The 68,851-nt window shown below is 34.2% G+C and overlaps 1 protein-coding gene and 2 pseudogenes across 1 annotated transcript; 2 read left to right on the forward strand and 1 right to left on the reverse strand.

The window, feature by feature from the left end:
* The first annotated feature begins 313 nt into the window (after positions 1 to 313).
* Positions 314 to 5,090, forward strand: LOC132625700 (disease resistance protein At4g27190-like; annotated as a pseudogene).
* A 22,304-nt stretch (positions 5,091 to 27,394) lies between these two features.
* On the reverse strand, positions 27,395 to 32,557 carry LOC132625703 (nudix hydrolase 8-like; annotated as a pseudogene).
* Positions 32,558 to 53,430: 20,873 nt separating this feature from the next.
* Positions 53,431 to 54,529, forward strand: LOC132625702 (ethylene-responsive transcription factor 2-like). The gene has a single exon (XM_060340292.1). It carries the CDS (start codon positions 53,604 to 53,606, stop codon positions 54,438 to 54,440), a length of 837 nt encoding a protein of 278 aa, XP_060196275.1. The 5' UTR covers positions 53,431 to 53,603; the 3' UTR covers positions 54,441 to 54,529.
* The last annotated feature ends 14,322 nt before the right edge of the window (positions 54,530 to 68,851 follow it).

The raw sequence follows: 68,851 nt of genomic DNA on the forward strand, positions 1-68,851 counted from the left end.
TTTTTAAACAAAAAAATGTATTAAAAAATCTAGATTTTCTTGATTTCATTTTTTTAAGGACACTTTTATTTTTAAAATAAAATCTTGATTATTTTTAAAAAAAATCTTTAAAAGTGTTTTTTCTTGTCAAAATGTGAAAAAAACTGAATTTTTATAAAAATATGAAACTAATTATTTTTTAAAATGTGGAAAACCCCCTTTTTTAAAACTAAATCTGGAAAACTAGATTTCTTTTTCATATATAGAAAAAAATCAATTTTGCACATATAAAAAAAAATCAGTTCAGAAAGAAAATTAAGCTTTAAGGATAATTAATTAGGTATAATTAAATGTGAAATACCCAATTAAAAATGACACGAGTTAGATTTTATGCTTTTCACTCTCCTAAAAAGTGTGAAATATACTCTCCTTGTCACTTTCAGCGCTTCTTGCCATATCAGCACTTAGGATGATAATTATTTCATTTTAAATAAGTTTAGGGAAATAATAGGACCTGAAAAATAAGGTACCAACTCCGGTGAAAATTCAGGGATAACAGTAACAAGACAGATTCTTGTGTTACTTCAGAATAAAAAAAAAAAAAGAACTACAAGCATTTTTCACGAAGGAACGCATATATTTCGGAAAAGCCATTGCTCCACTCTTGTCTCAAGAATAAAGAATTTGCAAAAGTACTGCCAATTCTCTTGCTGGGGACATTCCATTTATTCTTTTCCTTCCTATATGTTTGCTTCGTCGATTAAAGTAATTGTATTTGCCTTCTTTTTCCCTTTTCTTTTTGCTCTCAAAATTCTGCTATAAATAATGAAGAGAGTCAGTTTAGCTTCATTGATCATCTTTGAGAGCATCATTAGAATTCTGATCAGAAACACTTTTTTTTTTCTTTTACATCAAGAATTGTTCAATGGAAATACTCGTTAACGTTGTTGTTGAGGTGGGAAAGTTTGTATCTAAATGCATCTATCCTAAGATTGAAAATATCGCCTGTTTCTCATCAAATGTTGGAACTTTAAGGAAGGAAATGGAGAAGCTAACAAAGTTTAGAGATGATATCAAAGGAAAGGTCGAAGGAGTTGAGAGAGAAGGATATATACCAAAACCAGATGTTCTTAAGTGGCTCGAAGATGTTGAGAAGCTGGAGAATGAATGGGAATCGATGCAAGAAAGCATTGCAGCGGCGAAGAGGCTTGCATATAAATGTTGTCCAAATTGCAGCCTTCGCTCGGAAGTCTCCACTCAAGTACAGAACATCCAAGATCAAATCTGCCCCCTTATAGAGACGGGAAAAAACTTTCCTTCCAATTTGAAGGGAGAATGTAGAGTTGAGCTCATCCCGGGACCATCACTAGAAGGCCAGTCAGCAGCAACAAAAAATCTCCACAAAATCCAACAACTATTAGAAGATGATGAGGTATTATTGGAATTAAATCAACATTAGTAATCCTAATTTATTTAGAATTTGGTAGTTGCTAATTTAACTAATTCACGGAGTTACTTAAATGTTCATCCGAGTTATGAAAATAACACAATAAAGTCACTTTTGCTTAAAATCGTCAAACTTAACACAAGTTTCACAGAAAGTCATAAGTTGGATGAACATTTGAGAAATTCGAAAGTTTAGTGGGTGGTGTGGCATGCTATGTCATCTTTTGGGCACTGCAAAGTAGATTTTCAGTTAAAATGACTTTCTTGGAAAGATGGATTAAATTGGATGATTTTATTGCTACAAAAAACTCAGAAGTTACTTATGTGTTATTTCTGAGATTTAGATCATTTAAGTAAGTAACTCTTAAGTTAAGGTTTTGTAGTCAAAATGATGTTAGTCAAAGTGGATTTGTACTTTTTTATATATGGGTGTTATGACCTCTTTTCTTGAGGAGGTTAAGTGGAGATTATTAATGAGTGATCAAACCCTCCTACCTCGTTCTTTCTCAAGTTTGTTAATTTTCTTCTATATAGTCATTGTTAAATCTTTCACTTGTGGGTTAATTATTCTTTTGGGTATTTGAATCCTTTCAGGTATGCATCATCGGTGTGTGGGGTGCGGGAGGAATTGGGAAAACTACTTTGGTGAAAAATCTGAACAATGAGCTCCTAAAGATTGATAAGTCAAGATCCAAACTGCATTTTGGTGTTGTGGTATGGGTTTCAGTGCCCAAATCGCCAATAGATATAAGAGACGTTCAAGCACAAATTGCCGAGAGATTGAAGCTGAAGGTAGATAACAAGGGAAGTGTAGTAAGCACTGCCAGCAAAATCAATCAAAGGCTCAAGCAAGAAGAGAGTTTCCTTCTCATACTAGATGATGTTTGGGAAGTTATAAATTTGGATCATGTAGGTATACCCCCACCTGAAGATACCGCAAAAAGCAAGGTTATTATAACTTCTCATTTTTTTAGTGTTTGTAAGCAAATGAAAACAAACACCGAAATGAATGTTTCTACATTGGATGAGGATGAATCTTGGCAACTTTTTGTCAAACATGCCGGTGATAATGTCAATCTGGAGCATATTCATCCATTCGCAAAGAAAATTGCAAGAGAGTGTGATGGTTTACCTTTAGCAATCACTGTTATCGGAGCATCTATGAGAGGGGAGAACAGGATCGTGCTCTGGGAAGATGTTTTGAAATCACTTAAAATGTCCGAACCTCATGACAAAGTTGTAGAAGATAAGGTTTATGTGACGACCCCCTTTGGGGACCCACTACTCAAGGTATTGTCTATGCCAGGGTACAGCCAGTCCGCACAGGGGCTCGCCCCATTATTGCAGCTCAATTAGTGAAAGGCGATTCCCTTTGGGGAATGTAAAGGAGCCAGAGGTTCCGGGTTCGATACCCCGTAGCGCTGCAGCGTGAAGAGGGATAATGGGGCGAGCCCCTGTGCGGACTGGCTGTACCCTGGCATAGACAATACCTTGAGTAGTGGGTCCCCAAAGGGGGTCGTCACAAAAAAGGACAGCTCAATTGGTGAAAGGCGATTCCCTTTGGGGAATGTAAAGGAGCCATAGGTTCCGGGTTCGATACCCCGTAGCGCTGCAGCGTGAAGAGGGATAATGGGGCGAGCCCCTGTGCGGACTGGCTGTACCCTGGCATAGACAATACCTTGAGTAGTGGGTCCCCAAAGGGGGTCGTCACAGTTTACAAGGTCATCAAGTTGAGTTTTGATTCTTTAGTATCTCAGGGTGTTGAATCATCCTCTGAGCAAAGAAGCAAACATGTGAACAAAAAGAGAGGTGACATTCAAAGTTGTTTCTTGTATTGCTCCTTATATCCAGCAGATATTCCAACAGATGATCTCATATATTGTTGGTGGGCAGAGGGGTTCCTTGGTGAGCATTACACATACGAAGAAGCCCGTAATAGGGGAAGCAGAATGATTGACACTCTAACAAAAGCATGCTTGCTAGAAGAAGCCCATCAGATGGATTATGTGAAGATGCATGACGTGGTTCGTGATGTTGCTAGATGGATAGCCAGTTCCTCAGGGAATGAACACAATTATCTCATTCAAGCTGGAAGTGGGTTGACTGACATATCACGTATTAAAATGTCGGCTTCTGTGAAGAGAATATCTTTCATAAGCAACAAAATTGAACGAGTACCTGATCGCTTCATGGAATGTCCAGAAACAACATCATTCCATGAAACAACAACTTTACTTTTGCAAAGGAATTATCGCCTTCAGGAAATTCCCCATCAATTTTTTGTTGCATTTCCAGCCCTAAGAGTTCTGAATCTGAGTGAAACTGATATTAGAGCACTGCCTTCTTCTATCAGTAGTTTATATCAACTTCGTGCTCTGATACTACAAAAATGCTACAGTTTGAAAGAGTTACCACATATTGGTAATCTTTGCAATTTGCAAGTGCTCGATTGTGATTATACATAGTTACATCGTCTGCCGCAAGGAATGGACAAGTTGATAAATCTGAGTCTATTAAATCTGCCTGCAGCTGGTTTGGAGAGCGTCGACAAAGGATTTTCCTCAAATTTTCCAGCATCGAAACACTGAGAATGGAGGGTAGTTGTCTTGGACCAACTTCTTTTGATGAGATATCATCTCTACAATACCTGACTTCTCTTTCTATTGGTTTGGATAGCTTACCAGTTTTCAACAGAGACTGCCGCTGGATGAATAGATTGAAAAGATTTTGCATTTTAGTTGTTGAAACTTCAATGTTATTACAATTCAAGGAGTCAGAAAGGCTGATAGGCATCCAGAAGTGTGAAATTTTCAGTAATGGAGAGCTCTCAGGCATGTTGCAGTTTGCTTCAGATTTGTACTTGTACGATTGCATGGGTCTCAAGCAGTTGATTGCAAACAACAGTTTTGGTGGATTAAAATGTCTCGACATAGAAAATTGTTCTTGTGATTTCACACCAGTGGAAGAAGGAAGTGGACAGTTTGACCCTTTGCCAAATCTGGAAATTCTCAGATTCTCTCTTGTATCTAATTTAAAGAGTGTTTTTTATTTCAGTCAACTTCTGGGTCTGAGATTTTCTAAATTACGCTATCTGTCTATATCCAAATGTGAAAGTTTAACGTGTCTTTTTGTCGTTGGTGGAGCTTTTTCTGTACCCAAGAACTTGGAGGACATTAAAATTTCAAAGTGTAAACAGCTGGTAGAATTGTTAGTGCAATGCGGCTCAAGTCAGACAACACTTTTCAACTCAGAAGTTCCAAGAGTTCATAAGTTGAAGTTGCGTGACTTACCAAAATTAGGAACCTTTGGGGAGCCACAGAGTGTGTGGGAACACCTGGAGGAACTTACCTTAATGAGGTCCAATGGAATAAGGAAGTTGCCTCTCTCTATTCAAACCTCCAACAACATTAAGGCAATAAAAGGGTCATCAGAATGGTGGAGCCAATTGGAGTGGGATGACGACAACTTCAAGTCAAATTTAGAGCATTGTTTCACAGAATCCCTCTGGTAGAAGGATCAAAGTTTAAGGTATGGGAAACCACCATCCAAACAGGGGGTCAGAAGTGTTGGGATATATACTATTAACCATGTGTTTGGATATAGTATTTATTATAGAACAATTATTTATTCATTGTTTAATAAAGAATTAAATAGATCATGTACCAGTATGTGTGTCCTTTACTTATATAGTAGATGATTTAGTGTATAGAGTTTAGCTTATACACGGAAGATTAAATCGTCGGTTCTTATAAGTATAAAATTTATGTTCACAATCTAAGATGGAAATTGGACAAAGCCATCGGTATGATTGTAGCCCATGATTAATATAATGTATCTTCATTATGGGAACGGTATAGTTTCGTCTTCTTGTGCTAGTACATTTTGTATATATTGAACGGACCAAGTAGAGATAAGTGTTTTTGTACTGAATATATAAAACAAATTCTCTAGTTCATTTAATGTACTTATACTCTTAATCTTGATATAATTATTATGATCAATGTGATTTGTTCATTATTTTGATTTATTAAAAGGTACGACTCAATTGCGGGTTTATGTATTCCTGGTGAATTGGATAATGGCAAATTACATTTGTGAAATAATAATTAGTTGATAGAATCCATGTCTTGACTTTGAGATTGATGATACCCCTTTATGGATGCTTATAAGTCTCATGTGAAAACCCTGCAGGTGAATTTTGTATCCGTCACATGATGTAAGTTAAGCAGAAATATAAAGGATTCAATTAGTCAATGAATTAAATTGTCAGTAATTTAATTTAATTGATTGGTATCTGTAATCTTAACATGGGGAGTTAAATAAGTTTTAGTGTATGATTTCGAAATTGAACTGAGGAGTGCAGTTACGATTTTTTAGTGGAATAATTCGTAATTTATTATGGTAGGATTAATTCAGATTTCTTGAATTAATTTCGGAATAGGAAGCCTCGTTAATTAAATTATGCGGTCTCTGCTGTGCCCGAATAATAAAGAATTATATGGAATATTATTTCTTTGTGGAAAATAAAGACCCAATAGGTTTTGGAAAAGGGGAAACCCCTAAACCCGTAGTTATAAAATAGGGGTCTTATTCCATAAGGAGGTGTAGTGTTTTACAAGTTTCTACTCTTTTTCCATAGAAATTCGCCCACACGAATTTCACAAATTCTGGTATTATTCGGGTTACACAGCAGAAGACTGTGGAACTGAAGGATGGTGATCAACTGGATGGTGTGTGCTCGTGGTTGAAGATTCGATTCTTGGTCGCGGTCACGCTTCAAGAGATAAGTATCAATTTTATGTTTGATTAATATCTTGATTATGTGTTGTCTATATTACCTGCAAGTTCGATCCTGGCTATTTGCTTCCGCTGCGTATGCCTGTATTCTATCAATTGGCATCAAGAGCCCTACTTGCATCTAAATAGATAACCTAAAATATATTTGTGTATATGTGTGTTTGATACATACGTGAATATGCAGTTTGTAACCTGCGTTTATTTTTATCCGAGATCAATTTTGTAAAAATATTGATTGTTGATAACAGTGATATAGAACTGCTACTGTGCGTATGAATGGATTTTATTCGGCAGTGTTCCTTGCTGTTGCAACATGAATTCCTTGGTAAATTGCATTATGAAGCACTGAGAGGATTTGGGTGGCGGTGAATGGCAATTGTATTGCCGCATGGATACTATTAATTAAACCCTAATGTACAAGGTTTTTTTTTTTTGGTTAATTTGATTAACTTTGGATAAAAAGAAAAACACTACAAAGAATGTTGTTGCACTGGTATTTGGATAGCAGCAGTGAGTATATTTTCTTTAAAGTAGGTTAAAAGGGTTGCTTGGTTAAGTGAAACCTTTTTGTCTCCCAATTGTACATTGTGGTAGAAAGTGCCCATGAATTATGTGGACATTATTTTATGCTTTCTTTTAATACACATATTAGTAACTTGGTGCAGTTCATTATTTAATGCTATCAGTTGATTACCTTTGCACCGGATAAGTTCGTTTTGAAATTCAAGAATTCCTTCTCGGGTGAAAACTTTTCCGGAATATATTCAAGTATTGATATTGTAATATTGCATATTTAAGAATTTTGTGATTAATAAATAGTTTTTATTAAAATGGTCTATTTATTTGAAATCATTGAAAATTCGTAATAGCTTTATACATGTGAAATTATATCAATACATGAATTGAGAGTTATGATTAATAAATAGGTTCCATTAATATGGTTTATTTATTTGAATTATTGGAACATTCTCAATGTATTGTGAAAATTATTCTTGAATAAGTGTATACTAGTTGTGGTATTTTATATACTGATACAAAATTTATCTTTTGTTATTAGTATCACTTAATTAATTCATGAGAAGAGATATCGAGATTGTCACCCGAAAGGCAGAAACGTAGTATCTTGATTCTCAGGTGTATTAATCGAGAGGACAATTTGTTGAAAGTAGGCGTGTTGCATTGTGTGTCTTGCCTTGAAGAAGGGACACAATGTATACCTTGAGCTCGTGGGATAATTATATAAGGATATAGATCAAGAATTTCATGAACTCTTATTGACCTGAAATTTGGTGTGTTCATTAGAAACGCCCAGTAAGAAATAATCTTTGAGGCTGTTTAGATGGATTTTATGTTGTTCTTTCCGATTAAAACTAGTATGAAAAACTACTCTTTATGTCAGTTTTATTTATGTTAAATCTAGAACATGAATACACATGATGATTTAATATGAATTGATATATGATAAGAATGTAGGTCATATTGTTTAATTCTTAAAGATGCTTAAATTGTTTTGAATCTGATTTTGGTTATAGCTTTGGAGATGAATTATTTTGCAGACTCTAATTAACCTGAAATTTAATAGATTCATTGGAAATGACCCATTAAACAATATTCACTGTTATGATTTGGGATTGTTTAGATGGTGTTTTAGGCATTTTTTCTATTTCTTGAAAATTATTTTAAGGAAAAATAACTCGGTTATGATCTAATGGTGATAGAGATTCTTCCTTATGTTTTTTATGTCTAAATACTAGTGAAATAATAAATTTATGTGTTGACATTAGGTCTTCCTTCCCATCGGATGGATTTATTATGGGTTGTCACTAGGTATAATCACTAGTTATTGATAACTTGTATTAACTCTCCATCTGAGTTACATGTTGGGTCAATGGAACTAGAGATAATGATAATGATATTCACTTGGCTTAAATTAGCAGCATACTCTTCGTTTGAGTGAGGGTTTTAAATTTATGGAGTGAATATATCACATGTATTTGTTGCATGAATTGTTATCATATATTGAAATTTGTTGTTCAAGATGCATGGATATCTATGTGGTGTGTTTTGAATATTACATTCAATGACTACGTAAACATGCTAATTTCCAGAAAGCAACACTGAGATTATGTAAACATATTTTAAAATTTTGTTCGTTGTTCTTGATTCATATATATTAGTACGCTAATGATGATATGTGATAAGAACTACTGAACAAATGTATATGTTATTTTAAATTCTATTTTGGCTGAAAAAAAAAGGATTTTTTTTTCTTTTTCGAATTGGTCATGGTTTCTGAATTCTGATTTTTGACGAATTCTGATTGACTTGAAATGTGGTAGGTTCATCGGAAACGACCCACTGAGCACTACTCATGAGCTTTGCTCATGAACTGGGCTCTTTTTAGGCCATCCGGGGTCGTTTAGATGGGTTTTTTTTGGTCGTTTTGCTGTTTTCTAGAATTTTTTTGTTGAATAAAAATTTTATTTCTTCAAACAGTGGTGGTAGGGTTCATTCTCTATGGTCTCCATTGTATATAGCAGTGATATAATGAGTTTATGTGTTGACATAGGTCTTCCTCCCCATCGGATAGATTCATTATGGTTAATTATTGTGTTCTAGTCCCTAGTTAATTGATAGCTTGTCTTGACTCTCCAACTGAGTTACAAGTTGGTTCAATGGAACTAGGGATAATTAAATGGGATATTTACCTAATATAAATTAGCAGTTTACTCTCCATCTGAGTTGGTTCTGTTTCTTTATGGGGTGATATATCTGGCATGACTCATATATTTTGCATGAATTGTTAAGTTTCCCTATCGAATCTAACTGTTCGGTAAGCATGGTTATATGTGTGATGTATGGTTTGAATTTTATTATTCATTCAGCATAACTAATGATCTATTTAATGATTATATCTCAAATTCTTAATAGATTTTATCCAGCCCACTTACTACTAGTCAGGAATTTCTTCTGATAGAGATAAGACATTAATTTAAAGGATGCATTATATGTAACTTCTGTTAGAAAGAATTTATTTTCAGTTTCTAAAGAATTTATTTTCAGTTTCTAACCAAAAAAAGAGATGGATAATTAGTTTATTTTTCTTGTAACTCTTGTGTTATTGAGTTTGATAAACATTTTATCTCTTGTGGTACATTGATGTGTGACCCTTTAAATTAATAACTCTTCTGAACTGAATAGTGTTAATCTGTCCCATCAGAGAATATTTTTTTTTTTTTCGTGAATTGAATGAACTTATTTGTGACGCTTGTGTCTAGGTCATTTTAATCTGAATAGAATTTCGAAGTTGGTCAAATGATGAACTTTTGAGGTTCATTGAAAGTAGAGGCACTACCAACTTGTGAGTCCTATTTAGAAGGAAAAATGACTAGGAGACCTTTTCTCTTAAAAGGAACTAAAGTTAATGATAAGTTAAGACAATCTATTCTGATTTGTGTGGTATAATGAACTTCAAGGCAAGAGGTGATTTTGAGTATTCTGTGACATTCATAGAAGATTACTCATGATATGAATATATCTATTTGATGTTCTGTAAGTTCTGAATGCTTTGAAAATTTCAAGGTATTTAAGGCGAAAATGAAAAGCGTCAGGGGAAATATATTAAGTCACTGCAATTTGATCGTAGGGCGAGTACCTCTTTGCAGAGTTCATTAGTTACTTATTAGATAAAGGGATTGCATTTTCAATTGTCTACATCAAGTATTCTACAATAGATTGGTGTGGAAGAGAAAAGAAATATGACTCTTTTGAAGGTGGTAAGATTAATTGACTTATTTATATTTGCTTTTTCGTTTTGGGATATGTCGTAGAAACTGCGAGTTACATTCTTAATTTAATTCCCTCTAAGTTAGTACCTTTGATACCCATAGAATAGTGGATTGGAAGTAAGCCAAATCTGCAACATGTTCGGATATGAGGTTGTCTAGCACACGTGTTCAAAGGGAAAACAGATAAGTGGAAATCAAGAACTGATGTACGCATGTTTATTAGATATCCAAAGGGAATGAAAAGAGATTTATTTACTGTCCTAAAAGAAAATAAGGTAATTATTGCTAGATTTTAGAAAAGGACTATTTAATAAACCAAGTTGCTAGAAGTAAACTAGTTTTATAGGAACTAAGCAAAGAAATAGCAAATGAGTCATCTAAAAAATTCAGAAGTTCAAGAACATCTAACCGACAAGTCAGGGTTAACGTTCCATTGCATTTAAGTAGTGGGAGAAACGTTGATAGGCGTAAGGAAATTCACTACTTTTAAGTAGTGGGAGTGATGTTGAGCAAACAACACTATATGAAGTCGTTAATATTTCAATTCCGAAAGGCAATGAAGATAATATTAAGACTCAGGAATATGATAGTGGGACTATAATAGTAGTAGTACTTAGTCGTAGTGGGAGAATAATAACCAAGATCGGTTCGGTGTATATTCTTGGGAGAATTTCATGATAGGATTCCTGAAAAGAAATACATTTTTTTTGGAGAGTTTCATGATAGGATCCCTGAAGATCTTAGTACAGAACCGGTCATTTACGACGAAGCACTACTAGACGAAGTTGCATCAGAAAACAACTTGATAAGTTAATTTTCGCAAAGAGCTTAGTCGCTAAGACTTTTGGTAGTCGTGCAAAAGGAATACATGTGAAAGTTGTAAATGCATGGTTAAAAGTCTAAGTGGGAGATTGTTGGGGTATATACCATTAACCATGCGTTTAGACATGGTATATTCTAACAATTGTCATGGTTAAAAGTCTAAGTGGGAGATTGTTGGGATATATACTATTAACCATGTGTTTGGATATAATATTTATTATAGAACAATTATTTATTCATTGTTTAATAAAGAATTAAATAGATCATGTACCAGTATGTGTGTCCTTTACTTATATAGTAGATGATTTAGTGTATAGAGTTTAGCTTATACACGGAAGATTAAATCGTCGGTTCTTATAAGTATAAAATTTATGTTCACAATCTAAGATGGAAATTGGACAAAGCCATCGGTATGATTGTAGCCCATGATTAATATAATGTATCTTCATTATGGGAACGGTATAGTTTCGTCTTCTTGTGCTAGTACATTTTGTATGTATTGAACGGACCAAGTAGAGATAAGTGTTTTTGTACTGAATATATAAAACAAATTCTCTAGTTCATTTAATGTACTTATACTCTTAATCTTGATATAATTATTATGATCAATGTGATTTGTTCATTATTTTGATTTATTAAAAGGTACGACTCAATTGCGGGTTTATGTATTCCTGGTGAATTGGATAATGATAAATTACATTTGTGAAATAATAATTAGTTGATAGAATCCATGTCTTGACTTTGAGATTGATGATACCCCTTTATGGATGCTTATAAGTCTCATGTGAAAACCCTGCAGGTGAATTTTGTATCCGTCACATGATGTAAGTTAAGCAGAAATATAAAGGATTCAATTAGTCAATGAATTAAATTGTCAGTAATTTAATTTAATTGATTGGTATCTGTAATCTTAACATGGGGAGTTAAATAAATTTTAGTGTATGATTTCGAAATTGAACTGAGGAGTGCAGTTACGATTTTTTAGTGGAATAATTCGTAATTTATTATGGTAGGATTAATTCAGATTTCTTGAATTAATTTCGTAATAGGAAGCCTCGTTAATTAAATTATGCGGTCCCTGCTGTGCCCGAATAATAAAGAATTATATGGAATATTATTTCTTTGTGGAAAATAAAGACCCAATAGGTTTTGGAAAAGGGGAAACCCTAAACCCGTAGTTATAAAATAGGGGTCTTATTCCATAAGGAGGTGTAGTGTTTTACAAGTTTCTACTCTTTTTCCATAGAAATTCGCCCACACGAATTTCACAAATTTTGGTATTATTCGGGTTACACAGCAGAAGACTGTGGAACTGAAGGATGGTGATCAACTGGATGGTGTGTGCTCGTGGTTGAAGATTCGATTCTTGGTCGCGGTCACGCTTCAAGAGATAAGTATCAATTTTATGTTAGATTAATATCTTGATTATGTGTTGTCTATATTACCTGCAAGTTCGATCCTGGTTATTTGCTTCCGCTGTGTATGCCTGTATTGTATCAAGAAGTTCCAAGAGTTCATAAGTTAGAGTTGCGTGACTTACCAAAATTAGGAACCTTGGGGGAGCCATAGAGTATGTGGGAACACCCGGAGGAATTTACCTTGCTAGATTGCAATAAAATAAGGAAGTTGCCTCTTTTTATTCAATCCTCCAACAACATTAAGTCAATAGAAGGATCATCAGAATGGTGGAGCCAATTGGAGTGGGATGACGACAACTTCAAGTCAAATTTAGAGCATTGCTTCCGACCATTATAAAACTGCCAATGGTAATATACTGATTAATTTTCCTCTAGCATCTTTTTCTATTTAACTAATTTGGGCATTTTTTTTAATAAAAAAAATTGGGGTTTGATGCCGAAATTACTTTACAAAAATGGTGAACACATAGTCTACTGGTGTAGCTTTGAGATATGACCCAATTTCTAACATTTTGTAGCTAAAGTAAAAGGAAAGTAATGAAATGGAGAGTGTTTAAATTTGAGATTCCGTAACTGATGAACACAAATTCGATCCAATTCTTCCATTTTCTTTTCCTCCCTTTTGACTGAAGCCTTTTCTTTATGATGAGTGTACTAAAATAATTTTTAATTAAAGTTTCTTTCATTACCTCCCTGGACTGAACATTTCTATAAGGGTTTTAGATCTACTCTTGGATTTACCTTGAAAAACTTATGCTTTACAAAAAAGAGATTGAGGGTGTGTTTGGTATGACAAACGTCATTTCCAGAAAATATTTTCAATAAATATATTCCTGGTAAATGTTTTACATTGTTTGGTTGGAGAGTGGAGAATATATTTATTTGTAATAGATAAAAATACTTTTGATGAAATTTCTTTAAGCATTAAAGATTGATAATGATGGCTACATATTTGTTAAAGTAATGATATGATGTTAAGATTTAGGGATAATCGTAAATTAAAAAAGAATACTTCCGCCAAAAAATATGTCATTTTCTAGAAAATATTTTCCTTCAAACCAAACACACCCTTAGAATATGCCTCTTGAACCAAATTAAATATTGCTAATAATGCTAGCATAAATGGTTTATTATTCAAATGTTAACAAGTGTGTTGAGCTTCACTTATTGTTGCCTCATTCAGAAGGACCAAAAAAAGTAGAGAAAGGAACTTACTGCACTAGAGGCATGACGTTTCGAGCTACAAATCGGTGGAGTGTGCGTTTTTGAATTTCCTGTCACGTATCTTGAGATTTGTATGCCAATTATTGTTCCTTCTTTGTACTATTTTTGCTTTCTGGTTCTGATATCTTGATTGCTTGATTGTACACTAAGTAATTTCTTGTCATGTTGTGTGATCATCTTGTTAATTTGTAATAAACTGGTATTGCTTCTGGCTTTTAAACATTTTAGAGCATTCTTAAATTGTACGTTCAAAAGCTAGTACATGCTCTTGATTTTCTATGTTTTCTATCAAGAGTTTGAAATCTAAGAGAGCCTATTATACATTTGTGACAGAGGTTTCTCTGTTGCGATAGGGTCCGTTAAGATAGGGGTAAGGTCTGCAAACTGGGTAATGTTATTGTTGTTGGTGGTTAAAGCAATGATTTAAAGCAAAAAAGTTGAGATATGTATTCCAGAAATTCTTTCCGTCATAAACAAACACACTGTGAAAGTACACAGTTTTATAGTGTAGTTAACCCTTTTTAACACCTAATACCACTGGTATTCTCATTCTCTAATATCCCTTTCATTTCAGTTTTCATTATACCAAAATGTTTTGTTTTAAGAAATTTGTTTTCAACCGTTGATCAATTTGTTAAACTTAACATGCATATGTAAATTCAGAATACTAAACCCCATCTGAAATAAGCATGTATATATACTAGGCTTCCACAATCTGAGTTTAGACTTTAGTGTTTCTTAAAATACAATCATAAAAAGAAATAGAGAGTCTAAGGTAAGAACTTATGTGTAGATTATAAAGAATGAAAACCAAGCAAGTTGAAGAAATTTTCAATGTGACAGAACCAATCCTATACAAGTTCATATGAATAAGTATAATATAACTATGAGCTAAAATGCCATTGAGGGAAGAAAAACTTTTTGGAAATTAAAAATCACTTGGTGAAATGTATTTCACATATTTACAGAGTCTATATCCTATAAGTTACAGCAGATTACATATACACAAAACTTTCTATTTTTCAAACTAATATCAAATACTCATGCTAACTGGCTTGACAGTTAAAACCTGAATTGTAACACCCCGTACCTTTAACGAAAGTATTGACCACGATCCTAGACTTAGAAAATCAGATAAAGAATGTGGGAATTGAAATTTTCCTGTTCAGTTGTGATATGGTGGTTTACGGCCATGAACAGTGGTCGTATTCCAATTTACGCCCATGAACAGTGATCGTAAACTGAAACCAAGAATTTCTGAACATTCTGGAATTTGACATTTTGAGGTCATATGGTTAAATACGGACCGTATATCACTATACGGCCCGTATTTCAAAACGTATTTGGAATTTGGGAAAACCTCCTTGATGAAAGTTGTAGATCATTGAAATACCTTTCCAACGGTATCTTACGGGGGTCAAACGGACATCTGTGCAAAGAGTTATGACCATTTTACTGAAGAGATGCAGTGCAGTCCATATGGCAGAATACGGACCGTATTGCAGTTTACGGCCCGTAAACTGAAATACGGCCAGTATTTTGCTGGACGTAAAGTGCAATGTTCCAGAACACTAGATATTCGTCCATATCAGTTCAACTCATTATTTTTCACTCCCTCAAACCCTAGAACGACTTCCTACTCTCCTCCAACATCAAGAACACCAAGGTAAGTCCATTCTAATTATTCCAACTCAATTCTAACATATATCCTTGTAATCTAAACAAGAAATCATCATTCCTAATCTAGGGTTTTCAAGAAAACCCATCTCAAGATTCAAGAATCAAGATTTAGGAAATCTTCTCCAAAATTCAAGTTTTGGAGCAATTAAGGTATGTAGAACTTCCATCCACATGAGGGAATCTCTATGTTCTTCCCCATGCTTCGTTTCCTTGATATCCATGAAGTTCAAATCTTAGGGCATTAAACCCAACACATTGGAAGCCCGTATTTAAGTATTTATGTACATGAATTTTGTATCTATATTTGTTGTTGTATTCCTAATCTTCCATTACGGTTATTAGGAACCCTAGCTTAATCCATGAATCATGAATTCTTCCTCATGTGTTCTCATCATGTTCATATGAAACTTTATGATTTTATTTTGCAAGTTACAAGCATGTTTTCAAGTCAATTACAAATATATGATTATGAACTATTGTATTACTCATAAATCAAGAATATGTTTACAAGCTATTTCATGAACCATGGTTACAAGTTATTTCGTGAAATCATGATTACAAGACAAGTACAAGTTAATTCACGAAAGTCATGGGCTTCTTAGCCAACTATATTATGTTCATGTTTTTGGGAGTTGCACGAATTACCGAGAAGGCTCAGATAGCCTGAAACTATGTAGCCACCATAGGACAAGGATCGCTCCGCCCACTTAGGACGATACCTTAATTTTACACTGAATGGATCCATCAGGCATGTTACCACCTTATACTCTGGCAAGGTATGAGGGCTCTGCTGGTCCGGCGAGGTACCAGACTCCACGTATCCACGTGGTGATATCATGTGTCGGTTTATGAAATGCTCTCCCTACTTATCATGTTTTTACTTATGTTATATATATACATATGTACTCATGCTCATGATCATGTCCAGGTTTTCAGTTTCAGTTCTTATCATGTTATTCCATGTCCCATGTTGTTTCTTTCGGTTGCTTTACATACCAGTACATTCAATGTGCTGACGTCCCCTTTTATTGCCCGGGGGCCTGCATTTCACGATGCAGGTATGGATTTACAGGACGACGCTTCTGCTCATTAGGATTTGCACGTACCAGCTTATTGGTGAGCCCCATCTCATTCGGGGTTTAGACATTATATTTCTTTATTTAGTTTTACATCTAAAGGTATGCTGCGTGCCTTGTCCCAGTAAGTATGTTTTCCAGTCAGACTCATGATAGAGGTTTCATAGACTAGACAAGTCAGTTATGTCATGTCAGACATTTGGAGTCGTATAGCCATTTTGGCTCACTCATGTTTAAACAAGTATTTTATTAAGTATTATGACTTACCATGTTTTATAAAGGCTCATCATGCATTCACGTTATATTCCGCTTATGTTATGTATCATGATGATTCAGCAAGCCATGTGGTTCGCTCGGTCACATACAGTCAGGCACCGAGTGCCGTGTTACGTCCAGACCATGGTTCGGGGCGTGACAAAGCTTGGTATCAGAGCCTAGGTTCAAGGATCTTTAGGGAGTCTATGAAACCGTGTCCAGTGGGGTCTCTTTTATATGTGTGAGGGCCCCACACATATAAACAGTTGACCACCAAGACATTCAGGATTGTCTCATTTCTTTCATATTCTAGATCGTGCAGTTAAAGCAGTATTTTTAGGATGGCTGCCTAATTCGTGCGTGTACGTGTTTTCAGAAAATGCCTTACAAAAGAAATTACAAGAAGAGAAACACAGCCACCAGCCAAAGGGCTGCCGCGGAAGTAGCTCACGAAGATACTGTTCCGACTCAGGCAACAGCTCCAACCGCCCCTACCGTTACACCTCCTAGTGCTTCAGACGGGGATATTAGGAGTGCTATCAACATGCTCACCCAGCTGGTAGCAGCTCAGGCCCAACGTAAGGAATCTGGGTCAAATTCAGGAGGTAATGGAGAGTCTTCTAAGACGAAGGATTTTCTCATAATGAATCCCCCAGTATTCACGGGGACGAAGAAGGATGAAGACCCTCAGAACTACATTGATGCTCTCCAAAAGATCTTCAGGATTATGAGAGTTACAGAAACTGAAGCAGCTACTTTTGGAGCTCATCAGTTGCAGAGCATTGCTAACACGTGGTATGAATCTTGGGAATTGTCCCGAGGTGAGAATGCGTCTGATGCTACATGAGATGAATTTGCTAATGCATTCCTAGACCACTTTATGCCAGTAGAGGTTAGAGAGGCTAAGGGTGAACAATTCCTGAAGCTCAAACAAAATGGCAGGCCAGTTCAAGATTACTATTTGGAGTTCGTTAGCCTGGCTAAGCATGCCCCATACATGTTACCCGATATGAGGGCAAGAGTGAGAAGATTCGTTAGAGGTCTTGATTCCCATTTGTATGATGGAGCCAATATTGTTGCACAGAATGGGGCAATGACTATTTCCAAGATGGTTGCTTTTGTACAGGGCAATGAGACAAGGCTAAAGGAGGAAGAAACCTTACAAAAAAAAGAAAGACAAGGAGTTCAACAAGAGGGTCAAGTCTACCGGACAGTTCAGCGGGAACCGAAATAGGAAATTCTTTAAGAACAGGTCAGCAGTACCTGCTCCGTCCACAGCAAGTGCCCCACTTCCTAAGTTCCGTAATGATAAGAAGCAGAATTTCAGGCCATCAAGTTCTTACTCTCAGGCTAGTGGGGGTCAGTCGACTTATACTCATCCGATGTGCGGAAAGTGTAATAAGAGACACTCAGGTGATTGTCGTGTGGGTACTGATGCCTGTTTTAGATGTGGGCAGAATGGCCATTTTCAGAAAGACTGTCCATCAGCCAGACAGGGTACTGGAGGTAATGTGACGCAATGTTATAACCCATATTTTCATACGTTGAGACGTTTTACAATAAACGCGACAAGTTAAAGACAAGACTATCTTAAGATACGAAGTAGAGACTTTAACTTCCGGTTTCGTTTCGAGTCACAATTTATCTACAATTTTCGTTTGGCATGGAAGTATTAATGGAAAATTGGGATTAAACTAACCACAATTGGATAAATAAGTGGGATTGGAAAGACAAAAAAATCAGTCCACTTTAAAGCCATGTTTGGCCGTGCACTATAGTGGGATAGTCAAAGAATTATTGACCCAAGTTAGTGTGGTACACTTGTCCAAAGCATGGAGTGAATACATATACAAAAAAATCTGATTCACTCCACCTTAACAAACTCATTTCAACACTTCAAGAGAGAGATATAGTGATAGAGAGGGAGAGTCTCTCGGCTAGAGCTAGCCGAGAGAGAGGGGTCAAAAACTTGCTCCAAATTTCAGTTTTCTCCACCAATTTTACTCCTCATCTAGTGTACAAGAATGTGTATTAGTTGTTGAAAATAAACAAGAAGGTGTAGCACCTCAATAGAGTGGAAGATTCGGCCAAAGTGAAGAACAAGATTGTAAGGTAAGAATGCTTAGTGTTCTTGTGTTGTATGATGATTTGAATGTATAGTTCATGCATGTTGTTGTAGTTGAAGTAGAGAGTGAACCGTGAGTGAGGTGAAGTCATGATTGATTTCATTTTGCATGTATTGTTGATGAATTGAATATGCACCAACATAGGTAAATGAACAAAGATTGTAGAAGTTTGGTTGTGATGTTGCATGTTGGATATTGGACTGTTTTTCTTGAAATGAAAATGAGCCGTGTGTTGAAGGTTCTAATGAAGTCATGCTTTATCTTCTTGAACATGTATTGGAAATGTATTGAATGTATTGTAGTTGGATAAACGGATGAAAATCATGAAATTGTGGGAAGGGTGTTGTAACCGTGTAAAAGGGACTGTTTTAGGGGAGATTTAGGGACTGTTTTGTGTCACATTTGGATTGTTGTTGTTATGGACATTGTGGTGTATTGTATGCATGTTGAATATGTGAATTGAGGTGTTAAAGAAATGAATTATGTTGAAGTGTATAGGCAGTCCAAAACCGTGGACAGTTTTGATGTTAGAAGTGAATTTGTGTGTGTTGAATGTTGATTCTTGTTGCAAACGTTTAGTGAAAGTAACGTGCATTGATTCAAGTTGAAACTGAAATGATGGTGGGCTGTTGTAAGAATGGAAATGATGCTAAAACAGTTCCAAGAATCATGAAAGTAATGTCATTAAACATGTTGTTGTTGTAAGTTAAAACTGGAAAATTGCTAAGTGAGAATGGAAATGCTATGTGTGTTGTTTAGCCGTGTGTATGGGACAGTTTTGAATGATGTATGGACTGCCCAAGTTCCCTAAGTCATGTTTAAACAAGTTCGGATTAATATTTGAAAGAACGATTAGCAATGTTAGCTTGTAGCGCTAGTTGGTTTGAATGCGAACGAAACGTCGTTAAATGTTAGAAAGGGATTGTGAACGTCAAAATACGTATTGAATTCCCTTGTAGACTAATTATAGCTCTTGATATCTTGATATAGGATAAGTGTTTATGAGCAGCAAGTACAAGTTAGAATACGACTAAACACTAAAGGTATGTAAAGCCTATTCCTTCTTTCTTTTGGCATGTCCTAGACGTAAGTATGAAACGATATGAACCTTGGGGTAAATTCTATTCTCTAGTTCCATGCATGACTTATGATTCTACATTTTCTTAATGCTATTGTCACGAGCCTACAATATGAATGACTAATGAATAATGTATGGAAGTTCCTACTCTTAAAGAATTACTCAACTAGAGGCATACTTGACTTTCACAAGCTACACCATGTTAAGTGATACATGTACATGAAATCTGAAACGTTTCTTGTAATAGTTTGTTATGAGACTTAAAATGAACTGAATATGAATATTATCTTGACACCTTAGAGTTGGTTAGTTGCTTATCCATTGAGTCTCAAAAAGATAAATTGCATATATGTGGTTGCTTATTATTCTACTCGTGCTTATCGCTATATCCTTCACTGAGTCCCGGGCCAGGACACGTTTTCGTGCGCATGTTTACTATATTATTACCGAGTCCCTCATTAAAGGGCCGGGACACGTTATATATATATATATATATATATATATATATATGATGATATGATGATATGATGACATGATGATATGATGACATGGAGACGGTGGCCAGGAGGGCATATATTCCTTATTACCGAGTCCCTCATTAAAGGGTCGGGACACGTATATGTTTATGTTTATGATGCTATGATTTTAATTACCGAGTCCCTCATTAAAGGGCCGGGACACGTTATATATGTTATATACAGAATGATTATGCAGCTTTGATTACAAAACTCTATAATGACATTGATATGAGAATGATACAGACGAAATGTGTTCAAAGGCAAGTTTTTCAAGCTTTACATGCTCAGTACATATTCCGTACTGACCCTCTTTCTTCGGGGGGCTGCGTTCATGTCCGCAGGTACAGACGCTCGTTTCGGAGATCCGCCAGCTTAGGATACTTATTCAGCTATTTTGGACTGCTCCCTTGTTCCGGAGCCTAGCTTGTGGTATAACTCCCTTATGTTGTATTCATATGTGTTTGTTTGGGTACGGCGGGGCCCTGTCCCGCCATATGATACGGTCATTACTATTAGAGGTCTGTGGACGTCTGTGTGGGTCTGTATATAGTTGTGGTTGCGCTGTATGAATATGACTTATGTTTTGGGGCGTACCCATTCGTAATGGCAGCCTTGTCGGCTTGCATTTATGTGTATGTTTGGGATGTTGCGTGTAGTGGCAGCCTTGTCGGCTTGCGTAGATATATATATATATATATATATATATATATATATGTTGTTGAAAACTTTAACTCCTTAGGAGACAGGTGCCTACGACATACAGAATTGTGACAGCTTTAAAATAACATACAGAATTGTGACAGCTTTAAATAACATCCTGCCGTTTTTATACAAATAAGTTCATGATATGCTGAATATAAATGATTATAGTTAACAGATTATATGAGTGTCCAACTCGGGCACTAGTCACGGCCTACGGGGTTGGGTCGTGACACGCAATCCATAAATTCAGCAGTCCCTCGTAATAATCAGGCCCAGCAGGGGAACAATGCAGCTAGGTCTGGAAACACAAGCGGTGGGCGAAACCGTTTGTATGCATTGACAGGCCGTCAGGATACAGAAGCTCGTGCAGATGTTGTTACAGGTACTCTAACAGTTTTCACTTTCGACGTATATGCCCTTATTGACCCAGGATCCACCCTATCTTATATAACCCCTTTTGTTGCTAAGAAATTTGGTATTGAACCTGAAAAATTATATGAACCCTTTGAGGTGTCCACCCCAGTTGGGGAATCAGTCATAGTTAGATGTATGTACAGGGGTTGCCCAGTTTTAGTCTATCACCGCAGAACCATAGCTGATTTAGCGAAATTAGAAATGGTAGACTTCGATGTGATCATGGGTATGGATTAGTTAGCTTCATGTTATGCCACAGTATGTTGTAGAACTAAAGTGGTAAGATTCGAGTTTCCTAATGAGCCAGTCATAGAATGGGAGGGTAATTCAGTGGTACCCAGGGGTAGATTCATTTCTTACCTAAAAGCTAGAAAAATGATTTCCAAAGGTTATATCTACCACCTAGTTCGAGTCAAGGATTCAGATGCCCAGACTCTGACTCTTCAATCTGTTCCAGTTGTAAATGAATTTCCAGAAGTCTTCCCAGAAGATCTTCCAGGAGTCCCTCCTAACAGGGAGATTGAATTTGGAATTGATCTACTTCCCGATACTCAGCCGATATCTATTCCGCCATACAAAATGGCTCCAGCAGAGTTAAAAGAGTTAAAAGCCCAGTTGAAAGATCTTCTTGATAAGGGGTTTATTAGGCCCAGTGTTTCGCCTTGGGGTGCGCCAGTCTTATTTATCCGAAAGAAGGATGGTTCCTTACGTATGTGTATAGACTACCGTCAGCTGAACAAGGTCACCATTAAGAACATGTATCCTCTTCCTAGAATAGATGATTTATTTGACCAACTGCAGGGTGCCCAATGTTATTCCAAGATTGACCTCAGATCAGGCTATCATCAGTTAAAGGTTAAGGAAGTTGATATTCCGAAGACCGCTTTCAGAACCCGTTATGGCCATTTTGAATTTCTTGTTATATCATTTGGGTTGACAAATGCGCCAGCTGCTTTCATGGATCTTATGAATAGGCTCTTCAAACCTTATCTCAATTTATTCGTCATTGTCTTCATTGATGATATTTTGGTGTATTCCCGTAATGAGGCTGATCATACAGAACATCTCAGAATAGTGTTGCAGACTCTTAAGGATCGCGAACTTTTTGCAAAATTCTCAAAGTGTGAGTTTTGGCTTAAATCAGTGGCATTCTTAGGCCATGTGATCTCGGGTGAAGGTGTTAAAGTTGATTCTCAGAAGATTGATGCCGTAAAGAGTTGGCCCAGACCCACCTCAGTTTCTGATATAAGAAGTTTCTTGGGTCTGGCAGACTATTATCGACGCTTCGTAGAAGGATTTTCTTCTATCTCTGCTCCATTGACTAAGTTGACTCAGAAGAAAGTTAAGTTCAAATGGTCAGATGCTTGTGAGCGAAGCTTTGAAGAGTTGAAGAAAAGATTGACTTCTGCTCCAGTTTTGACTTTACCAGAGGGAACTGAAGGGTTCGTGGTTTATTGTGATGCTTCGGGAGTTGGTCTCGAATGTGTCTTAATGCAGCATGGCAAGGTTGTAGCTTATGCATCTCGTCAGCTCAAGGTTCACGAAAAGAATTATCAGACTCATGACTTAGAGTTGGCAGCTGTAGTTTTTGCACTTAAGATATGGCGTCATTATTTATATGGAGTGCACGTTGATATTTTCACAGATCATAAAATCCTGCAGTACATATTCAAGCAAAGGGAGCTAAATCTTAGACAGAGGAGATGGCTCGAATTGCTTAAGGATTATGATGTAGATATTCTCTATCATCCGGGGAAAGCGAATGATGTAGCTGATGCTCTTAGTCGGCGTTCCATGGGAAGTCTAGCCCACGTGGATGTAGATAAGAGAGTTATGACAAAGGAAGTTCACCGTTTGGCCAATCTTGGAGTTTGACTTTTGGACTCCGAGGATGGTGGTGTGGTTGTTCAGAATAGGGCTTTTTCCTCTCTAGTCGTTGAAGTCAGGGAGAAACAGTTTAATGATCCCTATTTGTTGCAGCTGAAAGAGGGGATTCACAAGCATAAAACGACGGCTTTCGAACAAGGGGGAGATGATGGTACCTTGAGGTACCGAGGTAGATTATGTGTCCCAGATGTAGATGGGCTCAGAGAGCGAATCATGTCAGAAGCTCACAATTCCAGGTATTCCATTCACCCAGGTTCCACTAAGATGTATCATGATCTCAAGGAGATTTACTGGTGGAACGATATGAAGAGGAATGTGGCAGATTTTGTAGCTAAGTACCCGAATTGTCAGCAGGTGAAAGCCGAACACCAGAGGCCTGGTGGCTTGGCTCAGAATATTGATATTCCTGTCTGGAAATGGGAAATGATCAATATGGATTTTGTATCAGGTTTACCTCGTTCAGCTAGGAGACATGACTCCATTTGGGTGATCGTTGACCGGCTTACTAAGTCAGCACACTTTTTGCCAGTCAAGACCACAGATTCAGCAGAAGATTATGCCAAGTTGTATGTTAATGAGATTGTCAGATTGCATGGGACACCAGTGTCCATTATTTCAGATCGTGGTGCTCAGTTTACAGCGAACTTTTGGAAATCCTTTCAGAAAGGATTGGGTACCAAGGTGAACCTCAGCACAGCTTTTCATCCACAAACAGATGGCCAGGCAGAGCGTACTATTTAGACTCTGGAGGATATGTTGAGAACATGCGTCTTGGATTTCAAAGGTAATTGGGATGATCACTTACCTCTCATTGAGTTTTCTTATAATAACAGTTATCATGCTAGTATTGGGATGGCACCATTTGAAGCTCTGTATGGGCGAAGGTGCAGATCACCTATTGGTTGGTTCGAAGTAGGTGAAGTAGAGTTGTTAGGACCAGATTTGGTTTATCAGGTTATGGAGAAAGTCAAGTTAATACAGGAGCGTTTGAAAACAGCTTAGAGTCGCCAGAAGTCTTATACAGATGTGAGACGAAGGGATTTAGAATTTTCAGTTGATGATTGGGTGTTCCTTAAAGTCTCACCCATGAAAGGTGTTGTGAGATTTGGCAAGAAAGGAAAGCTAAGTCCCAGATATATTGGACCTTACAGAATTCTACGAAAGGTCGGTCTAGTGGCTTATGAACTTGAGTTGCCACAAGACTTGGCTGCTGTACATCCCGTATTTCATGTGTCCATGTTGAGGAAGTGTGTAGGAGACCCATCGTTAGTTATTTCTACTGATACTATAACAGTTAAGGATGGGTTGACTTATGCGGAGATCCCCGTAGCCATTCTTGACCGTCAAGTTCGCAAGTTGAGAACTAAGGAAGTAGCCTCAGTAAAAATCCTGTGGAGGAGTCAGAAAGTTGAGGAAGCTACATGGGAAGCCGAGGAGGATATGAAATCCAAGTACCTGCACTTGTTTCAGCCCGCAGGAGAGATTTATGATGAAGCACCAAGATTTTGAGGTATGTAAGCTTTCTTTTCATGCTTTTGGTCGTGTGTGGCCAATTTATAGTGCTATTGTGATGTAGCCCTGTGAGGCAATGATATTATGGGTTGTTGTGACAAGTTGATAGTGTCATATTACAGGGGAAACTCTGGCGAAATTTTTGTAGAATCCCGAATGTTTAACATTCGAGGACAAATGCTCCAAAAAGGGGGGAGAATGTTACAACTTGGAAATTTCCCCGTTAGCATACCACGAATAGACCCACGAAGGGTATGACGTATACGGCATGTTGACGAGTAAGAAGTAATATTTAATGATTCTAAATGAGATTTCAAAGACATTTGAGGTAGGAGACGAAAGTTGTTAAGGAAAGCAAGGTATATGTTGTATGTCGAGCAAGAATTACGAGTATCGAATTAATGATGGCTTAATGACATTTCAGAGAAGAGTTATAATGTCCCTTATGTATTCATGCCTCACGTTTCATGTTCAAGTTCATGTATTCGCTATTCATATCTCATGTTTAGGCACTGACGTTTTCATGAAACTATGTCATATCAGTTTCCATGCCTCATGTTTAACGCTCATGTCATGTATCCAGCGCTCATGTTTCATGTCTCATGCTTCAGTACCCATGTTTCCATGTAATCACACATTCAGTTCTCATGATCCATGATCATGTTCCCACGTAACCATGTCAAGCCCTTATGTTTTATGTCATCTTTCATTCATGTTCATGTATTCAAGCCATGTCCAGCCATATCCTTAACCATGACCCATCATTCGAGGACGAATGATCCCAAGGGGGAGATATTGTAACACCCCGTACCTTTAACGAAAGTATTGACCACGATCCTAGACTCAGAAAATCAGATAAAGAATGTGGGAATTGAAATTTTCCTGTTCAGTTGTGATATGGTGGTTTACGCCCATGAACAGTGGTCGTATTCCAATTTACGCCCATGAACAGTGATCGTAAACTGAAACCAAGAATTTCTGAACATTCTGAAATTTGACATTTTGAGGTCATATGGTTAAATACGGACCGTATATCACTATACGGCCCGTAATTCAAAACGTATTTGGAATTTGGGAAAACCTCCTTCATAAAAGTTGTAGATCATTGAAATACCTTTCCAACGGTATCTTACGGGGGTCAAACGGACATCTGTGCAAAGAGTTATGACCATTTTACTGAAGAGATGCAGTGCAGTCCATATGGCAGAATACGGACCGTATTGTAGTTTACGGCCCGTAAACTGAAATACGGCCAGTATTTTGCTGGACGTAAAGTGCAATGTTCCAGAACACTAGATATTCGTCTATATCAGTTCAACTCATTATTTTTCACTCCCTCAAACCCTAGAACGACTTCCTACTCTCCTCCAACATCAAGAACACCAAGGTAAGTCCATTCTAATTATTCCAACTCAATTCTAACATATATCCTTGTAATCTAAACAAGAAATCATCATTCCTAATCTAGGGTTTTCAAGAAAACCCATCTCAAGATTCAAGAATCAAGATTTAGGAAATCTTCTCCAAAATTCAAATCATTAATTCAAGTTTTGGAGCAATTAAGGTATGTAGAACTTCCATCCACATGAGGGAATCTCTATGTTCTTCCCCATGCTTCGTTTCCTTGATATCCATGAAGTTCAAATCTTAGGGCATTAAACCCAACACATTGGAAGCCCGTATTTAAGTATTTATGTACATGAATTTTGTATTTATATTTGTTGTTGTATTCCTAATCTTCCATTACGGTTATTAGGAACCCTAGCTTAATCCATGAATCATGAATTCTTCCTCATGTGTTCTCATCATGTTCATATGAAACTTTATGATTTTATTTTGCAAGTTACAAGCATGTTTTCAAGTCAATTACAAATATATGATTATGAACTATTGTATTACTCATAAATCAAGAATATGTTTACAAGCTATTTCATGAACCATGGTTACAAGTTATTTCGTGAAATCATGATTACAAGACAAGTACAAGTTAATTCACGAAAGTCATGGGCTTCTTAGCCAACTATATTATGTTCATGTTTTTGGGAGTTGCACGAATTACCGAGAAGGCTCAGATAGCCTGAAACTATGTAGCCACCATAGGACAAGGATCGCTCCGCCCACTTAGGACGATACCTTAATTTTACACTGAATGGATCCATCAGGCATGTTACCACCTTATACTCTGGCAAGGTATGAGGGCTCTGCTGGTCCGGCGAGGTACCAGACTCCACGTATCCACGTGGTGATATCATGTGTCGGTTTATGAAATGCTCTCCCTACTTATCATGTTTTTACTTATGTTATATATATACATATGTACTCATGCTCATGATCATGTCCAGGTTTTCAGTTTCAGTTCTTATCATGTTATTCCATGTCCCATGTTGTTTCTTTCGGTTGCTTTACATACCAGTACATTCAATGTGCTGACGTCCCCTTTTATTGCCCGGGGGCCTGCATTTCACGATGCAGGTATGGATTTACAGGACGACGCTTCTGCTCATTAGGATTTGCACGTACCAGCTTATTGGTGAGCCCCATCTCATTCGGGGTTTATACATTGTATTTCTTTATTTAGTTTTACATCTAAAGGTATGTTGCGGGCCTTGTCCCAGTAAGTATGTTTTTTCCAGTCAGACTCATGATAGAGGTTTCATAGACTAGACAAGTCAGTTATGTCATGTCAGACATTTGGAGTCGTATAGCCATTTTGGCTCACTCATGTTTAAACAAGTATTTTATTAAGTATTATGACTTACCATGTTTTATAAAGGCTCATCATGCATTCACGTTATATTCCGCTTATGTTATGTATCATGATGATTCAGCAAGCCATGTGGTTCGCTCGGTCACATGCAGTCAGGCAACGAGTGTCGTGTTACGTCCAGGCCATGGTTCGGGGCGTGACATGAATCATCAACTGTGTTGAAATACATTGTGGAAAATTTGTCATCAAATTTGGAAACCATTTGATGGACAGATAATCCGCAGTAACGCTTCCCTAGTCGAGCGATGAAAATGTCAATTATTTTCTTGAACATGTCATTTCCTTGGATTAGTGGCTGCTCCACGAACTCAATTAAAGGCATCCACTGTATCGTGAAAATAAAAAACAACTCGAGTAAATGCAAGGTAGCATAAAACTGCACACTCTAGCCAAAATTGTTAAGAAAACTCAACACCTAAAGCTAGCTTATGAGTTAACACCCCTTGCACAGCCAAGACTGAACATCTAGTGCATGGACAATATAGCATGGGAGTTCAACATTGCGAAGCCAAGAACATCTGGTGCATGGACAATAAGTAGTTTCTAATTTTTCTTGAGGTTAATCAATGTTTTTCTCCAAAAGATTCAAGTAATGGATAAGATTAAAAATATAATGCGGATAATATCATCACCGAGATGGGATGCATTGAACAGAAACTATCATTTAGTGAAGGAAATACATAAATCAAATTCATTTTCACTGACTATTAATTTATGCAATATATTTACCTTAGCAGCCTGAATTTCTAGATCATCAACCATGATCTGTTTCGACAGAGGTTTTAACAGGCAGACGAAGAATAAATCCAACTTTTCAAAGGCCACATTATGTGCATGCCTGAAGAAGGACATCGATAAATTTAATCAATTTGTTACATCAGAACACAAGAAGTATCCTAAAAGTGAAGTCTAGCAAGTAGTACTTCTACATTCTCTGTGTCTGAGCAAAGTTTTGCTCGGATACTTATTGTATCAGCATTTCATGTTTCTATAAAATTGCTAATAAAACGGAACTAAATAGTCACTGTACATCATCATAAAATTATGGTCCTTTGAAGAGGAAAAATTGTTACCTGAAAGCCATAACCTCCACAAATTCAGTATCAATCTGGAAATATAATATGAAATAACCATCATTTATATAACGATTGCTCGTTATAAATTGCTAGTTTAGGTATGAGATATGTTAAGATATGTTAAGTGTGAATTTCTTACCCCAGTTTCCTCCTTCACTTCTCTCACAACTCATGTAAAGATCTCCTCTGACTGTGATTTTGAGGCAAGAACAATGTTTAAGGAGTTAAGTATGCAGATTTCATGCTTCAGTAGTATTTACTTCAGTCAAAAGTGACCAAAATGTTATGGTCAAATTGCAGTAAAGGAATATACCTCAAGAATGAAACCAGTTGGTATTTTCCATAAGCCTGAAAGAGCCGGCGCAGAATGTTTCTCTTGCACGACGAGCACCTAAAGCAGTAATTTTATTAGCCTAAGGGACTACACAAAAAATTCAGAAGCTTATACTAATCCCCCTGTCCCAATTTATGTGAAGGTGTTTGACTGAGCACGAAGTTTAATAAATAAAGGAAGACTTTTGAAACTTGTGATCTAAAACAAACCATAGAAATTTGTGTGGCTAAAAATAATCTCATTAAGGGTAAAAGGGTAAATTTAAAGTTATATATAGTGTTTCTAAATATAGAAAGGTATCATTCTCTTCGGAACATATTAAAAAGAAAAGTGCATCACATAGGGCCTTCCAAACAAGAAAATATGCACCTCATTTTTGTCATTGATCACAAAACCTCCAACTCCAACTTGATGAGATGCATTAGAAGGAAGCATGTAGGGTTCATCTGGTATCCAATAAGTCATCATGACATATCCTCTTTCCGCATGATGATACTGAAATCCTTCCTGTGCATAGTTTAAGTTCGACCACTATGTTAGCCAGCTTTCAACAATCAAAAGAACTAATAGCAAAACCTTAAAAAGATTTTTAAAACAAAATTTAGTTTGGAGAATAACTTCCGGTGTCTCGCTTTTATTGTCCTATCTCAATTCATCAACAAAAGGAATACCTTCATTGCAATTCATCAGAAAAAGGAAATACCTTTACTGCAATAGGAACTAGATCACATCTTTCCAGTGGTAGTTTAAGCCAAACTCCCCTCTTCCCCTGTTTCGAGAGCCATCAATTAGCAAAAGGTGTTTTATTAACAAAGATTACTATGTCTCATTCCCAAATGTAAACATATGGAACTTAGGCCTAATTCTACCCCAAAAGCTAGATCATGAGGGGAGGATTACTCAAGTCCATATAAGCAGACCACCAGTTCATTCTCCAACCAATGTAGGACTCTAACCCACTCTAAGACCAAAAAAGTAGGGGTAGACTATGTGAATCCTCACGGACCATATTTCTCCATTTAAATTCATCTCAGACTAGTATTGTACAAAATGTGAAGTACTAGAAAGTTCTTTGTATTTCCTACTAGCATAAAAATCTCTAACAGGGACAAAGACTCCTAGAAAGCATAGAACCTAAAGCAAATGTTGTAACATGATTAACACATATTCTCAACTAATTAGTATCGCATATATAATTTTGTTTCTTCCGCTGTGCCCTATCTTTCACTTAATCTACATTGATTCCAAGAGATTATAGATCTTTCGAGTCTTCCTTCCCTGTGATTTTAAGTCTACGTAATAATATTTGACAAAAATTGTGAGTCTCACAAACTTTCATCATGCGTGTTTTCCAATCGCAAGAGTTGTCGACAAAATAAAAATAAATAAAAAAATGTGAAATGCAATAGCTTACTGTGTGATAATCAACACGACGTAGTAATCAACATTAGACAAGAAATCAAGTAATGAAATTTGAGACTAGTCTAGTATAGTAATTGCTAAAAAAAAAAGTCTAGTATAGTAGTTGTTGGAAATGAAGTACCTTCACTTTCCAATGAGAGAGAGATGCACGAAGCACGAAGGAAAATTTGTCGGGATTGGATGGTAGTCTTTCTGGATTGATAAGTACTCCTCCATATTCATCATCAGCGGCATCAAGTACCCATTTATCTCTAAAATACAAACTTGTATGGTTTGTGCCATTTATCTGATCAGAGAAAGTGTCCACTAAGAAATTCTTTTCGCTTACTGATCTTGTAGCATCATATGAAGCGCTTGAATAAGAATTCTTCATTAGAAGCCCTGAAGGTAAAACAGAGAATTAACTTCATGTCAGATATAAACAGCAGCTTTTCTCATTTAGCAGTAGGAGGATATCCTTCTCTAAAATCTAATGAGGCACTTTGTATTGCTTCATTGTTGATTGTTCTACTTCGAGTTCATGCTTCCCTACTGAGAGATCAAATGGTAACATCATAGTAATAGCTCCTCAAAAGAGCCAATTATGAAACTTAAACTCATTTAAAACGGTACAAAATGAATGGAAATGTTAATGAGAGCCTTTTATGTCAACGGTACGCTTCAACTACAGTGTTGCAGGAGTTTTGTTAAGTATTCAAGAAAAATTTGAAAAACTCCTAAAGCTAAAAAGGAGGGGATTCAAAAAGAAATTTCTTTTGATCGAGAAATTAAAAACGCCTAAAGCTAAAAAGACTAGAAACTGTGGTTAGCAAGAAACGAACTTGTGTCCTCTATGAGAATTTGAACCCCTTTTACCACTGAGCTAAGCTTTTGGCTTTTGTTAAGGGAACTCAACATTTAATATTTATATATAAAAATAAATTTGACAAACCCCTTCTTTCTACCTAGATCTGCCCATAACTGCAGGGGGGATGCTTTTTCTTGCCTAAGCACGCAGAAAGATTTTGTTAAAGGATGGCGGTAAGACATGAACTCTCATGCCATGTTGCACTGTATAACCACAACGTCTAAAAATTAGGTTACCAAATTTAAACAAGAAACACATTTTCTTAGTACATGAGAAAAGTGGAATGAAATTATAGTAAGGAACTTCTCCATCCTTGTAGTTCCTTAAATATGAAAACGCCCACCAATCATTACAACTATTGAAATGCTTACATTTATCTATAGAGCTATTTGCTTTGTTACTTCATAGTTCAAACCAAGGCTCTTCACTTCAACAATCAACAAAATAACTTTTCTTATAGAATCTTATGCTGGCTTTCTCCAACTAAATACTTTTGCGCATGAAAATAGTACTTCCTCTGTTCCATTTTAAGATAGCCTAGGTACACTCTTTCCTTTTTAATTTTTTTTTTCGGAGAAGAATGACAGATTCATATATTTTGAAGCAATATAACTTTAAACTTCACATTTTATTCTTAATGACATGAGTTTTTAGCCACGGAAACGTCGACCTATTTAAGACTACATTTTCCAAAAGTCAATCTTTCCGTCTTAAACTTTATATCCAGTCAAACATATCTCACAAACAAAAGAGAGTAAAATCTTCTTATACCCCTACACTATCATGGATAGGCAAAATAACCTCATGATTAAATCAAAAAAAAAACAAAAGGGCACACAAACTTAAGCAAAAATCAGAAACTTACCTCTGCAAGAACAGAATTTGGGAGCCACATTAACACCAGACATGAGCTTTGAGTCAACAAATGAACTAGAAAACTCCATCCCTTTCATATCCACTGATTTGCACATAGATATTGCCTTATAATCAACAAATTTCAGCTCCATTTAAACTAATTTCCAGATATTCAGTTCCAAAGTCCAAATGCAAAACCAAAATCTTGACTGCTCTATAAATAACCCCAAATAAGAAAACCACGTACTATATTTTTTTATAAATAAATAAATCAAGAAACAAGATATTTTCTTGGGTATTTTCACCCTCTCGGAGAAAACTAGTGAAGATATTAAATACTAGTAGTATATAGTTTTGGCATTAAGTTAGAAAAAAACACAAAAAAAAAAACTCGTGATTAAAAGGAGATAAATTATGTCATGTACAACAGTAGCATAAAGTTAAAGCAAAGGTTCTAGCTTGATGGCATGTGGTTGAAAATGACAAAGTGAGAGGAAATGGAAAAAATTAGTGTGAAGAAGAAGAAGAAAGAGGAGGGGAGGAGTGCATTTTTAAAACGCGGCAGTTGTGTGTCTATTTAGTTAGTCATTTTTTACTCCCTCCATCAAAATTTAAAAAATAAAGGAAATTTTTTTAATCTTATGGACTAAAATAAGTCAAAATTATTTGTATGATAATACATCATCTTGTTAAGCGTAAAATATAAAGTTTAAAGTTAAATTAAATGCCAAATAAAGCAATGTATTATTCTTTTTAGATAAACTAAAAAGAAAAGTGTATCACATAAATTGAGACAGAGGGTGTCTTTTTTTAAGATCGATGTTATTTCATTAAAAGAAACTAATATATGTACTTGCACGATGCGCGATGCGCGATCATAGTAACTTATCTCACTTATGGACGAAAATTATTTTCTTTACAAATGATTGATATTAATAATTAACTTCATATTATTTATTTCAACTAACATTTGGACAAAATTATTAATCTATAGTTACACACTCCGATTTGTTGATATTATTATTAATCCTTAGGAATATTTGTTGAAAATATTTTTCATTCACCAACTAAATACAAAAATATATTCTTCATGAATAATGACTTATGTCATACTAAAAACACCATTAATCATTTTGTATATCAACGGTCTTTTAATGTAACAATCATTAACACCGGGTTAGGGGCAGGGGTATAGGACGAATGGACTAGTTGCGAGGACGAGGGCGAGGTCAGATGTAAGGGAGCACATTAATCAGCAATGGATTATCATTTATGAACCTTGTTTTTCTTGGAAACTCATTTAGGGCATGCCTAACACACAATTTAATCATTTTATGTAATGTGACAATCATTAATACCGGGTTGGGAGCTGGTGCGGTGCAGGGTGGGGGTGGGAAGGATTGGGTTGCGAGGGTGGGGGTACAGAAAACAATTAGCATGGAATGCGCCACTTATAGAACTTATTGGCTAAAAAGTAAGTATTATTTTTATTTTAAAAAGCTTTTTCTTCCAAAAAAAAAATGTATTTTTCAAAATCCGTAACCAAACAAACATGAAAAATTGTATTTTCCCTAGCAAGCATATCCTAAAAGCAAAATAAAACCAAATTGTCTATCTGGCGGAGGCCCTAGGAGTCTGGAGACAAAAAAAGAATAAGATATTTTTTAGGTACAATGCGTAGTGTCATCATTCATCACTTCCAAAAAAAAAATGTGTAGGTCATGCTTCCTGATTTTTCGCTTATCTTAATCATGAATTATTAGTTGTTAGAACTGTTATTCTATCCTTTTAACAAATGGGACAGACAATTAAGGGATACATTTTTCTCTTAATATAAATCAGGAATTATAGCATGATTTGAAATAAGAATTTCTGATTCTGTTATCATCACTCATTTTAGAACTCGACTAATTCAAATTGTGTCTTGAAAGTCTTACTTTGTGAGCAAAGTGTTATCTACCAAAAGTAATTCAGTTCCCAAAATTCGTAGCCTCTTATTTATTAAAATAATAAAGGAATCTAGTGCTTCAACACAATTTTTAATAGTGAAATATGACTCTTAACACATTATGTATCTAATTGTTAATGTGAAGTCGATCTTAATTCCTCTTTCTTATAAAGAAAAATAATAATTTGCAGAGAACATTCGATTCAGATAACTCAATTATTATTATGATTCGCAATTAATAACTAGTATCAAAAATTACAAATTTTGTACATCAACAACATATTCAGTGAAATCCCACATAGTGGGTTTAGGGAGCGTAGAATTTACGCAGACCTTATCTATACTTCGGGAGATAGAGAGGCTTTTCCGGTAGGCCTTCGAAAATTACAAAAATTACAAATTTTGTAAAAGAAAAATACTCCCTCCATTCCAATTTATGCGATATAGTTTGACTGGGCATGAAATTTAAGAAATAAAGAAAGACTTTTGAATCTTATGGTCTAAAATAAACCAAAGATATTTGTGTGGTTATAGATTATCTCGTTAAGCGTGAAAGATAAAGTTTAAAGTTAAATTGTTGTCAAATAAGGAAATATATCATTCTTTTTGGGACAGACTAAAAAGAATAGTGCATCACATATGTGATTGGGACAGTAGAGAAATAGATAACTAAATGATAAGAAGAAAAGCTAAATTGGATAAGAGATCATAGTTCTTCCATTATTGAAAAGATATTAGTTTTCTTTTTTCATGGAACTAAAATGAATGCATGGAAAAAAACAATTAACATTATTTGGGTTATAGTGAAGTCCACGTGGCAACACGTCAAGTTGGATTCATTTAGTGCACGTTATCCCCCCCCCCCCCCCCCCCCCGCGATCGCCCTCCAAAGGCATTGGTCTTTCATTTTTGTCCTTTGCCTAATACCCCGAGGTTCTGAGTTTGAACTCCAGCACAGTAAAAAATTAAAAAAAATCACAAGCCAGAGTTTCGTAGGAAAATTAGACCTATTCGGGCAAAAGTTAAGCCTTAAGGCAGATGTTTGCAAAATTCCAGCTGAGTAAAAACTTTACCCTAAGTAGAATTTGCATTAAAATTTAACCTTATAAGGAGAGTTTGCAAGAAAACTCAGCCTTAAGGCAGAGTTTCTTAGGGTGGAGTTTTGTGGCCAAACTTTTCCTTGCGAATCCAAACTAAGCCTTGAGAATTTTTTGGCTGAGGGGGGTTCAAATTCAGAACCCTCAACCTACTTTTTTTTTCTTTCTCTTGATAAAGTTTACCGTGTGTCTTCTGTAACTACTGTGAATTAGGTAAAAGTGTTCACATTCATTTAAAGTAAACGAGATTATACGAGTGAGATCTGTTTTAATGATAGAGTACTTTCACAATCAATCAGAAGTTTTAGTCACATGAAAATAAGTGAAAACATTATTGATCATCTCGAACGGTATGCCGCACTGAGTTGTTTTGACTACAGAACCATGAATGTTTGTTGGAACGAATTCGATAATCGGGCTGAAGGCTTCTACCATCTTTCCCTCACTGTCACTTCCTTCGTATGAATGTTGAGTCATCCAAGCCTTTCTAACTCGACCTGACCCAGTCACCCTATGCGAGTGGCAATTCAAAAAGTGAAACTCTCGATGATAGTTTGACAATCTATCCTCAATAGGGGGCTTTATTCTTTTGATTAGATTAGGAGTCGCAAGACTGCAGCGCGTAACCCCCTATTTTAGTGACAAATCTATTTATAGTAAATATGCAGAGTTAATTTCCTAGATAGTCGCCCAAGTTTGGACAATTGCCTACCAATATTATTTTTGTTTCTTTTGGGACAACAAATTCACTCAACTATCCCTATTTTCGTCAAAATATACTAAGTACCTCAAAACCCTCCTTCTCTCCTAGTTGGCATCCCATATATTAAAACTATTTTTTTTTAAATTACAAACGTATTTAATTCGTTAAATACATTTAACCAAGTTCATGGCTTACCCGATTAAACATGACCCGATTAAAAAAGTGGCATGTAAGTTTAAGTTTTTCCAAATCATACTTCTCCGCATTTCCAACTTCAAGTTAACGGATTTGCTATTTCATCATTTTACGCGACACCAATCATCTAGTGATTCTTGAAAATACTTATTTTGATGGTTAATACTCTACATTAAATAATGAGTTGCTAACGAGCTTAAGATATATGAAATTTTATCCTTTTGGTCTCAATTTAAATGTTGCTCTTTTTTTCTTTTCTTTTTTTCTCTTTGGAATTTGTTAATTTTCTAATATTTCTTAAGCCATATTTAACCCTTATAGAAAAATAGATCAGTGTTTATCTTACACCGTAAAATGACTAGATTAACTATCAAAAGAATGAACTAGAGCGTTTATAAAAAAAAATGAATTTTTAATCTAATTTTTCCTTTGTATTTTGAGCTATTTATCATAATATATAGTGTCTAATTTTCGGTATTTTCATTGCCATACTATCAAGTTTTATTTTTATTTCTCATGCGAATTTTCATTACTATAATATTTATTTTAAAGTATTATATTATTACGCTTATATTTTATTTTGAAATATTATTTTACTAGTCTTATATGAAATATAACATATTTTTAGTCTATTTCATGTTAAGATGTAGATATTCCAACTTGTCATGTTAATATCTAGCAATATATTAAAATAAATCCCTAAAGTAACTCAAATTATATTTTTTAAAATTTAAACTTTTATTTTGAAACTTAATCTATAAATTAAAATACTTTAATTGGTCATATTTGATAGAGCATAAGACATGAGTTTGGTTAAATAGATTTACTAGTAAGAAAATAAGCTTTAATGACATGATATGCCAACCGGGAGAGAAGGAGGCCTTTGAGGTGTTTAGTATATTTTGAAGAAAATAAGAATAGTTGAGTGACTTTGTTGTCCTAAAAAAAACAAAAATGATATTTATAGGCAATTGTCAAAACTTAAGTAACCATCTAGGGCATTAACTCTTGCACGAAACTTACTCCGTAGATCGATATGTACTTTAAAGCAAACCCTGTTATTTGCTTATGACATAACTAGCTCTATATTCAATTCAGGAAAGAAGGGAGAGTGGTGGAAATAGTTAGATTTTTCTTCTAAGTGCACTCCTTGAGACGAATGTAATTTCCTTTTATTTTATTTCTTCTTCTTCTTCTATGCAAACCAAACAAGTAAGACATTCATTTCCTTTCCTTAGCCTTCTCAGTGACCAAACAAAAAGAAATGGACACACGTCCCAGTTTTGTTTTAAAAAAAAAAAAAAGGGAAAAGGGACAAAATAACCCCTGAACTTTGGAGAATAGTTCATTCATACCCTTCGTTATACTATGGGGCCAATTATACCCTTACCGCTATACTATGGGGTCAATTATACCCTTAACCCAAACGGATTGCCACGTGGCATTATCTTAGACGCCCAACACATTTTCCCCCCAAATAATTATTTACCCACCAAATTTAATCCAGCCCAACCCGAATATAATATTTTCACCCAAAATTATTATTACCCAACCGTATACCCCTTATTCAAATGGCCCTTATTGAATGCTGGAAGGAATCAAAAGAAGACTAAAATGAAAAAAGAAAAAAGAACATATATCTTTGGGTAAGAGTAGATCTATTCGTAATTTGTATTACTGGAGAAAAGAAAATATTGTTTTTAATTTGAGTGATATATGCTAGACTTGTTAGCTTCTATGAATTTATAACATAAAACAAGTCCAGTTTTGACTAAAATGAATTAACATGTTTTTGTTTTGTGAGGTCGGTAGCAGTGATTTACTGTGGGGAGAGAGGTCGGAGACGGTATAGTTTAGAGAGAGGGAGAATGTAGGCGATAGTGTAGGGTTATTTGAATAAGGGGTATACGGTTGGGTCATAATAATTTTGGGTGAAAATATTATATCCGGATCGGGTTGGGTAAAATTTGGTGGGTAAATAATTTTTTGGGAGGAAAATGGATTGGGCGTCTAGGATGATGCCACCTAGCAGTTTGTTTGGGTTAAGGGTATAATTGACCTCATAGTATAATGGTAAGGGTATAATTGGCCCTATAGTATAACGAAGAGTATGAATAAACTATTTTTCAAAGTTCAGGGGTAATTTTGGTCCTTTTCCAAAAAAAAAAAACCGTTGGGTGAGAAAAAGGAAAGAAATGTGCCTTAAATTACCTAATAGAGAATCTTTTTCATTAAAAAATTTAAAAAGTTCAATTTATTCAAGAACACAACATTCTTAGATTGAATAACCCACATGTTATATACTAAAAATAATTTACATTAGTGGGGCAGCCAAGAATCGCGCTAAAAAATGTTCAAGATTTAATAAATATGAATAAAACGTACTCTTCGTCTTCATGTGTATGTCTTACCGTTTGAATTTTGAGAGTTAAACAAAAGTTTTTTGGTTGGAATTTTTTTCATGTCTTTTAAATAATTAAAATTTATTAAATTAAAATCTATTAAATATTGTGACTTACAGCATGTTGTGTGTGATTCTTAAATATGTAAATTTTATTTTAAAAAATTGAATTCACAATCAAAATTATGAATTTGACCCTCAAAAGTCAATTGGGCAGAGAGAGTAATGTTTAGCCTTATATATACAATATAATTTTTTGATAAAATATAACTCAACTAACCATTTTTTTCTAGCTATATATAGCTTTACCCCTTATCTGCATACACATTAATCTCGAATTCTCAATAAACTTGACTTTGCAAGATAATTGAGATAAGTGATTTATGCTTCTTCTTCAGGACAAAAAATTTAATCCGTGTGATTATCACATGTGAAAGAGGTCAAGGACAACGAGCTGTAAAGATTAAAATAATTAAGATTGTTAAATCATTATAATACCTAATTGAAAGAGATGTTTATTAAGACCCTACCTTTTAAAAGTTCTAATACATAGCTTTACCCCATAAGCGCAAAAATTTACTTTGTTGAAAGACAATAACACAATCAAAGTTGTCGTGTGTGAACCAATGTCATCATGACATTTTTTTTGGCTTCTCATTTGGTGTTCAATATTTATTTTGAGGTCAGATAAATATAAACTTGCACTAAAAAGTTTAACTTTTAGAAGTAAAGCACTTTCGATCAAAGTTAAGTTCATACTTAATGCTCAAATCCCAATATTTTGATTAAAAATGTGGGTTATGATCTATGCGAGTCAATCCATGACAGGATGGTGCGGATTGAAAACATCAAAATATGCTACGTGGGATGGTGCTGGTGGGTTGAAGTTGTTGTGGCTTTAAGCGGGTTTGTCCTGCAACCACACCGCCCCGGACCACTTATCATCCCTAAATGCACACATGTACGAATATTTATAGATGCATATAAAGTACGTATTTCTACTTGTACAATCATAAAAAATACTTGGCTTTCTCACACTCTACAATCTGAAAATACTCTATATGTTCCAAGAATCCCCATTACAACATCCCAAAAGCAAAATTACACAGAATATTCCTTCTACGATATGGTGGTAACATCTCAAATAAGCTTCACTTACATGAAACATGTAAATGTCACTACAAGAAAAATGGCTTTTAGTGATGAAAAACATGATTTCTAAAAGTCAAATTCCGGTCCTTAAAAATCAATAGCAATCAAAAAAAATTGGTCTGAGCCCGTCTTTATGAGCTCCCCGCAAAAAATTAAATCCTTTAAACCTTTTAGCAGAGGCAGTTTTTGGATTTCACAATCTTTTAAATTTTGGCCAAAACTTTTTGTTAGTACCTTACTGGGACAAAATTGTTATGTAACTGGTCCTCTTTTTATTTTTCTTGCAACTTATGACCTTTAAGATCATAGCCTAAAGATTCGTTTTAAGCAAATTGAAAATCTTACGAGAAAAACGTTAAATCATGGTCTAAAATTTTATAAAATTTACACGGTTGTTTAATTGTCTGTCTCATGTATATAATTGCACGAGTTTTAAAAATATTGACGAGATCTAATAATGGCCTAACAAGGAACATATGTGCAAATTAGCCTTTTATGGAACAGAAATGTGTTTCTAAAGGCCCAATATCATATGAGGCCAACCCGCTTCTTTTTTAATCACTTGAATCTAGTGATGTTCGGATTGGACAAATTTTGATTACCAAACTTGGTTTGAGGAAGCCCGAAAAAGCTTTTATTTAGCAAAATGAAATACGATTCAAGTAGTGCAAATATACCCGTGGGAACGAAAGTAATAATCGGCGCCAAGTTCGGAGGTATTTTAACCACTTCAGCCAAAATCATTTCACACCCTTGCTACTCCTAATGATTGTTCATAGTTATGTTGTTAGGCTCATGAAACCAAGGATAATGTAGCCTAATATGTGTTTATATCAAATTCATGTAACTTACCGTAGTTAAGTAAGTTAATTAAGCGAATGCATACATTTATTAACCATTGTTAAGTGATTTTATGGTATATTCATAGACATGTCATGCATCCATTGTTATGGTGTAAACACCCAGTTTGGATAAGTTTTTAGCACTTGTCCAATGTGTAATTTAAATACTGAATCCATGTCATATTTGTTCTTCAAATGTCCTACTTCAGCATCAGTCTGGAACAAAATCCATTGGGCTGAGAATGGGGTGTTCGCGAGAAATCAAAAAATCAGGGTGTTCGCGAGAAATCAAAAAATCAATCCGAATCAAATGCCAAATCAAATTGAGAAAAAGATCAATAAATTTTTTTGGTTTGATTTAGTTTTACTTTTAAATTTAAAAAGCCGATATTATTTGGATTGGTTTTAGTTTTAACTAAATTAAAAAAAAAAACTGAAAAAATCAAACCAAATCGACTATATGGATCAGTAGTTAAAAATTATAATTACATTTATGATATATATATATATATATATATATATAAAGTTTTGTAGATTAATTATCTTTATATTATATATATGTCGGCCGAGTTAAATCTTTGCTTCTATATAATATACTAATAATTCTCTACAATAGTGTTTTCAAATATATGTTGAAGAAAATCTAACATTTAGATAATCCCCCAATTCTTCTTATAGCCAATAGTCAGATTTACTCGGTTTAGGTGATGTGAGGTCGATGATTATTTTAGATTTTGATTCAAATTCAAAGCATTTGCTCTGCATTTTAACAAAATCTATAGACTCAAAGCTTGAAATCGACGGTTGCGATTCAAGCCTGGTGAAATTGCTCTGTTTTCCATTAATTTTGTTGATATGAGCTCGAATCAGATGAATTAAGTCCAAATTGAAGCAACTTGAATGAATGAGAAGAAAAATCAAATTTAAAGCAATCTATAGATTCAAAGCTTGAAATCTACTGCTGTGATTCAAGCCTGAAGAAACTGCTCTGTTTTTTTTTTTTACCAAATTTGCTGATTTTGATCTCAAATCAGACGAATTAAGTCCAAATTGAAGAAAATTGAATGAATCAGAAGACAAATCAAATTTAAAGCAATCTAAAGACTCAAAGCTTGAAATCGACGGTTGCAATTCAAGCTTTGAGAAATTGCTCTGTTCTTTCATCAATTTTGCTGATGAATTAAGTCCAAATGTGAAGCAAATTGAATCAATTAGAAGGCAAATAGTTACAATAAGGAGATCCTGAGCAAAATCAGTCTGAATGAGAGTTGAACTCATAGTTGTGAGCTTGGCGCTAAAAATCATAGTTGTAGGTGAGAAATCACTAAGGAGATGATTTCGAATATTCTCCAGTGCGAAATACTCGTCTAGATTATTCTCCATTGAAATGCTAAAACTGAACAAATATTTGTAAGTTTCTTGGGAAATGGAGAAAAAGTGTAGAAGTTGAAGAGTCTGGAACTTTTCTAACCCAAAAAAAAAAAAAAAGGAACCAAACTAACCCGTTAAAAAAAAAGAACCAAAGTAGGCTTCACGCATAGAATCTATGCGTGAAATGGCCAATGCGTACATTTACACTTTGGTCCTTTTACGCACAGAATCTGTGCGTGAAAGGGCCAAAGTGTACATTTACACTTTGGTCCTTTTACGCACAGATTCTGCACGTGAAACTCTCTCCCCCCCCCCCCCCCCCCCCCAAACCCAACCTTTATTCTTTGGAAATCAAACTCAAAATTAAGTCTTTTTCCGTACTTTTACTGAAGATTAGTCATGTTTCAACACACCGGAATATAAATATTTTATATAGAACTTAATAGTTTTTTTAGTGTATAATAATAACGGCTCATTACATCAAGTATACATATACATTTGGATCATCGTTTTAGGGGTTGTAAAGTGCTCCGAAGTAAGTATGAAAACTTGTTATATTTAGGTTTATATTAGGTTGTTTTTTTTCTTTTATGTCTTTTTTATTTTGTCATTATATTGTGTAATCCACACCTTTTGAATGTGCAAAAATAAATATAATATTTAAAAATAATTCATCCAATACGAGAGGTTCATAATAATTGAAAAATATTTCATTCCATTAGCAACGAAATACATCATTAAATTACAATAGACTTAAAAAAAAATCAAGTTCTAGACACTCTTCTACTTCCAGATGTGCTGCCACCACGGGAGTTTTGCCCACATGAACGCTTATCATGCCCAAACTGCTTACATATCGAGCACTTACGAAAGTAAACCTTTTCGCTAACATCCATTTGATTGTGATAACGGGTTAGCTTGTTTTTTCCTAATTTACGGATATGATTCTTATTCGCAACCACAAAAAACGGCGTGGCTGGCCAATAAGCTTGATTACCAAGGGGGTGGAAGTGGCCGGAATATGCTCTAAGGTATTTTACAACCTTATATTCCTCTACCACATAATCAGTTACATTTCTGGCCATTCTCTCAAAGCACTTGACTGCATAAGAACATGGCATGTGGTACGTTTTCCACTTACCACAAGTGCATGATTTTGTACGCTCAGTAACGATATGTTTGTTTCCTCCTGTACCGTTGTAATAACCCGTTCTAACTTCATACACTCGTTCAACGACGTCATACTCGGTCATTTGGTGACCCTCTACCTTTCTCCTATGGTGCTCCATATTTTTGTAGGGCTTTGACATCCATGTTTCGTCCTAGGCTAATATGGCTCTGGCCTGCCTTGTCCTATCCGCAAATCGCTCCACGACCTGCTTGAAAGTTAGTCTTACCATTGCAGTGACAGGTAGTCCTCGAACAGATTTGAGGAATCCATTGAAAGACTCCGAGCTGTTCGTTGTGAGCATGCCCTATCTCTTTCCTCCATCAGCATAAAACGTCCATTTTTAAACTTCTAATTTCATCTACCAGACATATGCCTCTTCACTTACTTCCCTTAGCAGCTCCATTTTTGCAGCCCATTTTATTTGTTGATGCAGCACCGCAGCCCCCCACATCAATTTGTTTACAGTGCCATTTCCAAACTTTGTTTGCAAATTAGCCTTTAAGTGCCTTAAACAATATCGATGGTAAGCATGTGGAGGCTGCCACCCTTCTAGAGTATGCATCTTGTGCAATATGCCTTTATGACGATCTGATAGGACACATATACCCTGATGACCCTTAATAACATGAGTTTTCAGATGAGTCAAGAACATCCCTTATGTCTCGTTGCTCTCGTTAGCAGCAACTGGGAAAGCAAGAGGGAATATTGACCCATTGGCATTCATAACTATTGCAATTAGGAGCTTGATGTCATATCGGCCATATACATGTGTCCCATCTATTGATATCACATTCCGGCAGTGAGCAAAACCATCAATACTTGGTTTGAATGCCCAAAAGACGAAGTTGAAAATTCTGCCCTCTAAAAGCTACCACTGTACAACAGTGCTAGGATTAGCATGTTATAGAGCCGCCATATACTCCGGCACGCCCGAAAAAAGGATTCCTAAGTTCCAAAGATCATCTCAAAAGCACGTCTACGCCAGAGAAATCCCTTTCTCTTGCTTATGATTTAACCATATTTGGAGTGGACCATGCTAATACAAGTTTTGAGAGGCATCCTGCATAACTTTAAACAAACAACATTTAGCAATGATATTTTAATTGCTATAAGATATATAATGTACTAGGTCAGAAAAGGTACCTTGGAGTTTCCTCAATGTCTTTAAGTAACACATGAGCAATCATGTTTATATCTAAATTCAAATAATCCGCTCGATTTTGTCCCATATCACAAGTGTGCTTTGGATAGAATTTTGTGATTTCCTACAGACCATCAGGCTTAACAATTCCACGAAGCAACCACCGGCCGCCTTGAGTCTGTCGCTTACAAACCAGCCTCCATACCGATTTGGTTGAGTCATCGACCTTAAACTCCCTCATATCCTTTATACAATACATTCTGACAGTCCGTTGCAATGCCTTTTTTGATGTGAACATCATTCCTTTTGCAAGGACGTATTCATCAGTCATGAGATTTTTTTGTTCAATCCACATTTTTTGGCGACTTATATCATCATCTCTTGTGAAGATAAATGCATCCTCACGACCTTGTAGACTATCAAGATATGGAATATAGTCAGAATACCGCTGCATTAGGCTGTCAGGAGTTGGGTTTTCTGCCATCGGAGGTGGTACGTGGTGGTGAGTTGGTTCTGGGGACTAAAATGTGTATCTTCTTCATCCCCTTCACTATCTTCATCATCGGTTACCTCTGCATTATTAGCTGGTTCATCGCCATCACTCTCTGATGTATCCACATAACTTGGACAATCAGCGCCATCTAAGAAAGGCCTCCTCCTACACGACAAAAAGCATATGTTAAATTCCACACATCAAGGTGATGAACCTACACATATTGATAATGAACATGGTGTTCAGAATGATCAACTCCACCAAACTGAGAGGAATGCCCAACATCCACAGTTGGTAGCACTGGCGAGTTTTGATAATAATCCACTGCACCGAACTGAGAATTATTATAATAATCAGCTCCACTGAACTGAGTGTTTTAATAATAATGAGTTGCTCCACTAAACTGAGATAATTGCCCAATATTACTCGTATCAGGTCTATAACCCTTACAAAGATTTAAAAATGGTTATTTACTAATACATACAATAAACACGTGCTACTGCACAAAATAAAAATATAAGAATGCATATTTACCAAGTTTGATTAAATTGTTGAGTAAGATTTTCCAGCGGCACCTGGCCACTCAAAATGTCCCCGTAAGAACTAATATCTCCATACGTATTAACTTAACTGGGATGTTCTTTCGGGATCTCTCGGGGTATCTTTTCAACATACATCTCAAGAACATTAAGGGCGACTAAATGTTTTAATTTTTCTGGCGCATTCAAATAATTCCTTAAAGAATCATCATCATTGATATAATGCCTACCATAAAGCACTATACCATGGGAAACTAATTGTGGATATCTACCTGTTATAGAGATGTTATACTCATCTGGACTAACCTTCATTTTTTCATATATGTAAGTGACTAGTGATTCATAAGACATTTCAAGTGGACATTTAACATGAACGTTTGGTCTTTTTTGTAACGAACTGTACTATTGTCATCAAGGATAATACCATCCCAATGTATTGAAACCTTAACTGGTGGAATATATTGAGTCATTTTTTTGTAGGAAGTTTGATTTTTTTTTGAATGACTTAAGAGAGGTTTTTTTGAATGACTTAAGAGACTTAAAATTATGAAATGAATGAGTTTTTACCCCGTCTAACATTCTTCTTAAATAGATTCATATTGACCCTTATTGCGCATTGAAATGTTGCGCAGTAGTCACTATTTTCATCAAAAAATGCTGCATTGTATTGTCAAATCGGTCCTTTATGTGTCATAAAAAAGCTGAAATTGGCATGCATGATGTTTTGTCAAGTCAAGCATGTGTGTCATAAAAAAACTGAAATTGGCATGCATGATGTGCTGTCAAATCATGTTATATTGTGCATTGAAATGTTGCGTAATATGAATTAAATTCAAATAAACGGTCAAAGAATGCAACATTGTATTGTCAAATCGGTCCTTTATGTGTCATAAAAAAGCTGAAATTGGCAGGCATGATGTGTTGTCAAATCATGTTATATTGCGCATTGAAATGTTGCGTAATATGAATTAAATTCAAATAAACGGTCAAAAAATGCAGCATTGTATTGTCAAATTGGTCCTTTATGTGTCATAAAAAAGCTGAAATTGACATGCATGATGTGTTGTCAAATCAAGCATGGGTGTCATAAAAAAGTTGAAATTGGCATGCATGATGTGTTGTCAAATTATGTTATATTGCACATTGAAATGTTGCGTAATATGAATTAAATTCAAATAAATGATCAAAAAATGCGGCATTGTATTGTCAAATCGATCGTTTATGTGTCAAAAAAAAACTGAAATTGGCATGCACGATGTGTTGTCAAATCAAGCATGCGTGTCATAAAAAAGCTGTAATTTTCAACCATAATGTGTTGTCAAATCATGTTATATTGCGCATTGAAATGTTGCGTAATATGAATTAAATTCAAATAAACGGTCAAAAAATGCAGTACTATATATAACATGATTGACAAACAACTAGTATTCACTTTAAAACGAGTTATCATGACATTCTACACCCAATTTGGTAATCTTGATTCTATTACATGTTTTACCCCAACAAACATATTTGAATAATGGGTAGGACATGGGAACTAGATGATGATGATGATTTTCATTACTCAAATAACCCTAACAAAAGATTCAGTCGAGAATACAATAAAACATTGAGAGAGGAGTGGAATTGGCGTGTTAGGAAGGCTGAAGCACTGGAGCAAAAGTTAGCTTCAGTAGAGCTTAAATGCCCATAAAAAGGTACTATGTCAATGCCTCGTGGAACACCACAAGAGTTTAATTTTTCTCTTAATCATTTTCGTGAAGAGAACAATCGGATGCAAATACATTACCATAGGTTAGAATATGGTATACATGGTAGCACAAGATTTAAATCCAAGTGGGATTTGGACTGTGAAATGTCCGATGAAGATTAATATTTTTCATATAATAAGGTAAGTAGATAGGGTCATAAAGCCCCCCCCCCCCCCCTCCCGGGGGTACTTGGGGTTTGCAACTATATAAGTAGCCCTTTTTTTGTTGTTAGACTACAACATATTCACTGTCGAGTAGTAGAAACTCAGCTTGGTCTTTACTCCTTCAAAAAAAAAAATCAAATAGTAATGATGATGAGAGTTCAAACCATAGCAGTTTTTCGAGTGATACCAGTGATTTCAAACTAGACGAGCTAAATCCCCACCTTCTTATAGAGCGTAAATGATGATTTCTGCAGTGTCAAATATTCAGATCCGCGAGAATATTATTGCGGTTTACGCCTAGAATGGTCACATTGGATTGCCGAATCAGAACGTCTTGTTTGTGACTTGAAAAATCTCAACGCTGCAATCCTAATAAGGTACTCAATAACCATGCCTCGAGTAGGTCTAGAAACTTGAGAGCTTGTCGTACAAAGGATTAGAAAAGAAAACAACAGAATGCTGGTAAGTCGTTGTAGATTTTACATGCTAAAGTTGGCCGAAAAACAAGCATCATCAACCGGTAGAGAACTAACATCTCTTGAAAAAAGATGTGTATTAAGAGACCAACCAATATCGTTCTGAGGACGATATTCTGATGACGATTAGGGTCTATTTAGGCTCACTGTCTTAGATTATGGGTCATTTAACAACAATAAGATAGCACAAATAATCTTCCACAATTTAAGTTTTTCTTTCAAAGTTATTTTCTCATGTTGAGCGTCTCTAAGTTTAGACTTCAGCAAAATTCGGTTTTTTTTTTGGGAATCGGTGAGCAAGACCTTCAAAAGTTCAATTTTTTCTTCAGCTTACAGAAGCTTAAATTGCGAGTCCAACTTAGCGGTATCTTGAGAGATACGTGAAGTCGTGGTATCTCTATCAAAAAGTGAATTTTTAAACTTTGCCGCCATCGTTTTATCCATGTGAATGCTATCTTCCCACCGAAAGTGTTTGCAACCACCTATATCCTATAAAGAAAATCAGTTTTTTAAAGCAAAATATGTGGATAACGTGAAAAAAACACTAAAAAATGTAAAAACACTTACTTCGGGGACTTTACAACGCCAAAAATGGCGACCCGGATTATCTTGGGTCTTTGATATTTTTAGTTTACAGTAATAACCGCATTCACAAATATCATGTTGTATAGCAAACTTTGAAATTTCAAAACTTTGAAACATATTTTTTGGAGTGCAAAAGTGTGTTGAAAGGGTGAAAATGGAGGAAATGAAAGAGAAGAGTATGCTGGAAATGGGAGGTTGTAGTGGGATTTTGGTATTGGTTTCACGCATAGAATCTGTGCGTGAAAAGACCAAAGCGTAAATGTACACTTTGGCCCTTTCACGCATAGATTCTGTGCGTGAAGCCTACTTTGGTTTTTTTTTTTTTTTTTTTTTTTGCGTGAAGCCTACTTTGGTTCTTTTTTTTTAACAAGTTAGTTTGGTTCCATTTTTTTTTTTTTTTTTTAGGTTAGAAAAGTTCCGAACTTGAATTTGAATGGAGTGTGGACTAGTAAGTGGAAAACTATATACATATACTAGATGGAAAGCATGAAATCAACAGTCAGGATATATTTATAAGCTGAAGTCATGACGTTGTGGGGATAGGAGTTTGTATTATTATTTCGTATATGTTTCAACAAATTGAATTGAGAGATCCAATTGTTGAAAAAAGTCATCATTAGGGGAAAAATATCCTAACCAGAGGTGTTGGCTTCGAGCCTTAGAGTGTAAAAAACAATCCTATCAGGAATTACATAGCATAAATCCATATTATATTAGTGAACCAATGCACTACCGGAGTTCGAGTGAGAAACCAAAAAAACAAGAAATATGATTCGATGCTATGACGAATAAGATTCATCCACACTTAAATTGAGGTCCCTGAATTCGATTTATGAAAATAATATGATTCATGATTGGAAATATTTGGTCATTTTAAGAGATGTGATAGGATGAATGAAATTTCTCTATTTATAAAGTTTCTTTGATTCAAGCTTTACATATGAGAATAAATAAAAGTCATGATAGGGAATGCTTCGCTATTTAATTTAACGAATATGGTATATATGATGGGTGTGATTTCTGTATCCTTAAATTTAAATCCCGAGCCATGATTAAAAATTATTGACAAGAAACGCTTTGCTGTTAAATATGTGAGTAAATTAATCTGATGTTGGCCCACGTAATAAGACTATATATATATATATATATATATATATATATATATATATATATATATATATATATAGTTCATTAAATAAGGACAAATAATTAATTTTAAACCACATAAAACTTGAGTTGTCATAGAATTCTTAACTCGATGGTACAAAGTTCAATTTATAAATATGCCACTGTGTACTGCCAAATTATCATTCCGACTCGATATATGCCGGATTTATCCATTTGGACATATCTTTTGTAACTGATTTTTAGAGATAATACTTTTCTAGAAGATCTTGCAAAAGTTGTCGAGCAAAAAAAAGGTAAAGATATTTTTAGAATATCAAAATTACAACAATGTTCTCAAGTTAACTTATAATGGGGTCTGTTTCTAGAAGAAGTCTAGTTATGATGCTCAACTGAAAACATGAAGAGAGAGATGGAAAAAAGATAATGGTTCAATTAATGCAAGAACTGTTAAAGGAATAATAAGTTAATGGATGGTCTACCCACCATCCTTGAATAGATTCTAGAAATAATATATGTAAAATATTAGATGGTACTATTATAATTGTGGTTCCCATAAATTAAAAATAAGAAAAAACAATCCAATATCCTATGTAATGGCAAGAACCTAGACACTTTGACGAAACACTTGACTGATATATTAATCACAACATCTTCTTGTCTTAGACCTAGCACATCAAATAATTAAGATCCTCATTCTTATTTGTTTTCAATGTCACTGAATACATTAAAAATAAAAAGAGTTTAACTAATATACATGCAAAAAAATTCTTGCACTAGCTATTTGAATATCTAATAGATATCTACATATAATACTTTATAAAAATAAGACTTTATTTGAAAATAAGGTGGGTTATCTATTACAACAGGTAAAGACAACCTAATACTAACAAATTCTTTATCATATTGCTATATTGCTATATAGAAATTACATTCTTTTATAAATAGCTATATATCCGAAAGCAAATACAAACACTTTGATCCAAAAAGGAGAAAAAAGTGCAACCATTTTTTTTTTTTCATTTTTGGTTTAATCAATAGATATCTCTGATATTCTTTGACCCAATTAATCAATATACACATAGAAGCGGAATATAATTTTTAGTCTATGGACTTTGAAATTTAAAAAACGTAGCTTATTGATTTCTTCATAAAATCTTTATACATATAAATTGAATTTTTAGATACAAATACAAGATTTGAGTAAAAACTATTAAGTGTTACTGAATCCGTAGATGAAGGCGTAGCTTCGCCCCTGAATACAAATTGGGTAAGATCACTAAATGGGGGAAGACTCCTTAGCGGGAGATTTTTCTTATTCTAGAGCTCAAATTTGAGGCCTTCGATTAAGAGTGAACAAAACTCATATTATCCAATTATCTAGAATATGCGACAATATTTTAATTCAGGGGTTTCTAATGGTTAATGTACTAGGATTAGCATAATTCTTGTAACAAGCAAAGAACATGCTGCCATATTAATTTATATATCCAGCTTGTAGACCACTTGTATCTATATTAATTTTGTAATAAATGCAAAATTCGTAAAATTAATAAATATGTTATCCACTTGGAATTCAATTCAGTGACTGTTTTTCTTTTTTTTCTTGTTATTATATAATTTCTTGGACAAACTTTCTGGTACAAGACAATATTAGAAAAGTTTTAGCTGCAGCTTTGTATTTGATTATGTCTGGTTCCCTTTTTTTTAAAAAAATATTCTATAGTTTAATTTTCTAAACTGTGTTCTAATTTTTTTTTCTTTTGATTTTTAATATTCTGAAATTTGTTCAAATTGACAAGGGAAAATTATTAACAGAGAAACCGAGATTTTTTCAAAAAGAAAATTGCGGCTAAATTCCTTGAAAAATCAACCGATGTTTAACTAATTTTCTTTCAATTTTATTGTTTCACAACGTGAACATGCCTGCATTATAAATTTGTATTAATCTAATAGCTTTTCTCCAATATATGTATTAAGAAATTCGTTATTTATAAGTATTTGACTTTAAATCTAGTTACTAATGGAATGAGCAACTGTCCATACTACATTAACTTAAGATCGTTACATGAATTCATAAACGTCTTCAAAATTCCTTTGTAATGTTTTTTTGAAAGATGCACGCATGGCATTTTTGGCACGTAGTGACTGCTCTGAAAGTAGAGAAGACATAAGACGTATTCCACATCTAGGGGCGGACCTATGTAGAATTTTTGGGTGCTCCGGCACCCATTAAATTCAGTTACGGAGTGTATAACTGTATAGAAAATATAAAGAAAACAGATATAAATAGTTAATAGAGCACCCCCGAACTCAAAATTCCTGGATCCAGCACCCCCGAACTCAAAATCCTGGGTCCGCCTCTGTCCACATCTGAGAGTCAAAGTCAAAATACGAAACATGTACCAAGTTTGAATTTTTCCAAACATATTCGTTGATCATAAAAGAATCCGACAGCTTTCTTTAAAATTAGAAAAAGAATTATTTTAAGAGAATTAAATCAGTCAAACTTTTGAACAAATTTTGTTAGAATATTTTTTTAGTTTTGTAGGAACTTTTTGAAATAAAATAAAATAGGAGGAGAAATGATATAGCACTGTCTATGGGATATGTATTGTCAATTTATCTCTATCATCTATACTCGTAATTTGTGGTACATTTGGTTGGTAGGTAAAAATGCCTGTGATTAATTTATTAATTAGAGAGGCTTTTTATATGCATAGAATATTTTATTAAAGAAATAACATACAATGATCCTTCAACTTATGTTTTTGCATTTATATCAAAAGGGAAAAAAGTACATCTAACTTTTTGTAGGTAATCTGTATAAATAGAACAGTAAAAGTACTAGACAAAGAAAAGCATATGTCAAGAATGGAATATATTAATATTTAAGTACCTAATGAAAATTAGTGATTTTGATCGAGTCAAAAGTTGCATTTTCTAAACGTATATGTTATATACTCGCTCTTACATGTGTGAAATCAAGCCTCATTGTTTCATGTGAGAATTCAAATGTCAATTATCGAATACATTTGGATTATTGCATTTTACTTGATAAAGAGTACGTATCAAAAGTTTCACTTAGCATTTTTTGCAAATATTTGTATGATGATTTGATTGGTAACTCTCCACCTTTAATCAAAGTCGAGAAATTGAATTCTGAGAATGAAGAACCAAAATATCCTCTTGATAGCAAGCATTACATATTAGTAAGCATAGGCAATGCAATTACGAATTCATCGGTCAATAAATTCTCAAATGTCATATGACTAAAAGTATATTCAATAACCTTTTTTGGTTTGGGGGATGAGAGATGGTAGATTTATGTGAGATTTCTGTAGTAAATTAAAGAAATACTCATATATAGGTTCAAAGCAGTCTCTTATATATATATATATACACGTCATATATTTAACAAATTTTGTCTATTAGATTTGGTAGGAATAGTGAAAAAAAATTGGTGAGCTTCTGTATTTGCAGGTGTAACTTTTGCAGTTTCCATTTTATTTGGTCCTTTTGCAGTTACATATAAGTAAATTCAGTTGATACAGTGAATTTTTTTTATTTATCGGTTGAATTTATTTATGCGTAACTGATAATAGTGTATTAATAATTTGGTACAATTAGACTTTTCTATAACTAACATCTTCTATAACCATATTTCATTATAAGGTTATTACATATTTTCCCGAACGACTTCTCACGTTATGTTGTATTTTATTTTCTCTATCAATATTCCCTATATATAGAGGTGGAACTAGGATTATAAAGTTATGAGTTCTAGATTCTAAAAAAGAAAATTAATGGGTTCTTTATAAATTATTTATACATATTAAGTGAATTTTTAATACAAATACAACGTTTGCGCCAAATCTAATGAGTTCTGACTAACCCCTTGTCGGAATGCTAGCTCAGCTCCTGGCTTGGCTATACCATAAATATTCGGACAAACAACATCATTACAGACAAGTTTGATTATATTAGTAATATGTCTTTGGTATTTACATAAACCTCACTGCTTACCATTTAACTTAATAATGCACGTGGTTGCAGGCTTCATTTACCGAACTCTTTTTCAACTTTCCTCCATATAGAAACTTGGAACCCCTAGAAATTTCACAGAAGCCTACACAAAGTTTCCAAAAAATGTTTATCTAATTATTCTTCATGAAACTATCAGCTGCGTGCATGAATCTCTTCTCATATATATACCCCTTTTATCATTCTCATCCCAAACACTCAAAACTTCATTGTCTTTCTATTTTCTGTAAAATCCACTCTCAAATATTCAAACCACATTTCATTATTTCATTTTTTCATATATATATATATGCTCTTTTCATCAAAAAGCTCATAAATCACTCTGAAATATTCCAATTTCCAAAACTTAATTCCTTTTTTTTTTCCTATTCCTTACAGCAAAATGATGTTTGAAAACAGTGAATTTATGAATGATTTTGAGCTTCTTGAATCAATAAGACAACACTTACTTGAAGATTGGGAATCTCCTGTTACAACAATTTCTGGACATTCTATAGCTACTTCTCTTTCTTGCCACAGCAATAATAGCATTGAGACTCAAATGTTTCCTAACTTATTCTCTGATAATTGGGAAAATTTCCCAATGAATGAAAATGACACGGAGAACATGTTTATTTACAACAATGCCACTAATGAGTCCTCAGCATCTACTATCAAACTCGAGCCTGAAGTTAGTGTTAGCAATATCATTGAGACCCAAATGTTTTCTAATTTCTTCTCTAATAATTGGGAAAATTTCCCGATGAATGAAAATGACACAGAAAACATGTTTATTTACAACAATGTCATTAATGGGTCTTCGACATCTACTATCAAGAAGTCAGAGAGAGCTCATGCGGCATCTGCTATCCAGAAGTCAGGGAGAGCTCATGGAGAGAGAAAGCCAGTGTCGAAATCAATGCATTACAGGGGAGTAAGACAAAGGCCATGGGGGAAATTCGCGGCAGAGATTAGGGACCCAGCGAAGAATGGGGCGAGGGTTTGGCTGGGGACGTACGAGACGGCAGAGGACGCGGCGTTGGCTTATGATAAGGCGGCGTATAGGATTCGGGGTTCACGTGCATTGTTGAATTTTCCGTTGAGGGTTAATTCGGGTGAACCTGAACCGGTTAGGGTTTGTTCGAAGAGGTCGTCAATATCGCCAGAGAGTTCTTCGTCCTCGTCGTCGGACAATGCGTCGACGAAGAGGACGAAGAAAGTTGCTCAATTGTATAATTGAGCAGATATCGGTAAAAATAAGTGCGGAATTTGGAATTTTTTTAAATTTTATTAATCCATTTCTGAAATCTCTTTGTAAAAATTTCTTCTTCTCGGGAGAACTGAAGAATTGAGAATTGAAGAATTTGTGATTTTGTTCTCTTTTAACATTTAATTTGGTTGAATGTATTACATTTTGGAAGTAAAATCAATTATTTTTAAAGAAAAAACTGCGGAAGCATAAAATGTGATAAGGTCCACAACGTTTGAAGCGAAAAATCAAAAGTAAATCGTATATTTTTTTTTAAAATGAAGCGGGTAGCTTTCGAGAAATTAAAATGATGATATGGTGTATGAATTTTAGTATTATAATAATCAAAGTTTTAATTAAAATAACTAATTTTGACATCTAATACACAACAATACTAAAATTCAGGGGCGTATGTAGGGTTCAATTGAAACCCTAACTTTCGAATTGAAATCCTAACTTTCGACGCAACGCATAAATTTATCAAAATTGCAATAAATAATAGACATGAACTCATAATTTTTAAAATACAATGAGTTGAACTAAAAATCTTGAAAAGTTGAACTCATAAAATTTAATTTCTGGATCCGCCTCTACTAAAATTAATTTAACTTCTCAAAGTTGAGATTCAAATAAACAATAGTTTATCTTTAGAATCACTTTGTGTCTCATTGTATGAAGCCTCACTTATCAACAGCTCAAGCCTCAAGGCTACACTCAAGAAGCGATGACCCTTCGTTTTACATCGCTTAATAAATGTTTATATTTTGTGCATTAACATATAATTTTTTTTTATTATCAGATTAAATTGATCGTTAACAATAGATCTCATATCAAACTTGATAAAATTTAAATTCTATTATATTAAGTCAAGAAGCTTCTCACGTTGTTGCCACCTTCCCTATCATTAGTGTCATTGTATGATTAATCCTTATAATAATTAATGCCAACTTGTATAGTAAAACATTTTTGTCGGACTGAAGATTTTAACCACACGTGGGGGTGCCATGTCTTGCTTCAATGGCAAATGTAAAAGAAAATAAAAACATATCCATAACTTTGACTTTTGACTTTCTTTCAAAGAGAATCGTTGACAAGACTACATTGCTTGCCATGTTATAATCATTTTATAAGGGGTTAACCTTTGGGATCTTATAATAATTTCAGCAATAGTGAAAAGGAACTCAACCTTAAATTCGTCTAAGAGACCTGGTTTTAAAAATTGTATCGGTGAAATTTGCTAACTCAATTTGTCACGGACTTTTATAATGGTTTTGAAAATGAGATTGGTGAAATTCGCAAATTCATTATTGAATCCATCACCGACTCCTAGGATTTGATGTGAAGTCTTGAGTTCTATCAAATTAGTGACTATGAGATTCGCGAGCTCATTGTGGGATCCATCATCCGCTCCTAGAATTTTGATTTTAAGTTTGAGTTCTACCAAATTAGTAATAGTCGCGAACTCATAGTTGGGTTCATTATCGCCTCAAAATTTTGATGTGAAGTTTGAGTTCTAGGAGTATAGTGTGTGATAGTTGAGATCTCTCCACAATTAATCAGAAATTAAGAGAGTGTACTAAGCTGAAAATGAAGAACCACAGTAACCACTTAATAGTTAGCATTTTGTCATATTAGTAAGCATATGAAATCTGAATACAACTTAATCGGGTCAATAAATTCTCAAATGTCACATGAGTAAGAAACTATATTCAATAACCTTACTTTGGGTAAGCGAATAGGGGTAAGAGACAGCAGATTTATGTGATATATTTCTATAGCAAATGAAAAAAATAAATTATTATGGATAGGCATAAAGTACTCTAATTTATATATATATATATACACACACACTAGTCTCTATAAACGTTCCTCACGCGTTATTTCCTGCCAACCTCAATCACCACAAAAAATATTAGATAATTATTTATAATTACATACATTGAATTATGAGCTACAAAAATGTTACTAAGGTATAAGATTCGTATTCACTTAATATTTCGAAAAAGATGTTCTTGGTATTATTTTTTTTCTTTTAACATATTAGAAACGTGTTCCGACTAAGATAATCTAATATTAGAAATTGAGTGATCATATATTTATTTATCGTCATTTACAAATATAAAAGTGTTGAATATCATTACAGAACAAAATTAAAGTAAGAGAATATTATCCAATTATAAGAATATTTAGTTCTTTATTTCTACAAAAATTAAGTTGATCACAAAAGTAAGATACAATATTTAATAATTAAGAGAGAAAAAAAAAAAGTCCTCCCATCACCGGCTTTTATGATGAACTGATTATACATAGAAATAATTTCAAGTATTTTATTTTCTTTCAACATAAAATTTTATATCTTCTGGCTTGCAAAAGATAATCAATCACTTTTATGATAAACAATCTTTTTGTTTCTCCTTCTCTTATTTTATTTAAGCATACCCGTATCAGTTCCCACAATAATATCCTAACCAACTGTCATTCACCTTCGAGTTTATCACACAAAAATCTTTTATTTATTTTTGGTACATAAAAGTCATCAAACTTAAAGTTTATACGCAAAAAATTATCCAACTTGACTAAAGTTTATCACACAAAAATTATTTTCTATTTATTTTCTTGTGTAAAAGTCATTCAATTTTGGCCAATTTGAATTAGTATCAAAAGTAAGTACTAAATAATTTATTTTTTCCTTTACTTGTTGATGTAAAATCATCTTCCATTCAATAGAAAATTCTTTCAATTGAATACTTTATACCAAAAATATGTCATGACATACTAACATAAGCTAGTTAGCTTGACAAAATATATTAAATATAATGGATCAATTATAGAGACCTTTATCCATGTTTCTATTCTTAACACAAATCTCCCTTGTAATTTATGAAACTACGTTTATCTCCTTATTTTGATTTCTTTGTAATAATTAGAAGCCATGAAACATATCAACTTTGTAGTTTTTGTGTTTGTCATAGAACTTGTTTGATGCTCTAACAACAAATATTATGCTAATGAAATATTTATAAAGTTCACGTAAATGAATATATTAGTAAGGATATTTATAAAAGTCACTGAACTGAATTCAAAGAAAGGTATTTATAAAATTTACTAATCAAAGAATTAGGCTAATTCGTGTTATTTTTAATTCTCCTCTTTTACCTAGATTTTACTTCTAGTTATGTAACTAAGTAATTTGATCCTTGCTTTGCATTAATTAGTACCATTATTATGACCAAGTAATTCTATCCGTACCAAACTAAACAATGGTTTTTCAATTCGTTTAGTTAATATAAAGAAGTTATTCCTACTTGATTTGAGAGTCCAAAAAAAGTTTCCTTCCGTTGTAGTACTGTTGTTATGGTTGAATTCAAAGTCCTACTAAGTCCTTAATATGGCAATTATATCTAATATAAAATAGAATTATTTATTTAAGGAAATTATTTTGAAGGATATAAAAGTCGATCAATATTTAAAGGATATTTTGATCAACCAACATTTATATTCATGCTTTTAAACTAGTATAGAATATATATTTCTGACTAGTTTTACCAAAACTGAGTATTTATTAACTTCGTCAAATAATTAACAAACTTTATCATTAGATTTGACGGGATTTGTGGGAAAAACATTTAGCGAGAATTCATATTTAGTGGTACAATTTATGCAATTTTAATTTTATTTGGTCTATTTCTAGAGTATGATAGCAATTCAATAGTTGGTTTGTTTTAGAGTTGGTGCAGCTTTTGAGGTACAATACAATTTTTTACAATTTTTTTTATCAACTTTTTGTATCTAGTTCATTTGTCAAGGACTATTTTTTATCATTTCCTCATAGAATTCTACAACCAATTATACATTTTTAGTTTAGGAAAGTGACTTCGTAGAAAAGGTAACCCATCATGACATAAAGTTACTAACTAAAAGCAACTTTAGTTAAGAGAAATTGTAGTACTTCTCTAAGGTACGTAGTTACATTACAGATTCTTTCTGAAAATCTAGGAAGATTGAGAAACCTGGGGCATGAAATTAAAAGAGACTTTTCAGTTATTTATTTAAGAATTTAGGACTCAAGTTCTAAAAATTAGGTAAAAGGAACTCTATTCCCCTAAGTTTTTTTTAATTTACACAAAAATCCCTAAATTTTTTTAATTTACACAAAAAACCAAAAATAAAAGCACTTTTTACCAAAAAAAAAAAAACCTGTACGTTTTTCTCTTAAAAAATACGCAAGCAACTATTGGTTGCTTAAACAAACACTAGTTGTTTCAGAAAATATCTAACTACTTATACTAGAAATCATTTCTCATTAAAAAAGAAATTTTAAAAAATAATTGTTGCTTATAATAACAACATTATTATTCAGGCAACTCCACTTCGCCGGAAAAGTTAATAAACAATTGTTTGTTGCAGTAACAAACACTTGTTTGCTGCTAATAAACAACAAGAAGTTGTTCAAGCAACTCCTTGTTGCTTATACAATAACCTTGTATCTCATTAAAACTAGATAAACAACTAGTAGTTGTTTAAATAAATAAAGGTTGCTTATAATAAACAACACGAAGTTGTTTAAGCAACTCATTATTGCTTATACATGAACTCAATTGGAAATTAATTGATTGATCACAAATGAAAATTAACTAATATAAAAACCTTGTATCTTGTAAAAACTAGTCATTTGATGAGTGATTAAATCCAACTTATTAATTTTATCATCAATTGATTGACTATACTAATAGTTTAAACAAAAATTTACTGATCCAGTGATAATGAAATCAATGTTGTTTGATTATATAAATATTAGAACATCAACTTATTGACTTGATAACAATTAAATATCAAACGAGTCGTTCAATGAGTTATTAAACCCAACTTATTAATAATATCATAATTGATCGCAAAATTGATTGACTCTACTAATAGTTTAACAATAACTTACTGATCTAGTGATAATGGAATGAATGTTGTTTGATTATATGAATATTTGAACGTCAACGTATTCACTTGATAACAATTAAATGTCAAACGAGTCGTCCAATGAGTGGTTAAACCCAACTTATTAATAATATCACAACTGATCGCAAAATTGATTGACTCTACTAATAGTTTAACAATAACTTATTGATCTAGTGATAATGGAATCAATGTTGTTTGATTATATGAATATTTGAATGTTAACGTATTCACTTGATAACAATTAAATATCAAACGAGTCGTCCAATGAGTGATTAAACCCAACTTATTAATAATATCACAATTGATCGCAAAATTGATTGACTCTACCAATAGTTTAACAATAACTTACTAATCTAGTGATAATAATCAATGTTGTTTGATTATATGAATATTTGAACATCAACGTATTCACTTGATAACTATTGAACATCCAATGACCCGTTCGATAAGTTCTAATGTAAACAACCAACAGTTTCGTAAACAACTTCGTGTTGTTTAACATAAACTACTATTTGCTTAAGCAACAATCGATTGTTTGCTAAGTTTGCACAAGAATTGGGGTTCTGTTGTAAGCAACTAGGAGTTGTCGAAACAACTTTTTGTTGTTTATTGTAAGCAATTTTTTGGGTTTTGTTAAAAGTTTTTGATCTTTTAATTTTCGGAAAAGGGCCAAAATTACCCCTGAACTTTGAAAAATAGTTCATTCATACCTTTCGTTATACTTTAGGGCCAATTATACCCTTACAGTTATACTATGGGGTCAATTATACCCTTATGTCTAACTGCTGCCACGTAGCATCATCCCAGCCCTTCAAAATTATTTTACCCTCAAATAATTTTTTACCCACTAAAATAACTCAACCCGACCCGAATTTTTTTTTTCCAGCAAAACTAATACGGATAATTTTTCAAGCAAAAAAAAAAACAATTCCGTATTAGTTTGGGCTGGAAAACAAAATAGGGTCGGGTTGAGTTATTTTAGTGGGTAAAAAATTATTTGAGGGTAAAATAATTTTAAAGGGCTGGGATGATGCCACGTGGCAGCAGTTAGACATAAGGGTATAATTGACCCCATAGTATAATGGTAAGGGTATAATTGGCCCTAAAGTATAACGAAGGGTATGGATGAACTATTTTTCAAAGTTCAGGGGTAATTTTGGCCCTTTTCCGTTTAATTTTTTACCCTAAGTTTACAAATATTTTAATGGATGGGATTTTGGGTTTTGTTAAAAATTTTTGATCTTTTAATTTTTTACCCTAAGTTTACAAATATTTTAATTCAACCCCATCTTTTCATAATTAACCCCTAATTAAATATTTATAACAAAAGAAAAAGAAAAAGAAATAAAAATCCCCTGTATTCTTCATTTCACTCTCAAAGAACCCTTTTAGCTCATTTTTCCGAGAAACCTTAGCCATCATTGATGTTGACCCAAAATTAATTGGCTAAGATTCTTTTTTTGATAAAGACGTGAATATTAGGAGACAAAAAATAAACGTGGGACATGCGCACCAAAGAGAACAACTAGGCAAATACGAAATTCTTTTTATTCGAAGTACTTTTATTTCCGGACGTTTCAAAATATTTGACAGTATTGCACTAATAATTGTATATCATTTATGTAATTTTTATGTTCATTTAACTAGTGTGAGTTTAGATATAATTTTCTCTATCGAACTCACGTACTTTTCCACTACTCTTTGAATATTTTCTTTAACTATACTAGAATATATATAAGAGTTAAAGTGACGCTTAAATTTTTTGTGTTCAATTAAATATCATCATATGTGAAAATTAGAATGTATATATATATATCCAACAACAACTTTATAAGAATGTGATTATTACTATTGTCTTTTGGAGATTGACTTGGTTTCTAGATGAAGTTTATCAAGAAAGACAAATGCTTAAGGTTTCTATATGAAGTTTATCAAGAAAGACAAATGCCTAATCTATATATAATATAAAGGTAGACATAAATAAGGTGATGTGGCACCTCTTTATGGCCTCCATTCCTATTTATCTTTTTTCTCTTTTTTTTTGGCATTTTCTTCATTTTTCTACATAATTTAAAAGGCCTCATCCTTATACACTAATTATTCCTTTGCCCACGTACAACACTACACCTATACAGTGAATCTCAATTAAACCCTTGAATTCAGCCCACCTAGCATCTTATTTGATGATACATTGGCCAAAAACCGTTTAATAATTACCCAATTTATTCATCTACTAATTGATATCCTATTTTGTGCCCTATATATATACAGCTTCTCATTCTTTCTTTTTGGGTATGCTATCCATCATGTAATGTGTCCTATTGTGCATTTTTTACTTAGTCAAATTATTTAGTAACAAAAATATTGTGTATGATCTTACTTTCTAAATTTTCATTCAGTAAATTAGTTTTTGGTATTCTATATTTGATTCTAAGCAAGAACGTAACATGTAGGCTTGTAAATTATGTTTTTACAATTCTTATTTGTAGTACATCAATTTTTGCGATGTATTGTATAATTTGTTGCAGGGATTAGTAGAGTATCAAATAGTGGACAAATGAAATTAAGGAAGACTAGAAGATGACTATGGGGAGATTTGAGGAGAAGGACAAAGGCATTAACATCACTAGCCACTTGACATGAATGTCCGTTTTGGTAATGCTTTTTCTTTGTTTCATTTAAATAGTTTAGATTTAGTATTTTTTAATTTGACTTTGCCAAAAAAAAATGATTTGATGATATCTTTTTCACCACATACAATATATCTAATTTTCTTGTAATCGGGATTTTTTTTTTAATAAGCCATCACCATTAGGCTGTGGACCTAAGGTGTGGGGGGTTTGGCTTGACCCCTATCATGTTAATATATGTAAAAAGATTACAATGATTAGAGGGGGACACAGAACTTTGCCTCTAATCTACAAAAGAAGATTGAAAGCCAATCATAAGGAAAGAGGCAGCCTATACAAATCTCTTTCCGTAATACAAAAGGTTTATTAACTAACAAAGAAATTACATTTCTCAAATCTTCGTCTAAAAGTAGGTAACTGCCACTGATCCAGTTGAGCCAGTCTCTTTGCCTCGCCAGGTAAACTGTCGTGAGAGTGATATAAGGACCTGACTCTACTTGATGAAGCAAGTTTAGCTAAGTAGTCTGCCACGGAATTTGCTTCTCTGAAACAGTGCAGGAATTCAATATTAGTGCCCTCCACATTCTTTAGGATCTTGTTGATTATGTGCTTGAGCTTCAAATTTTCCGAATTCTGTTTTGTGAGCATGTTGGCAATGATTTGTGAGTCAAGTTCCATTTGAATATCATTTATGCCATTAATTCTGCACCAGGAGCTTCCAAACTCGACAGCCATAGCTTCCGCAAGGTTACTGTTTCCACATTCGACTGGAATAGAAAATGGCATGACCAGTTTTCCATCTTCATCTCGAATAATCCCTCCAATTCCAGCTCTTTTGGATGTTTTGCAGAAGCTGCCATCAGTATTAATTTTTAGCTTACCAGAATTCGGCTTCTTCCAACAAATGAGAGTACATTTTTGCACTGGTTTAATTCTTTCCGCGGTCGCATAGGTACTGATCCAATTGCCACCAAAGTCTATGTTTGGGATAGCAACGTTTAGAGCAGTTTTAATGTTCCATACGATTTGATTTTCCATCCTATATAGTGAGAGTTTTTTTTGCTCTCCAAACCTGCAAGAACTCCAAGTTTTCCAAATTCCCCAACATATCATAATAGGAGCAATTATATAAATAATTTTGTGTACCTTATTTTTGGCTGTTTGGTTCCACCATTGTTGTAGCAGGCCATTAATAGGAATATGCTGATGATTAATGCCCAAAGGAGCTCCAATAAATCTCCAGCTATGATCAGCTGCTTGTCCCTCCACAAAGACATGTTGAATGGAATCATTTTCAGGAATAGTACAACATATACAAGTAGGGAAGCCTTGTTTTCCAAATTTAACCACTGCTTCGTTGAAGGGAATCTTCTTATGAATCAATCTCCAAGTAAGAAAGGATATTTTAAACAAGATAGAACTATGCCAGATATTATCTAGAAAAGGCATCTTAGTTCTATATCTTCTTGTTAGGTGCCACGCAAAAGTGTTTGAAAAGCAACCATTCTTTGTTTTTTCCCATATAGCATAATCGTCACTGTCTTCTTGACCAGTGTCAATTGTGCTAATGTGAAGAGCAATATCTCCAGGCAACATATTATACAACTTAGTCATGTTCCACCTATGGTTTATCAGGAAGTGTTTGACCATGACTTTGTTGCCACCACCAGTTCTATAATCAGAGAAATAGTCAGCTAAAGGACCAAAACCAAGCCAATTATCGCACCAGAAATTGCATTCTCCTTTATTGATTCTCCAGGTTATGCATTTTTCAGCCTTATCTCTAGCTAACAAAATATTTTTCCATGCTTGTGAATTCCCCGGGACCCATTTTCTCTCCACTGGATGTTTCCTTTTGCAGTATTTAGCGAAATCTGCCCATATGGATTTGATAGTTCTAAATCTCCACCATCTTTTTATTGCCAAAGTGCTTGAGATTTCTTGCATCCCTCTAATTCCTATCCCATCCTCATCTTTAGGAAAACACATATTACTCCAAGAGCTCCAGTGATATCTTTTTTTACCTTTTGATGTCCCCCAGAAGAAGTTGTTCATATGTTGTTCAATGATCTCCAGAGTCTTCTTAGGAGGATCTATGGCACTTCGGATGTAGGTAGGGAGAGCTTGAATAACACTTTTAATCAGCACCTGTCTACTTCCATGGGACAACATGTTACCTTGCCATCCATTGATTCTCTTGATGATTTTGGCCACCATGCTATCAAAATAACAGATTTTCTTTGGTCCAATAAAAATAAGACATCCCAAGTAAGTAAATGGGAAATCCTTATTCATAAAACCAGTGCAATTTCTGAGCCGGTTAATCCTGTAAGCACAAGTTTTGGGACTGGTCAAGAAGTAGCTTTTATCGGCATTTACTAATTGTCCAGAAGCCCTTTCATATCTCTTGATCTGTTTCATCACCAATCTGATGGATTTAGAGTTACCACTACTGAATATCACTATGTCGTCAGCATAAGCTAGATGAATAATTTGAGGGCCATTAGAGCTCATAGAGAAGGGGATGAAATTCTGATTAGTAGTCAGACTACTGAGGGACCTGGATAGAAATTCAGCAGTGATAACAAAGAGGGAAGGGGATATTGGGTCACCCTGTTTCAGACCATGGGAAGACTTGAAGAATCCATGTCTTGCACCATTAATAATAATAGAATACCAACATTGGAAATGCTTCTATTAATGAGACTGATCCAAGTGGAATTGAAACCAAATTTGAGAAGGACATTAAACAAAAAAGGCCAAGCCAGTCTGTCATAGGCCTTGGCCATGTCTAATTTAAGCACCACATTTCCTCCTTTGTTATCTTTAGAAATCTGGTGGATTATTTCTTGAGTTAACATCACATTATCCGTGATGAGTCGCCCAGATATAAAACCACTCTGATTTTCTGAGATGAGTTTAGGAATATTTAAATCGGGATATTTAAATGGCTTAATTTTATTTATACTAATTGTTTATTTACTCTTTTTGATTATTTTTTTCTTTGGATTGAGCTCCTCTTTGTTTATTATTTTGGCTAGGTAACTATTTTTTTTCTTTATTTGTTTTATTTAAATATTATGATATGAAAAAATATATTTCATAAATTCTATAAAAATTTTATAATCGCGCAAAGCACGAACCAATTCACTAGTTATTAGTATACCACAAGTATCTATATCCAATGAATCTCATAGAATGAACCTTTCGTTGAGTTCTTAGCATGACATATTAAAGTAATTGGTGATGACCAATGACAAATATATAATTAACATCATAATTATGTAATCAATGAAGCAAGAGTTTCTCTCTCTGGGGATAAAATTATAATTTCTTTTACTGTATTGACAGAACCATAGCCATTCAAATGGTATTCACTGATCATAATTTGTAGACTTAAGTGACTAAAACGCCCCTGAACTTGACACGTTTTGCAACATCAGTCCCCAAACTATTGATGGACTTCAAGACACCCCTAAACTCGACTAAATGGGTTTTATTACACCCCTAAGCTCATGACCCGGAGTGAGTGTAGTCACTCGCGGGTCCAGTTGTAAAATAAGGCTTATGTGGCCCTCCACGTGTAAAATATTAATGCCCCATGGCATATTCATCCTATGTGTCCTCCACATAGATAAATTATTTTGGAAAAAAAATGTAAAACTGATTTTTTTTTTTTATAAAAAATCTGGACCAACGAAATATTTATTTTAAATCTGGAAAATTTGATTTAAAAAAAAAAAAACTGAAAAACTACAATTCTAATTAAAATATCTGTAAAAAATGGATTGTTTTTGTAAAAAAAAATAGATGAAAACTTGATATATTTTTAAAAGCGTCCTAAAAAAATCCAGATTTTCATGATTTTTTAAGACAGTTCTTTAAAAAAGAACTGGAAAACTATTTTTTTTAAAAAATGTGGAAAACTCATTTTTTTTTAAATAATCCCCAAAAAATTAGAATAGTTTTTAAATCTAGAAAAAAATTATCATTTTTCCATTTTATTCTTAAAAAAATTTGTATCCCAGATTTTAAAAAATTCCAGGTTTTTAATCAAAAATTCAATTTTTCAGATTCTTTTTTAGAAAAATGGGTTTATTTAGTTTTCCAAATTTTTAAAAGTCCAGGTTTTTTAATTAAAAAAAATCAATTTTCCAGATTTTTTTTTAAAAATAATGGGTTTCTCAGTTTTCAAGATTTAAAAAGTTCCATATTTTTTAATAAAAAATCCAGTCCATATTTATTTTTCAAAAATGGGTTTTCCACATTTTAAAAAAAAATTAGTTTTTTCTGATTTTAAGAAAATATGCTTTTTAATGAATTTTCCAAAATTGATTTTTTTTTTTAAAAGCTGACGGGCACCTCTCACGCGCCTGTTGGCATGTGACTACACTTGCTATGCCATGTGACAGCTCGGGGATGAATTAAAACCCATTTTACCAAGTTTAGGGGTGTCTTGATGTTACAGCCCGTATTTTTTTGAACGTCGGATTATTTGTAAGATGGGGTGGGGCCCACACATCGAGATTTTTTTTAAACATCTGAAAAGTCATATGAACCACATATGTAAAGTTAAACACAACTCATGAAGGACCCTTGGGCCAAATCAAAGTGGAAGTCCTCCAAACAAATATTTTTAAGAAAACGTTTTCGGGTGATCTGACTTCTAGGGGAAAAAAAAGGTATTATAAGTTTGGAATTTGGAAAAATACCAAGAAATAGAAGTTGTAGATAATTGAATTAGCTTTCCAACCATAGGTAGTGAGTTCTCAGGTGACGTCGGTACAAGGAGATATGGACGTTTTAAGGTCGAAAGGTCAGTGGGCTAGGCCCAACTCGGGACCAACCGGGTTGGCCCAAAAAAAAATGAGGAGAAAAATTAGGCCCAAAGAGGGGTGGCCGGCCATACAATGGCCCAAGCCCATGGATTCTAATTAATTTCCATGTGATAATTAAATAAAAGGGGTCATTTAGTTGTCTTGAAACATATAGAAGTTTCAAGAACATTAGAAGAGGAGAAAAACAAAAAAATGAAGAGCAAAGGAGACATGGCATACGGCCATGCTCTCCAATTTTTGTCCCTTTGAAATCTTCTCCCAAAAATTATTTTCTTGTGATATTTCTACTAATTCAAGGGTCCTTTACAACTTGGTGTAATTATTTTGGAAGAAAGAGAACTTGTTTCTTCAAGTTGACAACTTGGTTAAGTGAAGAAGATTGTAGAAAAAGGTAAGAATTAATTCCTTTTTATTATGTTATGAAGGTTGGTTTATGTTGTAGTATGTAGAAATGAGTAGAATTTATGGAAATATGAAAGTTTACAAAGTGGGTTTGCATGTGTGCATGTGTATGTAAGGTTGTATAAATAAGATGAGTTGAATTTTATGTTGTATTCTAGTTGTAGTTGTGGTGGACCTTATATTGGAAATGAAGAAAATGGTTCAAGTTGGCATGGAAAATTATTGGAAATAGTTATAGGAAATTATGTGATTTTAATGAATTTTTATGTAATTATGGAAGTGGAGTTTTAAATGTGAAATTATTATGTTAGTTGGTGAATTTGGAAGGATAATAGTCCATATTGGCATGAAAAATTGATTGTTAAGTGGTTATGAGAAGTTTTGTGATTTTATGGTAGATTTATGTAATTATGAAAATGAAATTGTTAAGGTGCAAATTATGATTATGGTTGATGAAATTGGAAGATGGAAATATGTTATGAATATGTAGATTGAAGATTAGAAGTTTTGGATGGATTATGGTTTTGGTGGAAAGTTTGTATATTTTGTATATCTTGTGAATATTTTGTAGAAATGATATGAAATGCTTCCGAATTATATTGTAATGATCTTGATTAGTAATGGATGTAAAAACATTGAGATTGGTTTGGAAATGTGAAGTTGGAATGAAAGCTATTGCATTATGTTGGAAAGAAGACTAGTTGTGTTATATTGTGTTTTGTAGTCATGGTTGTTGTCATTGTGTTGATAGTTTGGCCGGGTTGAATTCCCGGATTGTTGTTGATAAAAAATTGGCTAAGTTGAATTTTGGGGATGGTGTATTTATAGGGGAGATGCTGCCCAAATTTTTGTAGACAAGTATTGGTTAAGATTGAAATCTTAAAGCCTTACAATTAACATTTGGTAATTGTGACCAAATTGTAGATTTTGGCGAACTTGAAACTTGATTTTGGAGACGTGTATGAAGCGGAAAAGGTATGTAAGGCTTCACCCTTCCTTCTATGGCATGTCTTAGACGTAATAAGTTGGATACAAGCCTCGGGGACAATTCTATTCTCCGGAATCCGCACCCAAAGTTTCCCCTTTTTCATTCAGTAGAATTGAATTAAATATTGTATGAAATGTTGAAAAATTGCCTAAACATCTAGAACTTGCACAAATAGGACCCGACTACCTTAAAAACTCTCACAAGTGACGTCATGAAATGTAATGTATGTAAATCGTGTACGCTACCTCATTCGGCCCGAGGCAGGCCCGTTGCTCCCGGATTATCCTTATGGTTCCGTTTGACTTACTTTGAGGTTGAATCCAAAGGAAACCTTTGATCCGATTCCGTTACCAAATGACAAGTACTATAACTATTCTAACGAGAATACTTCTATGACGATAATGATAACGACGATGTTAGAAAAGAGAATATGCCTATGATAAGTATGACCAAAATGATTCCATGACTAAGACTTCTAAGCTAAGGATTCAATGTGAAAATGAAGGTGATAAACTAGTTCTTGAACCTTATTTCTATTTTCTAGCTATGACATTTCTATTTTCTAAGGATTTCAAAGCCTATGAATTGGCGTCT

The sequence above is a fragment of the Lycium barbarum genome, unplaced genomic scaffold, assembly GCF_019175385.1.
Source record: "Lycium barbarum isolate Lr01 unplaced genomic scaffold, ASM1917538v2 unchr_scaffold_33, whole genome shotgun sequence".
NCBI classification, from domain to species: Eukaryota; Viridiplantae; Streptophyta; class Magnoliopsida; order Solanales; family Solanaceae; genus Lycium; species Lycium barbarum.

What these genes read in the sequence shown, in the direction of transcription:
- LOC132625702 (XM_060340292.1), top strand. Translation starts at nt 53,604, where the DNA reads ATGATGTTTGAAAACAGTGAATTTATGAATGATTTTGAGCTTCTTGAA.